The sequence below is a fragment of the Carassius gibelio genome, chromosome B3, assembly GCF_023724105.1.
Source record: "Carassius gibelio isolate Cgi1373 ecotype wild population from Czech Republic chromosome B3, carGib1.2-hapl.c, whole genome shotgun sequence".
Lineage (NCBI taxonomy): Eukaryota > Metazoa > Chordata > Actinopteri > Cypriniformes > Cyprinidae > Carassius > Carassius gibelio.
Genome location: NC_068398.1, coordinates 12,517,085 through 12,578,032, shown reverse-complemented (window position 1 = coordinate 12,578,032; position 60,948 = coordinate 12,517,085). Strand labels below are relative to the sequence as shown.

The 60,948-nt window shown below is 37.2% G+C and overlaps 1 protein-coding gene across 1 annotated transcript; it reads left to right on the top strand.

Annotated features, from left to right (window-relative positions):
• The first annotated feature begins 203 nt into the window (after window positions 1–203).
• Window positions 204–46,584, top strand: LOC127953249 (BAI1-associated protein 3). Its single transcript, XM_052552253.1, has 34 exons — window positions 204–428; window positions 11,902–12,063; window positions 21,659–21,746; window positions 24,540–24,617; window positions 24,729–24,836; window positions 27,068–27,127; window positions 27,802–27,868; window positions 28,384–28,597; window positions 28,676–28,720; window positions 28,809–28,886; window positions 29,016–29,121; window positions 29,222–29,329; window positions 30,051–30,143; window positions 30,229–30,332; window positions 30,593–30,710; window positions 32,405–32,529; window positions 32,945–33,035; window positions 34,049–34,105; window positions 34,388–34,485; window positions 34,790–34,841; window positions 34,938–35,089; window positions 35,271–35,394; window positions 36,243–36,386; window positions 36,553–36,648; window positions 36,934–37,149; window positions 38,855–38,923; window positions 39,009–39,088; window positions 39,282–39,390; window positions 42,816–42,887; window positions 42,972–43,055; window positions 44,136–44,256; window positions 45,071–45,194; window positions 45,278–45,483; window positions 45,838–46,584. Exons 2-34 carry the CDS (start codon window positions 11,915–11,917, stop codon window positions 45,939–45,941), a joined length of 3,540 nt encoding a protein of 1,179 aa, XP_052408213.1. The 5' UTR covers window positions 204–428; window positions 11,902–11,914; the 3' UTR covers window positions 45,942–46,584.
• The last annotated feature ends 14,364 nt before the right edge of the window (window positions 46,585–60,948 follow it).

The following is a 60,948-nucleotide window of genomic DNA, read 5'->3' as shown; positions in this document are numbered from 1 at the left end:
CACTTTCTGGACGTTTACACCTGTTTTGCATAACGAATTATTATTATTATATTATGTTGCTGCACATGGACCTACACATAAACAAAAACATTTCCTTGTTCTATAATAGTATAAAACACGGCAAAGCTGTTCTTTCTTGGCAAAGCGGCTGACAGCCCCTCAGCAACAGCTCGAGGCATGCAAAGTAGTCTCGCGCTTCCCTTTACCATATATAGCTCGAACCGGCGCGCACAAGAGCAGACGGAAACGTCTCGGAGAAATTAAAACGTTTCCCTGTCATTAGATGTGGACAAATTCACGTTTGTTGCTAAGTTGACATCTCCCGACTTCAAGGGGTAAACCACCAACCAGTTGCGTAGATTTCGATGGGCGAAGAAAAGTCTGAGACGCACAGAAACATCGCACAGCAGTGAATGAGAAATCCACAGGTGAGATGCCTTTCCATGGATTTATGCCTAAATTGTGTTGTTTGAATTGTATTCTTTCATTGAACGCTGCGAATTACAGTCTGATAAGCTTGCGTAGGAAATATTACTAGCTTTATTCTGTTACCTGTGTGTACAAGTCAATGTATATGTTGTTTAGTCTTGCTTTACACCTGCGTTATAGTGTTACAGGATTTGTTTTTTTGTTTTGTTTTTTCAATATAGCCTACTAAAACGTATTATTTTTGTAATTTAGTTTGCGTAATGGCTTACTGTGTATTTGAATTGCGATTTAGTGTCTATTTGGTCTTTTTAAGATTTTTTTTAATTTTTTTTTCAACACCTGTAGCTGTCTCAACAGATGTTATGGGTGGTAAAGTAGCTCTCAGAGGGCGCAGTTTTTGGATTTAATTATTCATTTATTTGTCTGACAATGAAAAAGAGCATTTTGCCCTGAAACTGAATCATCATCTTGCTTTTGTATTTTGTATGCAGTCATTAGACACAAGCAGATTTGTAAATGATGTGATGTGTATATATCATTAAGATTTGTTGATGTATATTAGCTGATGTTTCATATCCCATTCTTTTGTCTAGGTTGTAAAAAATGTAATGGATTAAATAGTATAAAACTGCTCCATGCACTAAAAACTAAATTGAAATTTTAAGGAGTGCAGATTTCAGCCACCGAATACACACATAATGCAAGAATAACTGCGAGACGTGTGTTTGGATAACTTAGGGGGACCCATAAAAAGCTTCATTTAAATGCGAATACATATTTTCTTTTACCCCGAGATGGTGCGATGGTGCACAAGGGAGTTAGTTGCCAAGACAACAACACATATAGACACAAGATGAGGTTGAAAATTTAAGAAGCAAATTATAAACCATGTGTAGTATATTCATTTAAACACAGATTGGAGAGCAAAAACTTTTTAGTACAAAGAGGGGGGAAAAATCACATAGAATAAATGGCACAAAGGAGCTAAACAACTTAACAGGTAGCTAGATGAAGAGTTTATTCATAACATTGTTTTAAATAACCATTAGCTCATTCATTTGATTGTGTGAAGTTGAGTGGGAAAGACTTTAGATATCTTAAAATGTATATGTTTTTATATACTCTATTCATCATAAACATAATTTCATAAATTGTCAAGATTTTAGAAAATGTTGTATACAAGATTGAGATATCTGTAGCTGAAATATATCTTTCTATTTTTACATTGGCCATAGAGAAGCACACGCTCACGTAAGAGATTGTCCCACTGTAATTGAATGAGAAAGCTCCGCAGTCTTCCCTTTGGTGTCTGATTGACAGTTTAAATCTTTGCTGGTCTTAATGGGGGCTTGAGCAGACGTGTGAGCAGAGCTCCTTGCCACAGGTAAAAGACAGCACTCCATTCTCTCATCTGTCTTTCTGTGAGTTGCTGTGAATGTCTCAGTACAGCTATAGAAAAAAAGTGGCATTGTATTATTTATTAATTTATTTGCAGCGTCTATATTTGAATGTGCAGCAATCAGATGCCTTCTTGGAGTTTAAAAGTCCTTTGATTTGAAAGTAACTGGTATTTTATTAGGGCTGTTGGCTTGCAAATATCCATCCATTTTCCGTTCCTCTCTAAAATCATGATGGCTCGTCATCATTTACCCTTTATGTTTCTCAATAATCAGTTGCTCCACTTCAGTAGAGTAAAATTCCACTGCCTCATTTGAGAAGACTACTTGAAAGTTGCTGTTGATTTAAGCAGTGACCTGTTAAAACCGTAGTAAGTGTCAAATAAATCAAGGCAATATTATTGGTTCATATGAAACAAGCAGCACAAACTTTCCATTGATATACAGTGTAGTGGACTAAGACAAATGGAAAATATGTGAAATAGATGGTGATAACTGTGAAAGGTAAATAGTAAATTAAAAGTTAATTATGACCAATTAAATATGTGTTAATTGTGATAACTCACCCTCTCTTCACAGCTCTATTCTTCACGATGGTAGTTTATAGTGACCATATCTAATAAGGTCCAAAAATACATCATACAATGTATTGTTCTTCTTCAAGTCTTCTGAAGTCATTTAAAGTATTGTGTGATGAACCAAATGAAATTTAAATAATTATTCACTGAATGTCCATCAGTGAGTTGAACGAGAACCACAAAACTGTTGTATAGCTGCAAAATGAAACTTGAATATAGCTAAATTTTTTGTTATGTTTGGAGCTTAACATTCGTGCACAGACATTTTGGATGATGTAAGGGCGAGTAAAGGATAACAGAATTTAAATCTTTTGGTGAACTATCCCTTAAGCCAGAAAAGAAATCGAGATAAACTGCTCTTTTTCATTTTTTCTTTTCTTTTTCTGCTCCTTTTCTGTTTCATGGATCAAGCATACTAAATTAAGCGGCTTCCTAGCGTACCTCGTTTTAGCCAAAATTCAATGCAGCAGTGCATGTATCCTCTGTGGAGAATTCGATTCAGGAGGCACTGCAGTGACCTGAGGAAATTTTTTTTAAAACAAATACATGAAAATAAAATAGAAAAATAGATGAATTTTGTTTGTGCGCGGCAGTGGTCCATGAGGGACTGCCACGTTATTTTCAGTTTTGTGTTTATTTTATTATGAAGGTTATGGTTAAATGTTTGCCAGTCCTCACCTCCTTCTTCCCTATCTACGAACTTTGTTACATTGGTGCTGAAACCCGAGATTGCTGAGGGGGATCGCGGTGCTGAGGAGCTCAGGCATTTCAGAGCGCTATTTGTATTGCAGCCAATATACGAATATATGGTACTACTAAAGAACTACAGCATGTTGCCTTTGATTGATTGAAGTTGATGGCTAGTTTGCTACAAGAAGTCATAGATCGCAGTCCATCGAGCAAGCATCACTGAGAGCGAGAGCGATGTTGCATGCTTCTACAGCTGAAACTTGGCAGCCACAAACATGCCATGAGAGCAGAGAACATCACATTGTTTTTCTTCTCTAGTCACATTTGATCTCGCAAGTTTCCATGAGATCAAGTGTCACTGTGAAATCGTTCCTATAGTCATCGAGTGTGTGGTCTTGTGGTCTGGTTGAAGCATGCAAATTCAGACAGAAAGTATTCAAGGAGCTGGGAGAAGAATGATCTCGTAATTGACGCACCTAGTCAGCGATCAGTTGTGTAGAGTGCACAGCAACATGACAGGAGACAAGAAACTGAGTCTTTAAGTGTCCACCGGGAGATATTTTCAGTCATGCAGTGCATGTTTGGCTTATTTTGGAGGTTTTAAAGAGTTATTTGAGATGCCATGATGGTTAGGATGCTGATTTAGAGGGAGGTTGCCCATGTAGGCAGTGAGGCAGATCACTAGGTTTTAGAAAAGGGTCAATATTTCACTAGCTGTCATTGTTCAGCATTCAGTGACACAACACATTCGGTGTAAAAGACTGTGGCATTGGACTTCTATCTGATTTGTTCCATCACATGGTGAGTGTAAAGATCCGTAAACATCTCAAATGCAGCTTGGAAAGACACAGAACTATAGCTATTCTTATTTAGTTTCATTTCTGAGAGACCAATAGGGTTTCGAGTCCCGATCGATCCCAATTGCAAAATGTCTGTGGTATTATGCCTGATGTTAACGTTGATCAACACTGCAGACTGGCTCTTTGAGAATGGCCTTGTGGGGAATAAGCTGGCATAGATCCCCTGATGGCCCCATACACCTTTTTCACAGCCTGGAGGATTATTGGCTTTATCGCCCTGAGATTGTAATGATAGGAGCCCTGGTTCCTCCCCTGTGCTACCTGCCCTGTATTAGTGTTTCCTAACCTTTTTTTTGTCTCAGGACCCCAACTGCCCATCAGTAGTAGTAAGTGCCAATGCATCCACATCAAATCTGAAATATGTTGCTTTTTGAAAGCAAATCATTAATATTACTAGCCATTAAAAGTAGCCATTACTAGCCATTAATATTTTAAAAAGAAATTCTGGTCATGAAACTGTATTCATTTTTATTTCTTCATTAAAAATTAGGGAAACTCATCTAAATACAATTTTATTATTATCAGTATTTTCAATGTATTATTATTACTTTGTTATTATCATATTATTATTATTATTATTATTATTATTATTATCTAATCAAATTATTATCTAATTAAGTCAATACAAAGTAATAAATATCACTAATACTACTGAACTGTAAAGTATTTAATAAGGATGATTTTATTAATAATTACGATAACCCTGGACCTTTTTTTAATAAAAAAATATTTTAGCAGTGGAAGTCATAATAGGTGGATACATTTCTATAGCATTGAATGGGAGGCTAATATATGTATAAATGTGTATATATATTTGAATTTCTAATTGCTTAAATAGAACAATGAAATACTACACAATAGTGTTTTCATGACTTTTTTGGTGCAAGGACATTATAATACTAAGTATAGTTTTATAAATGTAAAAAAAAAAAAAAAAAAATATATATATATATATATATATATATATATATATATATATATATATATAAACTTTTACAATGCTGATGACCGTTATTATTATTATTATTTTTATTATTATTATTATTTATTTTTTATATAAGGACAGTACAATTACATTTATAAAAAAAAAAAAAAAAAAAAAAAAACCTGAAACCACTGATCTTTAATTTTGGCAGGAAACCAACAGGGAAATGTTTGAAATGATTATTTTGTTTATAACAGATTTATAAACCATTCTCACAGCAAGCTGTTTGGCACTTTATATTTTCAAACGAATATATTCATATAATCAAACTCCCAGAGATGGAGTTTGTGTGGAACAGCATTAACTCTCAGTCATTAAAGGACTTGGCAAGTTATAATTTTAGGCCCTGATTATTGAATTTATAATTTTTTTTGTCCTTTGTGTATCATTCATGACATATTAGTACTTAAAAGTTGAAATATTTAAAAAGTTTTGACAGCCCCAGTATTCTTTTGACAATATATATGTTGTGTGTATACAATATTTTTTTTCCCTCATGATTTCTGTTACAGAAATAGAAATCTTTCTATGTTCCCATGGAATCACCCACTCACTGAGCAAACCCATGTCTCATACCGACAACAGCAGCTCTGCCCCTTCACTGACTGATCTACAGCTCTGTCTGTCTCGTTGTCTGTCAGGTTAGACATAGCTTTCACTCCAAGGTCTCGCTTGGGGAGAAAAAGCTCAGGCTGTTCTTCACCCACACAACTAATATATAGATGACACATTCTGAGAATTGTGGGCCTGATTTGATTGGATCACATTGTGGCTAGACAGGTTAAAATTTTAAATATATGTGTATATAATTTCGTTATTGAAGTGAAAAAAAAAAATGGCACCCATACAGGCAGCCTTTTACCTCACTATTCAGAGCTTCATAATGAGAAGGACACTTGACATTTTTCCAATTTATGAAATACTGGAGACAAGGTTATGGGCCGTCTCTCAGTGCTTATCCAGAAAGACTTCATTGTGAGAAAAGAGAGCGGTGATTGCGTCAATGACAATCACAGGGTCTGCCATCACAAATTATTATGAAAACAGTGCTCCTGTTGGATTAGTGGGCTGAGAGCAATAGAGAACATAGGAAATAGTGTTCACACATACGATCAATGTTAAAATATCACACAAATAGTGCAAACATAAATTTGTGTGATGCCAGAATCATAAGCTGTAAGGCAGTATGATTTCCTTGATGCAAAAAATGTGGATGGAATAGTAGAATCCCAATAGACCCTTTTACAGCTGGTAAACAAGGTGACGTATTTGTGTGGGCGGGGCTTAGCTGGAGGCAGAAAGATTCCCCTCAACACTTGAACAAACATTGTTTTTTTAACAATGGCTGGAGAAAATCTGAATATATCTGCTTTATCTGAATATTTAAGGTCACTCACTGTTCGGGACCGCGATAATTATTAGAAAAAGTTAACTTTAACGGACGGAACCAGATTGGTCGACCCGTACACAATCACTCATCGGATGGACGATCTGACAGGATTAACGTTACCTCCGATTGAGTGGCCTCCTGACATCTACACTTACCTGATAGAGAAACCGACCGTGTATAGTAAAGAGAAACTGAGGGTGTATAAATCCTTAGATTAAATAAAGAGTGACATTACAGTAAAATTATTATTAAGATGTAAATATTTTCTAGAAATAAAAATTCTGAAGACTGCAAATTAATTATAAACTTTCTGTATTTATTCTTCTTTCCATGTTCTTAAATTCCGGTCACAATTAATCACAACAATGTATATAAAATGTTCTCCGTCGATTCTGGCAACCAACAACACAACAAAACGACATTTTAAGTGCTCCTTGAGTAGCCGACCCTGTGTTGGTTTGTATTTTGTTAGCCGCCTCCAGTTTTCCGTTTGTTTTGCCTCCAGCTAGCGCCGTGACGTGCCTGTGACGTCCGCGCAAAAGGGGTCTATACAGTGAATTTACTGTATGACAAGGAATGTCGCTGGAAATTTGGATGAATAAATCAAAATTAGGTGACTACACTTAAATCAAAATGCGTTATGGTGAATATAATATTGTGAATATAAAGCCACAAAAATACTATTTAAATATAATTCCTTTATGTTCTGTGTGAATGAATGGTGCAGATGCATTTCATTCATTTACTTGTTTTAGTTTACTTATTGATTTAATTTACTACACACATACTGAAGCGCTTGACGCTCAGTGTTTTCAGCCTCTGCCGCCTCAATATATGAGTACATAAACACATAAACATAATCTCTAGAACTGCTCTGAGACTCACTCCATGAGCATTTTACCATTTGTTTTGAGTAAAACTAGCATCAGTACAAATACATGCATACAAATAGAAACCTAAAAGTCTTCGCAACTACCCGTCAAAATAAAAGTTTGGTTTAACTTGAAGAAACAGTGACAGAAATACATTACTTAATTTAATGATAGAACTACTAGGCAGCTAAAAATAAAATAATTATTAAAACAATATTTTTAAGAAATATTTACAATAATTATTTATTATTAAATTATATTTACATTTACATACAGAAAATTAACAGAAACAGAATTTGGTAAAAAATAAATAAATAAATAAAGTAAAAAAAAAAAGTATTTCACTGGGCCTTAAAAATTAGATTTTTGTTAAACTTTTAATAGATTGCTGTTAAATTGTATATGTTTCATGGTTTTAATATTTTTTTTTTCATGATTTTCGATTAATACAATTTAATTTAACCAATAAAACAGTCTAGAAAAATTTAAACTGAAAAAAAAAAAAACTGAATCCAGAAAAATTTTAACAGAACAAAACAGAATTTAGAAAAACAACATGTTCAACATGATTTAGAAAAATAGATAAAACGGAATTTGGGAAAAAATAAAATGTATTTCATAGGGCCCTAAAGATGGTCTGTTTAGTGACATATGGCATAAAACATAAATACTGACCTGGAAAACCTCATTGTAGTCTGAAAGGTCTTCTTCGTTGGATGGCATATCTTGTCAGAAAGAATTAGCCACAAATAAATGAAGGCTGAGGAATAGGCACTGGTCAGTCTGGCGAGAGCGTTATACAGCAGCCCTGCCTCATTTCACTTGACAAAGATCAGAAGGTTAACTCATCTCTATGAATGAGAATGAAAATCCATACAACGAAGCGGTCGCTCAGCCTTTGTATATGAATGAGAGTAAGAATCTGTGTAAAAGAAGATTATGAAATCAATAACACAATTTGGTAGCAATTGGCGAAATTGAAATCGATGAATCTGAAGCCAAGGAGAGATGCATTTCAGCAATATTGCTTATCTGATGGGGGCGCTCTTAACTTTTACATGCGAGTTTAGGAATAGACGATGGGAATTTTCAAAGAGTTCCCTGGTCACCATTGCTAGCGTAACTGCCCCAACAAAAGGTGATTTGAGCAAAACAAAAGGGTGATTTGTGCAGCTTTTGTTGAATGCTGTGTACCTGCATTGGCAGTTCCTCTCGCTCAGCCGTTACCATAGAGACCCCTCCATCCCCAGCGGAGAAGCCTTTGACTGCCAGGTTTACTGTCTTTCTGTTGAGCAGCGGTGTCATTCACATGGCCCTAGAGCCTCTGCGAGGGACAGAGGCTCAGCGGGGATGACCCAGTGAGAAGGAGCCGATGTTCCCGCTGTCGGCTATGGCAGCGCTCCATGGGCAGCTGTTGTCTAGTGTTTGGTAGTGTGTCAGTTCTAGCCTTTCATGGGAGCTGATGACTGAGACAGAGTGACATTCAATTCAGATGGCGGAGTGCGTAGTTGAAATGAGTACACCTGGGAAGCAGCTGCTCGGTGGCCTGGTGCTAATTGCCACCAGTAGGAGAGCTGAGAATTCAGGTGAATACACCGCGGTGCTGTTCGATGCACATTGAGCTCGATTCCTGCGCAGTGACTGGAGGAATTTGCTCTGTGGAGGGAGTTGGCAAGGTGCTGGGATTCAGATGAAACGCTTTGCTATGTCTCATCTTTCGACATTTCTTAATGCATGTCTGGTCAAATTAAAAGAAGAGGAATAGCAAACAAATCCTTTCCTCTTGTCCTGAGGGTTAATCAAGAGAGAAACAAGAAATTAGTTTGGCTTTCTGGAAAAGAAAATCTCTATATGTAACTTGTAACCACAAACAGAATTTTCCATGTCATTCTTCGCCTGAATATATATATATATATAGCGTAATAATAATATACTTATATAATATACTTATATAATATATATATATCGTTCCTGTAGCTCAATTGGTAGAGCATTGCGATATCAAGCGCAATGTTGGGGGTTAGATTCCCCGGGAACACATAATAGGTAAAAGTTGATAGCCTGAATGCACTGTAAGTCGCTTTCAATTCAATTCAATTCAAGTTTATTTGTATAGCGCTTTTTACAAAATAAATCGTTACAAAGCAACTTTACAGAAAATTATGTTTCTACAATATTTAGTAGTAGCTAGTAGTTTGTGCACATTTGACAGGATTTTTGAAAAAATAAAAATAATAATACAAGACGTAGTCAGCTAGACGATGAACTATCAATATTATTAATTAAGTTATTATATGATTCAGTCACACATTTAGCAATAATTGTTAGTTCTGTTTGTTGATTCAAGGTTAGCATCATCTGAGGTCCTCTGAGGGTCAGCATCATCTCTTCTCAGGTGTTCTGGATCCAGACTGGAGCTTGTGTAAATCCTAGTTACCACGGGATGTAAATCCCGTGGCGAAACATAGAAACAAAATACAGACATCATTAGCATGGCTGCTGATCCAACAAAGTAAAATTAGTTTAACCCAAGCTAATGAATAAAAATGCACCTTTGAACAGATGCAACTACACTCACAATTAAAAAGATACATTATTCGAATGCTTGGCGAAAGAGATGTGTTTTTAATCTAGATTTAAACAGAGAGAGTGTGTCTGAACCCCGAACATTATCAGGAAGGCTATTCCAGAGTTTGGGAGCCAAATGTGAGAAAGCTCTACCTCCTTTAGTGGACTTTGCTATCCTAGGATAAAAGCGTCTGCTAAATGCATAAATTTAATATATGCCAAATAAAATGAAAGAGGGTGATGTTGTGGTTTCTTGTGAAGACGGGGTGCAGTCGGAAATGCGTCGGAAAAGTGACAAGGATTTCAAAATGTTGCTCGGGTGGTCTCTAATCAGTTTCAGTTTGTCCAGTTACCTGCCATTTTTAGGATCATTTGTTAATCGCAACCAGAAACTTCCCTCACTGTCACGGAAAAGGTTTGTTCAGGTCAGATTACATCAGAGTTTGTTGTTGTTTGTTTGAAAATCATATCACACTACTCATGTTTAGTCTGGTTAATACTAATGCCAACCAACGACAACAAACGCAGATAGGGGTAACACACTGATCCAACAAACTCTGACAGACTTGTCTGTTGGTGTTTTTGTTGCCATTTGTCTGTACAGTGTGAATTGGCCTTTTGTTGCGTCTGGAAATGTGTGATAAGTCATTTAGTGTTTGATAAATAGTTTTATATCCACCAGTAGAAGGTTTTATGGAGCACCGTAAATTTGGTTTTGGCAGGTCATATCCAAGAGTTGGTCAGGCTAGACCATTGAAAACTGGTTCAAAAAGGCAATACAAACAGGTCCAAATGGCATCAAACAGTGTTTTCTTTGCTGATTGAAAATGCTTAATCTTCAGAAATGTTAATGCGTGTATTTGGTTAATCTGGAAGCTGGTGTTAAGCCTCGCCCATTAGATGGTTTCAGTCACCATGCTGACCAAGTTTGGAGAACAGGAAACCAGCTTAGGCTAAAGCCTTCTACACACTGCATGATTTTAGCAATCTGATCACACCGTGCGACATGAATCTAATAAACTTTATGTAGACTGTACTATGATGACACCTATTGACTCGCCCGCTTCGACACATGTTCCTATAGAAGAATAAATTAAACACACCTGGACAAGCTAATCAAGGTCTTCAGCAGGTCATGTGTAAGAGTTGGTCAAGCTGGAGCTTTAAAAACATGATATAAACAATATAAACTGGTCTAAACAGGTCAACACTGATTTAAAATGCTAAATCTTCAGAAAAATTATTAATAATAAAATGTAACCAAAACCCTGACAATCTGTTGTAGTGCTGTGAAGTAATGTACCAGTGACATGTGAACACAGAGATGTTTGCGCTTGTCTTTGATGTGTAGAAAACAACTGATACAACAGTGGGCTTCTGAACTCCTCCCCGTAACATTTAGAGATTTGACAAAGGCGGACTGTCATGAGATGAAAGAACCGTTTGTACATCTGCATGTGACATCTCAATCAAAATTACCCTCCGCCACTGATTCTGTCAATCTCTTACGCTTTGATTTTCACCCCATGGTTCTTTCTCTCTGTATGCCACTGCTTTTCCCAGAAATGTGACTGAATGTGGCTCACTAGGTGAGTCACTCTCGGTCCGTACACAGAAGTGGCTGTTCTTCTCTCTCAGACTCTCCTTGGGTTAAGAGCGTAGTGTTTAAACCTCTGGTTCCAGTCATAACTGAATGAAGAGCCTGTGCCGAACTCTTACAATCTCCGTCTGCACCACACCTTGAGCTGCCGGGTGAAAAAATCCACCACCGTCTTGACATTGAGAGTAATTGCAGGTTTCGCTTCTCACACCGATGACCGCTCGCTGCGGCTGAAGACAAATGTGCCTGACTCGTACGTCAATTAACACTGGACAGCAGCCGCGTGTGCCTTATGCAAAGTGTGTTTATAAATGGATTACTAGAGGGAGGGATGAGGCCTGTAATTACTCATCGTTCCCCTTGTGAGCATAGCCAATGGTCGGCCCGAGAGGTGGAGGCTGGGTTAATTGTTTCGTGGCTCACGCCTTTCTGAGAAGTGCTCTCTGATAATGGCCCCCACACGTCCCCTCGTTCTGTCACCTTTTCACCCTTCCTGTGGCGTAGCTGATGCAGTATGTGGTATTCTCTGCAGATAGTGAACGAGCATGTCGACACTGCTGGATCTGAAGAGCAGTGTGCTGAGGCAGGTGCAGAGGAGCCAGTCTCTGAGGACCAGGAGGGAGCCACCGGCCAGTACCAGCGCTGGAGGGAGTCCCCCGACGCTCGCCCGCCGTTCTGGCACCATCGTACACAGGTGAGTCTGGACCACTAGAGCACACACTCTCAAAACTATGGCTTCCATTACAACCTAAAAGGCTTTAACTGCTGAACCTGCTACTTTATTCACCACTTCTATTCTATTTGTACTTTAGAAAGCTTCATGTTACCTTATAGGCAACGCTGAACACAGTCCAGGATTGAATACCACGTCTTTAAAGCACTAGTACAAAGATTGCTGTTTTCTGAAGAAGAGAATAGTTGTAATCTCTAAAGAACAATGAAATCAATTCAATTTGTATTCGTAGGTATTGTGCTTCTGACAAAGTATAGTTCCAAAGCTGCTTTGCAAAGAATAGAGCCTTTTGAACCTTCCAGAGAGCAAGACAAAGTGACAGTGGGAAAAGTGAGCATGTTTAAGGAAGTAAGAAAGTTTGGAAAGGCCATGGCTGTGGAGGCCTGCATTCTCCCACTGACACATGCATACAACATTGACAACACATTTATACAAAGCATGTCAACATGTTGTACAAATCTGAATAAAAACAGATGTAATGCAACTATAATATAATATAATATAATATAATATAATATAATATAATATAATATAATATAATATAATATAATATAATATAATATAATATAATATAATATAATATAATGAATTTGCAGTCTTCAGTGTCAAATGTTTCCTTAGAAATCAGTCTAATATGCTGATTTTCTGCTCAAGAAACATTATTCTTATATAAACATCTTATCATTATTAATGGTAATAGTTTTATTCAGTTTTAAACTGTTGTGCTGCTTAATATTTTTGTTGAAACAGTGACTGTGATTTTTTTTTTAATGTAAATCTCATTACTTTTAATAAATTGAATATATCCTTGCTGAATAAAACGATGTATTTATATAAAATAATAATAATAATAATAATGTACTGACCACAAAATTGTAACTGTGCACACATTTATAATTTATCATCTGCCACTAACTAGAAGCAGCAGCAAATCGTGTTGGTGTGTATTTGTGCAAACACTTGTTTTTAATTGTATTTATCATCAGCTGATTGGCTGCATTTTATTCATCTTAAAGATGTCTTTGTGATTTTTGTCTACAATCAACCTGTGAAGTGTGGTTTTAGCATATGTGTAAACTAAAGGCTAGTTAAAAAAGATGAACACTTTCTTCGTCTTAATATTACACTTAAGTTCAGAAAAGAAATTGAACCCACAATGTGCAATTTCATGGTTGTTTTAACAACCATTATTAGTGACACAGTAGAGGTTAATACACTTAACAAATGGAGGGTAATTGTTTCAATGTTCTTGATGCTTCAAGTTTTGTATTGATCGGTTAACTTCCTCCAGATCTTAGCAGATGGTGGCATGACTGTCCATGAACTGGCCAGTGACTCATTTAGCTCTTGAACGCCTACTGTGTCTATAGTGCATTCACGCTTTGAGAATGACTCAATCACGACACCTTGCTCTATCACATTTCAATTTTATACTTGTTAAGATTTCAGTGCAAGAAGGCCTTTGTGCGGATCATGCAACAATTACCTTTCTGGCTCTGTGCAGTATTACAGGCTTTTCTTGTCCATTCAGGCCAGGTTTTTTTAGACAATTTCCAGGCAGAAATGATAAAAGTGGTTTGGTCTCTGTGGTTAGCGAAGAACGGTAATGCAAGTCCGTTTGATCTTTACGAAAAGGCAAAGAAAGTCCTAATACCAGAGGCTATAAATATAACACGGCTTAAGTGTTTTCCAGCACATCTCCACCAGTGTTAAAAGAACAGAACATGTTTTTTACCCTATCTGGTGTATTTGCAGCTTTATATGCTTGTAAAGACATCACTTTAACTTATTTTGTCCTAGGTCACCATTTAGTGCTATATGATCAACTTCACGTCCACTAACATGTATGTGGAGAATGGGTTCACTGCTGTAGCTAAACAAAGTTGATTGTTTTTCAGTCGTCCTCTCTATCTGTCTTGTTTTGATTCCTTTTCGACTGATTTCAAAGCCAAACGTAATGATGGGCATATGAACCTTGAGGTTTCTATAGCAACCAAAACACGTCTGTTTATCACAGCTGCTCCTAAAATATGAGCTGCTTTATTTTTAATGACTGCACCGCTTCTGTCTGAGGGAAAAACACCTGTTACGTGCAGAGCTGAACTAAATGATTGTTTTGCGCTTGATTTGCTGTACCCTTCTCCGCTAATGTTTTTTATACCATACGCGAGGGTGATTGCTGTCATTGCCGGCCAGATGTAACAAGCAGCGGTCAATGCACGCAATCCCTCCATTGTTTTCCTAACTAGCGGCTGGACTAGACAGGATTCAGTCAGCCTCCTATGAGATTCTGAAGTGCGTTAGCCGACGTTGCCTCGGGCTATATGACTGCCATCATTAGGTCTGCAGGAAGTTGTTCGTCTCCTTCATTAGCACCAAAGAGAACTAATACCTGTAACCCAGATACTCATTAATATTATGCAAATGATAGAAAGCTGTGTGGAGCGTCCCGTCCTTATTCACATCACGGGTGACCCTGATTACAGCCTGCGTAAGATCTACAGATCAATGGAAACGTTTGAAAACGATTATGTGGAGTTAGATCCCAATGCCAGGCACGGATTCATGAGAGATTACTGTATTACTATTTTATTACTCATATATTAGGCCTACTATAAAAAACATGAAGTCTTCCCACTGTCTTCAGTCAAAGAAGGTCTTCTTTCCATATTTCACATGCTTTGAGTTCATCAAGGTTTTTTGATGTTGTCATTTTTCAATAATTTGATCCAATTATGCTTATATTTTGTGCACTGCTTTACAACAAGTTCCCAGTAGTTTTTGTACTTTTAGATGATGCATCAACTGACATCAACTAACAGAGTAATAACATTTGATACAATATTAATTCATGTTTGCTAGATTTAGATTGTTGTTCATTGTTAGTTTGTGTCAAGTCCATTAATTAATACTTACACAACATTAAGAAATGTATTATTAGATGTTGAATTTAACACGAACTAAGATTAATAAACGTGTTTAATGGTTAGTCCATATTAAAGGCTTAGTTCACTTCCAGAAGTGTCATCCAAGATGTTCATGTCTTGCCATGTTCATCACTGTTTTACTAGATAAAACTCTCATTCCTCAGCTAGGATCGTGTAGAGCCCTTTAAAGCTGCGCAGAAACTGCATATATTGCATGTAACAGCCATATTATGTCATCTCCATCATAGAAATTGTATAGAAAAAATATATAATTGTTTAAAATTTTGTAGATAAGTTATAATAATAGCCAACTACTATACGAACTATTAGTAGCAAACCTGAAAACCAAAAGGGCTGTAAAATACAATACATATGTGGTTGAGTAGATAGAACGAACTGAAAATCTCATTCTTTGTTATAATCATTTGTGTGTCTGATGATGTTGACCCATGTTGAGTGGTAGGACAATAAAAACATAATGAATGAGAATATGGGATAAACTAGATTAAACAAACCTCTAAACTTTTGGATTTTTGAGTTCTGTAGCCACTGATGTCCCATATCTCCTGAACCAGAGCAGGGTTTCCCTTATTTTTTCAGATATTGATTAGATCAGACAGTTTGTGATAGCTTTTTTTTTGGTCTTGTTAGGATCTAATCATGCACATTAATTTGAGTTGATCACTACAGCGAATAGCAGAACATTTTATTTTGTATCGCACAGAGAGCAATTTGTCATCATTTTAAAAGGAGAAAGAGGTGGAGGGTTTCTCCACCACAAGCTTTTTACTGAATCACATCATTACAGATACGTGCAAAATGTTCTGGTCTGTACGGGAGTATATAAAGCAAAGGAAAAAATGATAATTATAAGGATGCTAGCTAGTCTTGAGAATTGTAAGCGTCACTTGTAACATTTATCTTTCTTTAAAATATAAAAGTGATTATTTGAGCCCATGACTTTAAATGAATGTATAAAATTTTAAGTATTTCATCCAGTTACCACATATTGTGCAAAGCTAATACAGCACACTCAGAGTGAAAGCTAAAAAAAAAAAAAATTGACAGCACAGATTGTGACAAATTAGAAGAACCAAACAATAAAGTCAAATTACAGATTAAATTCTTAATCATCCATAAGAATGAAGACTTTTGCTTAGACGACAGGGAGCTGTTACAGTTCAGTGCCATATTTACTTGATATAATCACCTTGTTTTGAGAGAAACTGCAGTAGGAACCTGGATGTGTAACTTTCATATAGCTGTGACAGTCATCTAAATGACCTGGTTAAGAGAAAGATCTTGTATTATGATGCACCCACAGTACACAGCAGAAAATATGAGGAATACGGTTGATTGGCGGCAGCATTAGAAATTAGCGTAATCACATGCAGTACGACCTGAAAGGACCGAATGGAATCAGAGGTAATGAGCTCTATCCACAATTTTATTTCCTGTTGTGTGGGTGAGCATTACTTTTATTTTCTGCACAAACTCGGCGAAAATGATTCGTCTCTAAATGTCGCCTTAACCAAAGGATGATTATTGCGTACTTAACATTTAACATTTTGCTGGGCATTCATCTGATTCATAAGTGCCAAGCTGTATTTTTTTGCTCTGTGCCTCTGAAGTCCAGTCGGCGGGAAGCTCCCGCATTCATACACTTGTATCTGTGTGTGTTTGTGATATTCCAGTAAATAATTTACTTTTTCATTTTTTGTTCTCCAATACAATTTTTGAGGTCTGAATAATGAAAATAAACAATATTGCTAAAATAATAAAAAGCTTGATGGAAAAGTCTGTTTCCTAGCAACATGAATGTGGATGGCCAAATAAGCTTTGTGCATATTTGTGTGTGCGTGCATGCGCGTGTGTGTGTGTGTGTGTGTGTCACTTGCATTCGTATAAATCACAGAAGTTGTAATAATCCAGGTTTAAAAGCTTTGACTGAAGATGTAAAGCCTAGCACAGACGCACAATGTTCAAGACTTTTAAACAGCAAGCTTATTGGTTTTCAGCATCACTCAGAGTAAAATATTACAGCTCAGAGGTCACCGTTTAAAAGCTTTGTCAGTTATGTCTCAGTTATGTTTCTCTTAAAAGCAGGGTAGGTGATTTGGTTAAAAAAAATAATAATAATTGCTGTTTGAAAGTCTCTACACAACCTGATAGTAATCACTAAGTTTAAGGGATAGTTGACCTGTAAGACTTTTGTTCACCTTCAGAACAAAGATTAAGATATTTTTGATGAAATCCGAGTGCTTTCTGAGCCTCCATAGACAGCAACGCAACTACCACATTTGAGGCTCATAAAGGTAAGGACATTGATAAAATAGTCCATGTGAAATCAGTGTAAACCAAAATATCTTAATTTCTGTTCTGAAGATGAATTAATGTCTTACGGGTTGGGAACAACATGAGGGGCCTGAATTTCCTTTTTTTTGGTGAACAACCCTTGAATGTATTAATATGTATTTATATGATCTGTGGAAGGCATAGTACTGTAAAATGTTCATCCAATCATATCCCTCGGTCTGGGGCCCATAATGGGCTGTCCTATTTGCCTGTCAACATATGTATTTGCATACCTCTGTGCACCCTGTTCACAAAGACATGAAACGGCATCAGTCCGTTCCATTACGCTATTGCAGAGTGACCGAGAATGAAAGGCATTATTATTGTAAAATTTTGCATTTGCTGTAATATTTTCTCACCGAATGAGACATGAGGTAATCTGACAGCATTGCATTCAATCCTCCACCAACGCTGTCACTTATCGTGTTGCTGGTTAGCCTCTGTCTGTCAGGTTCATGTGTTTTGGAGGAGGCCTGGCTTTGGAGAGTGATTTGGAGGGACGGTGGGATCCTATGCTTTCAAAGATAGCTTGCTGTTGCTTGCCTCTCTGAAATCGCCTAAGAAATGAATACAGAAATACATCACTACCTGTCTCTATCTGACAGTACTAGGCTCCGTAAACAGCTGAAAATAGCGAGAGAAGCAGCCTCTGAAACTAGCCAATCAGAAACAGTCTCTGCCTGTCAATCATTTTGCATGGTTGCCAAGGATGTCTATAATACCTCGAACAAGTCTGTGATTTGATATCTGCCATCTGTGCTCATGGGACCATAACTTATTGGAACATATTACCTGAGTCGGAAATCACACGTAACTAAAAACATAAGGCTGCATGCAAAATTGCATACTTTCTGAGTAGATACGTTTTTTGAAAAAGTACATACTTAAAGACCTTTTAAAAAAAAAACTATGTTCTATAGTATGGATAAATGGAATCTAGATGTACCTCATCTATCATTTTGTCATTGTCATGTGACCTACCAGCATTAGTTGTAATCATTAGTTGCATTAGTCCCTTCACTGCAATTCACAAATCCCCTCCTGTGGCCTACAGTGAAATCAGATGTGCACTACATAATCTCACTGGGAAGAGTAGGTCTTCCAGGGACCTTTTGTTTACTGTTTTATGAATGCTGTGAATTCAGACATAGTACTTCATTCACTATACAATAGGGAAGTATGTGATTTTGCGGACATGTTTTTGGAGGTTTGGATTTTGGACGGTGGTTGTGTTCTTGAAATAAGCAAAATAGCGGAATTTAGTAGATCGCTAAAATTGCACACAGTGCCTTCACACTTCTTTTTATCTCATTGGCATCAAGAATCAAGTTGACTGAGAATCATCTGAGACTTTAAAGGTACCTCATTTGTGATTTTTGAGACCTCGTTTGTGAGAAAACAGTCTAGACAGTCCTAGAATTATCAGACAATGATATAATGCGTGGCCTCGTTTAGAGTATATTAATATGGATGCATGCGGACTCAAAGTGTCATCCCTAATTCATCTCCTGAGGGAATCCCAGGAGCGCTCTGTTGGATATCTGGGGGGGGGGGGTGTAAATGCTCACCTGCTGTTGGTCTGGAGTGTTGTGGGCTGGATAAATAATGAGAGACTGGGGGCTGGAGCCCACTGAGGTGGTCGGACAGCTGTGTGGCCATACTAATGCATTCCCTGCTCATTCCTCTACACTCTGCTGAAGTCAGGCAGGGCAGAGCAGGAGAGATGGGCGATATTCCCTAGGTGCTGCACTCTGCCAACCAATCCCGCATTGAACGGGCTATCATCACCATGACGACCGGGTCTGGAAAATTAGCAAGTGGCAGGGGTCCAGGAGTTCACCCCTGGTTTGTGGGAGAGGCACGCTTCCCACCTCCTCCTCGGATCTACTAGCGATAAGATAAATTAAGTCGGACAGTGTGTAAGAGTCTTGATGAAGCGACAAGACGCGATTGTATACTTGTTGCATTGATGATGTTCAAGCAGTGTGGCAGTGACTAATGAGGACGGAAAATGTCCATCATCTTCTTATCTCCATGGAGGCCTTTCTCGAGGATGCGTTTCAAGCTGTTGATTTTCAGGCTTGTCAGAGGGATAGGGAGGCCTGTCACCTCAATCCCCACTGAGCACAGGCGTTCTGCAGATAAACGTGAAGCAACAAGGTCCACAACAAGCCCTGAAATCTGCTGTCAGTGTTTGCCACCATGTTTGTTTGTTTAGCTTGACTGAGCCACATCTGCTTTCTGATCCCATTCTTTCAGATGTGTAAAGTAACGGATTACCTGCCTAGCTGAAAAGACCAGCATGCATAGCCATTATGCATCGGTCTGGGGTGCATTTCGCAAAAACATCAGTAGCCAACTATGGTTGCAAGATTCATAATTTTCCATATAGTTCAACGATTTGGTGTTTCTTGAATCCATAGTTCCAAAGAACATTTGTAAATAGCATCACAAACTTCTGTGGTTGAAACTACAGCTTTCGGCCTGTGGTTACTAGCATAGTTTCTTGTTATTATGACATGTGGACTTAAATAGATCATGCACTTGAGCAAAATAATCAGCATTACATGCAGTATAATCTGGATCTGTAATTCCATACATTTTAGAATTTTTATTCTATTTCTGGTATATTTAGGAAATTTAAGTGTTAGTTTAGCATGCACATGTGTGCAATATGCAAGTCAGTTCTAACAAATGTGGTTTGAATGATGTGCAATAAAGTTCATGTTTTCTAGAAACAGCCGTGATTAGCTTCTTTGGAACTCACACCCAAAGTTAGTGCTAGTTTCGTACTATCCTACTAGTGAATCATCAATGCAATTTTTATCAGCAAAATGTATCTGGAGAAACTGGTTAAGTCATTTGATAATTACAAACCAGCAAAGGGATAGGAGTCTTACCTGTGCAATTATCTCACATATTCCTTTTTTTACCGCCTTATAAAGCAAAAAGAGAATCCCAGAAGCATTTTAGGTTTAAAGGATTTAGTCAAAATAGACATTTTAAACGTGAAAAATATGTATCTCATAGTATTACAATTTGGATTTCTGAGACACACATTCAATTGAGAGACAGCCACCAAAACTTGAAATCACACCATAAGCATTTTCATTCATGACATTCACACTTTAGTCCTGTTAGTTTTAATAAAAACTCACTATTGTGATCCCTAGTGAAAAATACTACAAATACATTTACCTATTTATGTACTTAATAAAAATACCCTGCAATTGTACTTTTAATAGTACACTGGTATACTCTGCTCAATGGTAGCAACTGATTTTGTTCTTAATGCACTTTCATGGTGCAGAAATGCACTGCTGAGATCCTACTACAGATAAACTGAAGTATGTTTGGTTGTGCTAAACTAGAACTATTGCAGCAATTCTTCAGGTACACTTTAAATATCTTACATTTAAAGACAGATGTTATTTAACGATCATACAATCCTCATCAATAGTGACATTTAAACAAATTTAGGCTTAATAATGTGCATTATTCACAAGTAGCACGCAGAAACAGTTACTCGTAAGTCTCGAGTGATATGTCAGTAAATATGTTGATAGATTTGAACTATACTTAGTATTCCAAAAATATTTTAAATATATTACTTTTTTTTTTTTACTAGGGTTGTCATTTTAAATATATTCATTAAACATATTACTTGTTATGTTGCAAGTTGGTTAATTATTACAGTGATTATTTTCTCTTGATTCTTTATTTGTTTCTGTTATAAGTCATTATTTGTGGTATTCAGAAGAAGGTGTCCAGCACATCCCGTGTAGCAACTGTCTATTATGGTTCATATCAGTGTTCACATAGAATAGAGAAGTTTAACTTTACTGTAACGACAAAAACATTTTTACTTCTCTTAAAACTAAACATTGTCTGAAAGTAAAAGCTTCATACTAATTTGTCCTCTTGTCAGCAACGCTCTCAGTTTCAGCCTAAATTTGACAATTTGACAGTTTATTACCACTTCTCCATTTATCTATGTTCCAGTAATTACATGTCAGCCCAAAACAAGCGTTTGCTGGATGCCTGTCAAAGATCTCTCAATGCTGCTCATCTTATCTTATTAGTGTGAATGAGAAGCACTCCAGAGGTCCATTCAGCATATATGTGATAGTGATTACAGTGAAGCAGTGCCAGGGTAAAAAAAAATAAAAATAAAAAGGAAGGGAAGGGAAACTCTTTTTGAAGCCACATTGTGTAATTAAATGTAAACAAGGGTGAAATGTTCCGCAACTGAACTGATCCGTCTCTATTTCCAGGGTTGCCAGGGGAAACGGGGAGTTCTTTGACCGCATGAATAAAATCCTCCAGAAACAGGATAGTCTGCTGTCTGCCGGCCAAACTGAGGTAACATCATTCTTCAAAAGATTGCATCCCTGCTCTTACCAAGGTGTATCCCTGTCACCACATTCCCCCGTGTGCTGAAGAATCAGGTCATATTAAAGCAGCTCTTTCTCCTGAGCATTGCTGCGGGATTCAGCCATCACAGAAACTCGCCCTCCCTTTTCCCCCTCATATAAAGACAGCGTCAGAGTTAATGTGCTTGAATTAGATGTTTATTGAAGAGCGTTCCTCTCCTACTGTTCTAGCAGTAAATGTTGAAAGGGACAGCGATCAATGCTGGCTGAGTAGAATTTGCCTCCAAGCGGTGCTGGGTGATTAAAAACAGCATTAACATTTATAATGGATAGTATTGTATACTCACTATTGAAGAATCCTACAGAAATGGCATCCTTAAGATCTAATCATGCAATTAATGTGTGAAATTACGCTTTTCCGCATCGTTATTGAACACAGTTATCCAACATTCATCATCTTTGAGGGGAACACTGTGCAAACCTTGATATAGAAATGTTCTCCTTTATCCCTTGATGCATGAATTAATGAATAACAAAGTAGTTAAAGTATAATTTGTACTCGGAAAGAAGAATATTGACACACACACACACACACACACATTAGTATATATATATATTTATTATGAAGGACTGAAGAAAGGATGCATGTTCTTAAGCAAACCCTTGCATGAATTTCTCTTTACGTCCTACAGATTTTTGTGCTGTCTTGCTTGAGCAGGTCGTGCCACAACATTTCATTCGGCTAAAGGTCAGGACTTTGACTTGACCATTGGAAAACACCAAATTTCTCTGGTTGTGCCTTTCCGTTATTGATTTATTTGTGTTTAGGATCATTAGCATTGCGATGCACGACCTACACACAGTTCGGCTTCACCTTGAGGGCGTATATCCTGACATCCACTAGTATATTTTTTATGTATAAGCCAAGTCAGGTTTAGTTCCACTCTTCTCATTATAGTCCAACTGTAAGGAAAAACAATAATATGTCCTCCACAACCTTACAGCGACAGTGGCAATGATACTAGGAAATGTCATGTAATAATGGTAATAAATGTCAGCTAACCTAATTGACAGACAAAAATAATAAATGCAAAGAGAGTAAATGTAGTGCAGAATTAAATGCAATGCCTAGTGAGATTGGATACAAAGCGGACAGAGAAATTCACAAGTGTTAGTCGGCAGTACTGCCGTGGAGATGAAGAGTACAATTAGGATTCATTATACCCACAAAGACATGCGAGCTATCTGGATCTTAGGCTGTAAATAGTGATACTCCCACCACCATATGGCACGTCTGCTGTGAGGGTCTGAAGTATTTGATCTCTTCACTCTAGTGGATGTTTCTGGACCATTCTGGTGTTCTTTGACAAAGATGAAATGGGTTGCACTGTTCTTTTTGGGTACAAGAGAATCCCTCCTTAATAACTTCCCACGCGCATATCTCTGGCTCAGTTTTCCTTACTGTGGATTCATGAACTCTTGACAGCAGTCAGTACTAGAGTTATTGCTAGTGAATTGCTAGCTGTTATCCTGGGATTTTGTGATCAAGTGTCTGTTGCTGAACTTTTTATTGAATTGGCCACACTCACAGGAAGTTGAATTGAAATTAGAGGAAGTGTAATTTACCGAATCACAGTAGAGTGTAACAGTCATGCTCCTGGAAGTAAAAATCTCATCCATTTTCTCCATATGTGGAATTGATTTTTAACAATGACTTATCAATCATTAAAAATAGAGTTTTTTAAAGGCTACAAAGTTTAATTTAGTTTGTATATGCTTTTGTTGAAGCATTAGTCAACATTATTTCAACATTTTTTTTTTTTTTTTTTTTTTATATCATTCACAATGCTTTACGGGGCATTAAGTACATAATCTTGTACTTTGTGTCCAGTTTTCCATTTTTGCTTTAAATCAAAGTTTGTGATGTTGTTTTTCACCTTGTAGCTGGATGGTTTGGTTCATGAATTAAAAAAAAAAATCAATTTGGGAAAAATACTTCCAGAAACAAGGCTGCTGAAAAAATGGATGGCACTCAGAAATTCAACAGGCATGGCATTCTGGGAAATGTTCTTTCACACTTGTCCATAAATGTGTTAAATGTACAGAACTATATATAAATTAAATACAAATATATAAGGTGAAGGAATCGAATTCAAATGGAATGTTTTTTTTTTGAATAGCAGACACACATAGTATAGTGAGGCTATTAATTAATAACCATTTGGTACTGAATAAGTGCTTTATTCATGGACCATAGTAATTAATACAATGGTTCTATCATTGGTAGTAAAAACCTAATAAAAAGTTTTATTTGTTTGTGTTATTTATTTTTATTTATTTATTTTCAGATTCTCCCTGAAATAGCTGATTGTGAAGACATTGATTAGAACATTCGTCTCAAATCACTCCTCTTGCAGAACTGATTGTGTTGTAGATTGGCCAGTGAAAAAGTAAATGACGTTCATCGACGAAAGTGGAAGTTTATCACTGTGCCATTGTCAAGATGCCCTTAACCTATTAGTGTAGCTCAAATACAAACAAGCTCATATTTTGGATCAAATGATCAATTTCTCACGGAGGATAATTCTGAGGGGCTCATGAACTCTCCTCTTGTCAGCTCATTGCTCTCAGCCAGTGATGCCTTTGAATCTACACGGCTAGAGAGCTGCTTTGAGCTCATTGTTACGCACAATTAATGATCTCCCCACTCTTCATTGATCACCCCACCTGTCATCTTTGTTTTTTGTTTTTTTATTGGTTCTCCATCCTCATGCATTTACAGGAGGAGAGCAGCTGTGCTCCTCCACCCCCGGAGTGCAAAGACCAGGCTTTGGTTCCGGAGCGATCCACCAGAAATGAGGTGAGTCTCTTGGTCATCCTTTCAAAAAGCAACGGTTATACAGATATCATGATTCCTTCTTTTGGTACTTTGTGTTTTTTCTTCTTTTTGACATAAATCATACTGTTATAGCTGGATTTGTTGTATGAGGAGGCGATCTACACTGTGGTCAATCGCGTTGGGGTACCATCGCCAGAATATGTTACCAACGAAGGGGACATTTTCAGCTACCTGCAGAAGGTGCAACTTTGTTGTTTTCTCAATAAATTACATCATGCATGATTCAATCGCTCCTGCATCCCTCCATAACAACACAATATATCACAATGTGTGTTGTGCCTCTGGTGCTTCAAATCCACCAAGACCTAAATAAATATCATGCTCTGATTGATTTCTAAATAGAAATGAAATACACAAATAAATGCAATTTTTGTTGTATCTTTTGTTTTCAAAGTGCTTGTATTCTTGAAAAAAAAAATGCTAGTCCTTAAAGGGAACACAGGGTTGTGCTTGGGTGGTGGTGGGGGGTTTGTTTGCTTTGACTTGGTTTTATTAGTTGGAGCAGATGCTCTTGTCTCAGACATGATTAAACATCAAAGCCCTTGCCCAATGGGGATTGATGTTCGGTGCTTATATTACACCCATGAAACCCATCACTCCAGAGGAGCCTGATTCCATTCTGAGACCTCTAACACTGAAGTGCAGAAGGTCTTACGTTTGAAGTGTTTGATCTATGTTTTTTCTTCCAAAAAAAAAAAAACAGTTTTGCCTTAACGGCTGACATAACCTGAGATTTGATTACCATCACTACTGTAAAATGCAAAAACCCTTTTCTCAAGAATAATGTATGTCAGTGCTCATAACCTTTGAATAAATGTTTAAAGAGTTAAAAAGAGAACAAGGTGGACATGTAGAAGCAGTTAAACAGTTCTCACTCAGGCTCAACACTAAAGGATTTTTTCCACTACCCTGGTCGGTCCAGTGGTTCAAATTTGTACAAATTTGTACATTTTTGTACCACATTTTCTAGGAACTAAGAACTATAAACTATAATGTAATGAAAGTGCTAACGCCAGACCTGGAGATTGACTGAATGGATTTGAAAATGGTAAAACTCAGCTGTATTACTCCAGGGGACTTGAAAATTAGCCTATTTTCAGAAAAAGTGGAGTGTTCCTTTAAGGCATAACTGACTTGTTTTCGAGTATACCCGGCAAGATGGGTATTTGACATCCTGTTTTATGAAGATGTGGAGAGAATAAATAATAATAAGCGGCCTGTGACATGAATCTATGTGTGCATGCCTTGCATGCAGAACACACTGAATGGAGTTGTTTTTTCACATCTTCTTGTGCTTGAATGCTTTAAAGTTGTTTTATTGTTCAAATTGACCAGGGATATTTGCCAGTTAAAGTTCAAGAAGTTCCAAAAAAGGACTCCAGTTGGGGTTTGTGCATTGTTTGCACTGTACAGACAGAAAGCAGTGCACTGATTATGAATTGAGTTTTTTGCGCTTAAATGCTTTAAAATTCTAAACTTTCATGATGCATGCTGTTGCCCGAGAGTCTTAAAACACAGTGCTTATTGTCAAGCCCTGTAAACTAAAAGTCAGAGCTTGGAACTTGTGCTTATCAGCAATTATTTGACACTTCACTTGGATTTAAAATTAGAGATTAGAGATCCACGAACAACATAAGAGGCACCAACATTTTGCACCAAATATTTTCAGAGTTCCTATAACTATATGTAGATATATTTTTTGCCATTTTTGCACCACAAGAATAGGAAATTTTAGTTACAGGAACTCCTTTTGGGGGGGGGCTGCATTAGATCCTATTTAAATGTAGGGTCTAACCAGGCACAATAGGAACTACCAGTGATGTAAGTATACACTGATTGGACTTTGGCATGTCATATGAAACCATTGCACCTGCCATGTTAACATTAATTCCACAAACATTTAACAGCAATAGATGGATTGATGGTGAAATCCAATTGTTGACAATGCCACTCTGAAGTGACTATGATGCAGTCAGTTTTGCATCACTTCAGAGTTCTCACTGACAGTGCATATACAACCAGGAATATGGCCCTGGGGAAAGAAGAAATCGTGAAATGCTTATGTCAGGATTTTTTTTTTTTTTTTTTTTGACGAATGGAAACTTAATAAAAATAGCATTTATTTGAAATAGAAATGCTCTTGTAACATTTTAAAAGTCTTTACAGTCACTTTAGATCAATTAATTGCATCTTTGTAGAATAAAATATATACATTTAATTTATATAAATAAATACATACATACATAAAGGTAGTGTATGCTGAAGAATTTGGTTTTTAAAGACTTGTGACTTGTAAACACTTATGTCATTGCATTAATATAACCATTATGCCCAGTCATAAAGACTTCATATTCAAAATGCTATTTTTTTTTTTAGAAACCAATCTTTTCTATGATCATTCTCTCAATCAGGTCTTTGATATGGGTCAAGAGGAGCATGACATCATCCTTCAGAGAGTCAGAGAATCCAAGGTCAGTGTCTCACATAGATTTTGTCCAACATTACAAACATGACTCTCTTTTTATCAAGCTTTTGTTCTGACAGTCACAGTAATAATGGTATCTGCTGTCTGCTCGATATTTAGAGCCAACTTCTAATTTCTTTACAGACAGATTTCACTCTTTTCTTCTTGCGTATGAGTAAAGGTAAAATAATTCTTCAACAAGTGGAAAATACTGATATCTGTAAAGAGCCTCTCTTACAAAACATATGCAGAATCAATGACATTAACAAGTTTTATCTTTTGCAAGACCAAAGAAACTTTGAAATGTCAGAATGAAAGAAGCTCCAGTTACCTCTTTTAACCTCTTAAAGGTCTTTGAAAAGAACAGATAAATGTTGTGCTATTTGAATGTGCATCATAATGATGAATTATGCCTTCATAATTCCGAGCCTTCATTTGAACAGCAGTCTCCCACTGCCTGTTTCATACATAATATACTCACCTCTAACATCTGAAAAAGAAAACCTCTATTGATTTCTTTCCTCTCGACAGGCCTTGGCACTACAGCACGGCATGCTTTCATTTATTTTACTGTGCACTCACTCGAGGTGCCGCCACCATGTCGAACAGCAAATAAAACATGCTTAGTTTTTATTACTGCCATGATGCGTTCAAATCCATGTCTGAAACATTCTTTTGTAGAAAGCCAGCTTTTCTCTCAGGGTCTCTGTAATGAAAGGCAAGAATCTCATGGCGAAAGATGCAAATGGTAAGATGTTTTTGTCTTTTGTGAATTATTTGTGTGTTTTGCTTCTAATTTTAATGTCTTTTTGATGTAGCCTATGACACCTACTTTTTTACAACAGCAAGACAAAACATTCACATCTAGACATAATACCTATATCCCTTAGAAAATCTTCAAAGGAAATGTTATTTATTTTGACTAAAGCATCACAGAGATTGTATGACTTTAAACTTTATTTTGTCTGCAAAGTTTTATTCTCCTTTTGATGAGCCAAATTCGCATCACACTCTCAAAAAAGGTACAAAGCTGTCACTATAGGTTGGTACCATAAGGTAGAAAAGGCTAAAAGGTATATCTATGTATCTAATTTACCCTTAAATAGTGCATATTAGTATCTTAAAAGTACATAGTACTAAAAAAAGACAACACAAAAATTACTCCATTAAAACAGACCATTTGTTTATATGCTTTGAAAGCATTTATCCTGACCTTTATTGAGTTTAATTTGTGAACATCTTTTGTCTGTGGCTGCTGTGTAGGCTATAGTGACCCCTACTGCATGCTGGGAATCCTCTTGGGACAGTCGCCCAAAGACACTGAGGAGAAGAAAGAGAGGAAGTTCAGTTTTCGCAAGAGACGGGAAAAGTTAGAGAAGCGCTCGAGTGTTAAGGAAGTGCTGGCGGGCCGAGATATCCAGGTGACCGAAGTCAAACCAGAGACTCTTAACCCAGTGTGGAATGAACACTTTGTTTTGTGAGTATCCTACTGTTTAAGATTGAATAGATATTATTAGATGATCTGTGCATTTTTAAATGTGTTTGTTTTCCACAGTGACATTGATGATGTTCACAATGACCTGCTCCATCTGGACATATGGTAAGATGCATCAACATATGTCTCTCAGAGCGAGAACAGTCATCTCTGTTTTTCTCACTGAAAAATTGTTTGTTATTTTCCACCCAAGGGATCACGATGACGATGTTTCTGTTGCGGAAGCCTGTAAGAAACTGAATGAAATTAGTGGATTCAGAGGAATGGGCAGGTAGGTCACACAACAACCGTCTGTTGTCTTAAAGCTAATGAGCCTGAGATACGTCTGACACATTCTCTGCAAATACTGGTTCAATTGCATGCTGGATGTATGACTCAAACGGTTGCATCATAATATTAGATATTTCAAGCAAATTGCCAAATCCGTGAGGTCTAACGGGGCCACTGCATCAGGAAGCGAAGAGAATGCTGATGACTTCCTGGGTTGCATCAACGTCCCGCTGAATGTGAGTTGTAATTCCGCACACTTTAGTTTCTATAACAGTAAGGCAACTCATTGTGTTTGTCATTGAATTTACTTTTGGATCACTTTCTGTCCCTCACTAGGAGATCCCAGTCGTTGGTTATGATAAATGGTTTAAGCTGGAGCCCAGATCCAGCGCCTCTAAAGTTCAAGGAGAATGTCACCTGATTCTTCGTCTATTTACCACTCAGGTACCACTGCTCACCTGAGATCTAGCAGCATTTATTAAAGGGATAGTAACCCTTTAAAATGGAAATTCTGTTGTTATGTATTTACCCTCATTTATAACAAAACCTGCATGACCTACATAATTCTGTGGAACACAAAATTAGAATGTTGGAGAATACTTTTCCATCTACTTATTCAATAGAGATGTGTGCTAGTAAGTAATTGTGGAACTCGAAAACCCAGTTTCCTATTTACTTCATTAAATGGACAAAAGTAGTGAGTGCACTGCTGTTCAAATGTTTGGGATCAGTAAGATTTTTTAAAATGAAATTAGGACTTTTATTCAGCAAGGATACATTAAATTGATCAAAAGTGACTGTGAAACACATTTATAATGCTGCATTTAAATTATATTTATATTTTTTTCAAAGCATTCTGAACAGAATCACAGTTTCCACAGCAGTATTCAGCTTTACATCACAAGAATAAATTACATTTTAAAATACATTAAAATAGAAAATTTTAAAGAGTAATATTTCACAGCATTACAGTTTTTTACAAACAAATGCGTGTTCATGAGCATAAGAGTCTTCTTTTTAGAAACATTACAAAAATGTTTCTCCAAACTTTTGAAAGGTCGAGTACTTTCAGCATGCAGGTTTTTAAAAAGAAAAATAGCCTTCAAGGTTATAATATTCCTATTCATCTTCATAATATTTATTAATCACTACTTCTACTCAACAGAGAGACACAGCCTTGAGTAAAATGGCCTCCAATGTGACCATTCACAAGAAGATGCTGAGCCAGATTCTGGACTATGAACATCATCAAATTCAGGTTGCACTTTTTTTTTATTTGCCTAGCATTCATCTGCATCAAACTTAGGAGCTCATCATTAATCATCACACCATTTTAATTGCAGAAAGAGCCTTATAACTGGAATGGACAAGTGTGTGCGGCTGCATGGACTGTGCTGTCCCATCATGCAGTGCAGGCCGACCTCTCCCCTCTGCAGCAGGCCATCATGTACGTATATTAAACATCAAACCTTTATTATTATACAGTATTATTATACAAACCTTTATTAGATTATACAGTAGCTCATCTGTGGCATGCCATGCAGTCAGCATGTTTATTGACAGGAGGAGCACAACAGCATGAAAACAGCAAATGCTTTTAACACCAAGACCCATCCTGATAATCGCTGCATGCTTCAGCTACACATGCCTGCCAACAGTGAGACTGACACTAGTGTGTAAAACAGATGTTTTTGCATGTGTTTGCAGCCGTTGGCAGTGTTACAGCAGCCATCACCGCTCTCAGAGGATGAGCTACGCTCTGCTCCTAAGGCTGCTGAAAACCGTGGAGGCAGAGTGGGAGGATACCGCTGTGCACGGGGAGCTGGTGGGTTTTTACAATAGCGCGCTGACCCTGAATGTCTGGGCACAGAAACCGGAGATCACCCTGGGGCTCAGTGCTTTTGGTTGTTTTACACATTAGGGGTGAATTCATTGCACTGCAGCAAATCAATTTCTTAATCAGCATTTTTGTTCTTGTTTTCCAGTAAAACGCATATGCTTGTAGAATGTGACGTTTTTAGTTAGGAAGCAAATTTGCATGATAATGAGATTTGTTGCTTGAGAGTATTTGGATGCAATATTTTTGTTTTAAGCATAAATCTAATCAAATGTATTCAGGCTTATGTTTATAAATGGTAAAAACGAATTGTATATAAATATCCTTTACATATTATCGTACTTATCGTTTTTGCTTAAATGTGAAGTACACACTAATACTATAATATTATCAAATCCTTACAATATCTTGCTGTTTTATCTGGGCTTGACATTAAAGACTGTAGCAGAAACTTGATTTTAGCTTACCTGTCAAGAAGAAACGCCACAAGGTTGGTGTCTTTGAAACCCAAACAATCCATCAAATTTGTTTATCTTTTAAAATTAAGTTATTTGCCCAATTAGTTACCTATTGTCTGTATTTGTGTATTTTGGCAAGTTTTCAGATTTTATCTTGCACTTCTGTAAAAGAATCTGAGCCATGGCTAGACACCTACAAGCTCAGCTTGCTATACAGAAGCAATGCCCCAAACTACCCATCGGTTGAAGTGGAAAAAGATCTAAATTGGCAAGTGTTTACAGTTTTGGTGAGATAAAACCATGAATGCTACACTAAAAAAGTACAATCTTAAGTGAAATGGTTCTAAACAGAACCAAAATTGGATTATTTTATTGGGACAATAGCAGAACCCTTTTGTGCTAAAATGGATCCTTTTTATAAGGTTCCATAAATATCCATGAATTAAAAGTGCTATATAGGACCTATTAAACAAGTAATGAAAATTCTAGCAATATGAATCATAAATTCAATATCTCCGTCACTTTTTTAATGGAGAATTGGAGAGAAGTATTCTGAACTGAGCAGAGCTGGTGACCGTTACATGTTCTTTTAAACTACAGAGAGAACAAGACATGACTGGTAGGAAACCAGTTACAATTTGAAAGTTAAAATGTACAGTCATTTTTAAAAAGAAAATGTACCTGTCAAGAGTGTGTTGACAGTCAGTCTGTGTAGTTGAATAGCTGAGCTCCAGAAAATCAGTAATGAGGTGACTTTGACAGTTACAGATTTAAAAATCAAAAAGGAGGCAAAAAAAGAACCATAAACTCTAACTCAAAGAACTGTTTTAGCAGAAAAGGGTTCTTCGGACTCTTAAGTTATACTAGCGATACTAATGGTAATACTGTTACTTCATATTAAAAATAACCTTATTTTTTAAGAGTGTACTGTAGATTAAGAGGATGTATTTTTTTTTTTTTTTTACATTTAAAAACCTTTTCACCTTTAAAGACATTTATGTTTCTTTTACTGGAGACCAGCTGGAACAACCAGCTAAAACCAGCTTGACCAGCCTAGCCAGGTTACCAGGTTTTAGCTAGGAAAACAACGCAGTCAGCGTGTGCAAATAAATGGTGCTATCAGCGGGAGTAATTCATTCTCAGTGAACTCCCCCCTAAGGCTCTAGTTTGGGACTAATTCTTTTCATCTGGGTCCAGTCTGTAATTATGTGTTTGTGAGTGCAGGAGGGTCTCTTGGCAGAGAGCTTCAGACTTTACTGTGATTACTGCCTGTCTCAAATGAAGAGTATGCGTCAAGTATTCCCCTGCAACAATTCTGCTGCCATCATACGCTGTGAGCTTATGCTGAGGTGAATACACACACACACACACACACACACACACACACACACACACATATAGGCTACACAGACTCATGAACTCACACATAAGTTCACAGGAGCTGTCCTTCATATGGTCAATTTCCAGGCTGAAGGACCAAAATAAAACCATTCCAGTTCAGATATTTCTGCCATCAATTGCAGCAGCTGTGTTTGGGAATACATGGTGATCTGCCCTTTCAGACTCCTATGGGTAGATCTGTATTGGGTAGTGTGACACACAAACATTGACATCCTGTGTGCATTTTTTGTGTCGCTACTACAATGTAGTACAGTATACTAGGCTCAGAGACAGACCGACACACAAACAATTTCTGCATTTTACACATGGTGTCATTGAAACTGTTCTTTGGATATTGATCTGCTGTACGTATGTGTGCCTTAGGAGCATTGGTCACATGCAGTCAATGGCAGCCTTTAGAGCCGTGTGTTCAAACCGCAGCGAACTGCACTTGGAAATAGCAACAGTTATAAAGGTAATAAGGTGATTCAGACATACAACAGTGAGACATACAGTGGTTCTGAAATGTATTTGGACACTGAAGCCACAATTTTCAAAATGTACACTACTGTTCAAAAGTTTGGGTTAAATAAGCCCTGCTGAAAAAAACAAAACAAAAAACAATAGACACCATTAAAAAAATTGTAATAGTTTTACTGGTTATAGGGACTTTTATTGGTTTTTAATTGAAACTATAATGGACCCTGTTAGTTTCTATTGGTATTTGGCCTTCTATTGGTGGCATGTTAAATCCAATAAAACCTAATGGAATATTTCCCAAAATACACAACAAAAAAACATTTTTTAAATGGATTTGTTGGTTAAAATTTGATGGTTTGCAATATTTGTAACGGTATTTGTAGTGGAAACCATTAGAATGTTCTGTGATGATTTATATTGCTTTGTTCAGTAGAAAGAATTTTATGTATTCAGAACACATTAAATTGACCAAACGTGACATTAATCTATTTTAAATGGCTTTCTTTTTTCAAATAAATTCTGTAATTTTTTTAACTTCCATTTCATCAGAGAATCCTGAAAAAAAATATACATTTTAAACATTTTAGAATGATGTATAAAGGATTATGTGTTACTGAAGACTGAAGTAATGGAGAAAGTATTCTGGTTGCCAAACATGGAATATACTTCATGAAGTACACCTGTGGTTGGTATATTATAAATCTTGTGAACTGGAGAGGAAGTGACTTTATACATCTTGAAAGACCAGATGGTTAAAGGTGATGACTCTGAAAAAAAGCTTTAAGTTTAAGCTTTAAGTAAACCACAAGCAGATGCTACTTGATTTTATATTTTGTATTGAATGCATCGATATTTCTACAGTTAGTTGGGTTTACATGTTCAAAATTGTCCAAATGCTTTTGGGGCTACTGTACACATTGATTTTAAATAGTTCATAATTTACTTAAATATGGATACATTTGTATTCTATTTTTTATTTATTGTTTCTTTGTTTATTCCTGACATTAGAAAGGTACAGTTGAGTGGTATGAAGGAATGATATCAAACATCAAACCAGATGAAGGCGTAAGTATTCATTTAATAACCATTTAAAAGTGTTTTCAAATGTAGTTCTTACCATTTAACTACTGCACAAAGAAAGCCTGGAAACTTACATGAATTCCTTGTTTCAGTGGCCCTTTATATTATGATCTATATTACCTATAATATAAAACTGAAACAAACTGTCTACATTTATACTGCTGCAATTAAAGCACCTGTAGTTTCTCTGTTGCTCATAACTGAACAAGAAAGCATTGGTCAAGCATTTCATTAGCTGATGTACCTGTTGTCTGCACATCTCTACAGACTCTAGAGGAGCAGCTGAGGCGTTTGGTTATGGTGGTGGATGCAGTATGTGTTGATGTTCAGAGAGGACAAAATGTCTACAACAAGCTTTATCACAGGTATCTTTAGACATGTTATTTCAGAATTAGACAAAATAATGACTATTTTCAAACAGGTTTCCAAAACAGGCTCCCTGCCTACCATTGGCCGGTCAAGCAGTCCCACTACAAACTCCTGCAGAGTCAGGATTGCTTAGTTGGGCAGAACAATCAGAACAATGTTTGATTGCCCTGCAGAGACACAGCATTCAGGAAAACCAGCCTATGAATATGTTATTTAAAGCACACTTCATTTTCGATGAGATGGGTTGGGACACAACAAGTATGAAACAAACATAGAAAATGTTTTTGTCTCGTCTTTCAGCTCTGTCAAAGTTGACTTTTTCAGCATCTCCTACCGGCAGTTAGAAAAACTTGTAAGTTTGAGCTCCCCTGGGAATGCTTAAAAATAAGTCTTTCCTTGATAAACAGGAGTCAGGCGATAGAGCTTTAATGTTGTGCTGTGTCTCCAGGTGGCAGATGATGTGAATGTGGCAATGGAGCGAGTGTGTGGGAACCTGGAGCAGGAGAGTTCGAGACTCACCCAAACCATGGGAGAGACCCTTTTTGAGCTCTACATGTCTCTGAAGTCCCTCAAGCGCTTTAGGGAGTTTCTGCCTCTTAAGTTAGTCACTTGTGATCCTCTTAATCCATCTGCATGAGAGCTAATTCATCAGCTAGATTAATTAAAAGAGTGAATGTACATGAGGATAGATTGTTGATAGATTGATGGTTCTACTAATTGACAAGGTATTCTCTATTCTTGAGTGAGCCTGAGGATGGTGATTCACATGTGGGCATTTCAGAGACACTAAGATGTTGGCTCTAACTGGATTTCACAATTGGTTTAAGACCTCTATTCATAAATGGCTGCAGATTGTACATGAACGATCCACTGACAGGATCCGCAAAGCTGTGGAAATGGATCAGGTGAGTTGGAGGACAAACTCAAGCATTATAGCTTACTATAACTACCAATACAATAAGTGGCCAATTAATTTGAGTTCTTCAATGGCGATGTTAGAAAGAATAGCATGAAATAGCTACAGGTTATCAGCCTAGGCCTGTTTCCAAAAAAAACGATGGATTGACTTAACATGAACATACGAGATTAATTGTAAAAAAGATATTTAAAGTGTTGTACAGCAATAACAGTGATAGCAATGCTGCAGATGAGTAGACAGAAAGAAATCGCTTATGGAAGGTGAAGAAGATGGTGTGGGGCGACGTGATGACAAGCCAAGACATGTGTAATGGTTTCCATGCCTGCCACTGAGTCATTGTAAAGACAGCATATCCACCTTCACTTTTATTCATATACTTGTAGTTATCTGCAACCGTCATGCCAATTCCTTGTTTATACCAACATTGGCTGCATTCATTTCATTTGGTGAAATAAGGTAGGTTCAAGGTATTTTTGTGGATTCCCTGCACTTTTCACTAGACTTTCTAGTACTAGATACAATGCTTTTGGGAATAAGTTGAACCTGTACTTTTAAGAATTTTTAAATAACAATTTCCATTAACTACTTACAGTTCTTTTTATAAAACATGGCCCTGGCAGAAAATGTTCTTCACAGTAAAAATAAATGTCTCTTTTAAGAACTGTTCACTGAAAGGCTCTTTGTGGAACTCGGAATGGTTGTTCTATGGCATCACTGTGAAAACCCCCTTCAGGTTTAAGTGTGTGCTGAGAAGACAAAAATCAAGTTAATGTACCCCACTGAGAGAGTATTGTGTTAGCTGCATAGCATAACGTGCCTATTTTAACTATACAGCTGGAGCCCATCCAGAGTCAGACCAAACACAGCTCCTCGGCGGTGGACGTCACTACATGCTTCAGCCAGGTGCAGGAGTTCTGGGCCCAGCTGGCGTGGCCTGATTCAGCGGGAGCCTTCATTTTCATCACACGCCTGACGGACGTGAGCACCTCTAAGCTCTAAGCTCCACTTTCATAAGCATGCAGTTTAAGCTTGCACAGCTGGGGAGCGGCGGTCAGAAACACTGAAAATAAAAAGCATGCTTGTAATGGAAAGGAGAATTGATGGTTTCACCCACATAACGCAATTCTTTCTTGATGTGTGGCAGAATTTCTGCAGCGAGGCGGTGTGTTACGCCGAGCTGATCAAGCGCAAGATTGAAAGAGGCCAGCTGGGACGAGACCACAAGAGTTTCATCGTACAGGTACCGCTTCTGGGCAAGGGAGGGTTGGCTTTCATTACGAGCGAAGTAAATGTCAGCGTTGAGTGCTTCTCCCTGACAACACTGACGTCTCAGTGGTGCGCATGTGTCATAGTGTGTCTGACCTCGTTAGCGCCCCCTTTTCATTTTGCACTATATGCTTTCTCTCGCCCTCTACCCCATTTAGACCTCCTTATTTTCTTCCTTTTTGTTCTTTCCACTCTTTACCTCTCCTTTCCTCATTTCCGATCTCCCTTCCTCCTCTTCCTGGCTGCTACTTTGGTGCAGGTTTGTGTCGCTCTGAATAGCACGGAGCTTGTGCGCGTGTACCTGGGGGGTCTACCACGGGAGCTGGACTGGCGGGGGGTCGAACAGGCCATGGAGGAGTCATGCGGCTTGGAAGGAAAGGAGCAGGTCAACAAGTCCCTCAATGGACAGCTCTACAACGCTGATATCGATCTGCAGAGGGAGGCCAAGCGCCTAATCACACACCTTACTGAGAGGGTAATGACATACATCAGGAACCACAGTTCAACTGCTAAGAGACCTGATTATATCAAGAGCTATGGCAACAAACTGTACAATAATGCTATGTTAACGCATATCGTACCCAAACACAGGTTTCTGAAAATCATATTTCTGGGGTGCCTTTCTCAGTTAAGGACGTAACTCATTACTTCAAGGAATAGTTCACCCAAAAATGAAAATTAACCCATGATTTACTCACCCTCTAGCCATCCTGGGTGTATATAGCTTACTTCTCTCTGACAAATACAATTGGATTTAAATAAAAAAATGTCCTGGCTCCACCAAGCTTTAAAATGGCAGTGAATGAGGGTCAAAATTTTGAAGTCCAATAAAAGTGCATCCATTTCGGGACGGGGTGACAGTTAACAGGTTAGTGCAACAGTGGATAAATAAACTAATGTCAGATTAAAAAGAATAAGATTAAGGTCAGATTATTTCTGTCATGTCTGTTTCCCGAGACTATAGAAACATTATCGCTCAGCCGTTATTTGAACCACAAATTGTTGTTAATGACACCACAATTGTGTTTGAAGCAATAAATGATGCGGGTTAATTCAAGGTGGAATCAAAGTCCGATGTAATGTTATGTTATGTATGTTATGTAAACAAAAAACATGGCATCTGAAAGCTTCTATTGTTCACCACTGTTTTTCTTTATTTCCAGATGTTTGAGGTTTCCTCAGAGTACAAGAGTGCATTCACACATGCGCACTCTTTAAAAACGTAACTTTTATTCTCTTGAGAAACATGGAATGGAAGATACAGATTGACCACATCATATATTTATCTAATTAAGTCAACATCAACTATGCTTGTAACCACATTTCAAGAGCAGTATTTCCAATTATTTGCAAAGTTTAAAGTTTGCGATAATGCTTTGCCAATGTTTGTTGGAACTGAAGTTTTGAGGAAAACCAAATCATTGAACTGTTGATAAAAACAGACATTATTGTTACCATAATTGGCTGGGGATGGTTTTGGGAAACACACCCCTGACTGCTGCTCAGTTTCTGGAGTAAAAAGACAATCATATGTTTCCATCCAAAGATACGAATTTAACTTACAGTATGCGCAAATCTTGAATATTTCCTAAAACATTTGCGAATAAATCACATTTTCCATCAACGAGTCAAAGAGAACAAAATCGTCATTTCCTGATAAACTGGCATTAAATATCTCTGAGAAAACTAGGAGAATCCACTAAATATAATAGTTTTTATATGTAATAAATTACTTTCGCTTCAGAGAGGGCAGACGTAACACAATAAATGCAGTCATAGCTTTTAGAGATGGATGCCTCCTGTTTGGGAATGCAGTCATGTAAGACAGTAATTATACAGAAATACTTTGATGACAGACATTTCTCAGACATTTCAGAATGGCCAAAACAACATATAGATGCTGTGAACGAGATCGGTCCGCTGGTTAGTTATCCCATCTCATACCGCAAAGTCGTGTGACTTTTTCAATGCGCATGGTGAAAATGTATTCGGTAAATTCCATCGTAGTTTATGTGCATTTTTTCTTATCAGATAAAAAGTTTATCCTACTCAGTTATGCACATACATTTTTTTAAGGGCATCTTGACATTTTCATCCATCAGTTTTTTATGCAATCATCCAAAATGCGCATAAAAATAGGTGGATGGAAACATAGCTACATAAAACTTTGTCCCACACAGATGCTTCCTGAACTCAGAAGATGTATTCAACACATCAGCCTATCTCCAGACTCCATTAACACTGATGAGGTAAGTATGAATAAACAGAGAAAGAACATGTAATTATGGCCTAATGTGTTTTTCAACGTATGTCCTCTTTGATGAACTGCTCCAGGCTGTGGCTCCTCTGATGAAGTACCTAGATGACACTCTAGTCATCCTCAATGAGTCACTGGTTAAAGAGAATCTAACAAGGTAATTACTTGCTTCATTTTGTGATAAGGGGGACATGCTGTAATGATAACAGTAATGACACACAGATTTATCCTTGGAAGCATGTTTTTTTTTTTTTTTTTGTAAATTGGGCTCTGTAAAGTGGTAATCAACTGCATGTGAAGGAGGTCACTGCGTCCGTGAGCGTGATCTTTCTGGTTGTTGTTCACCCCAGGGTTCTGCAGAGTCTGTGGGAGCTGCTCCTGCGGATGATCCTAGACACTGTGGGGGAAAACAGGGGCGTCCAGGTGGAATTCTACACACGGTTCCAGTACACTGTAGAGGTCAGTCAAAGCTTTTCCATCGTTGGGGAAAAAAATCTTCTCGTTGTATAGATATGACTTCATTTCCACCGTGTGGCTGATAACAGTGCTCATAATACAATATATATCATTCGTTGCCTCAGTAATCAGATTACATAATCAGATTACAAAAAAAAAATGAAATACAGTACTTGTAATGATATTACATTTTAAAATACTCTAAATCAGACTACAGTTATTTTTTATTTTTTTTATCGATCACGTTTACATACTATTCACACCAGCTAGGATGGCTTTTGCCTTTCAAACTAATTTAAATGCATAAAATCTCATGACTTTTTAAAAATGTTTATTTATATGTACAGTATAGCAGGGATTTTCATATGATGAGCAAACTCAAATCCTTAAGAGGAAGAAAATAGCAAACTTTAGTACAGAAACGTTGTACTTTTTTGTCAGCCGAACCTCTTTGGCCTAATGTGGTTTTATTAACAAAGTTCGGGAGAAGCACGATCAGATAATCATCCAATTTAGCACAGGTGCATCTCGTTTAGCTAATCATCTTAAATAGCACGCAAGCATATATATATATATCCAGTCTTCCTACCTCCTGTCCCACGACAGTTTTTTGGCAACCCTCCTCCACCCCAACTCCTCACTTCTAATCTATTTATCCCAAATTAGGGATAGGGGGAGTTATTTGGGTTCGGGCTATGCTCCGGGCCCGGACCCCTCCCCCAGGACAGCACGCCAAAATATGCCTACTATTTGCCTTCAGATTAGATGTAAGGGTGAACTCGTGAAATATATTTACGTGAAATCAACCTGAGATTTCAAAGCAATAATACAAAGTTAATAATTAAGTTAAAATATTTGCATGTTAATGGTTCTTTGACATTGGTTAATTTTCACATGAAATGCAGGTAAATAAATAAAATATTTCATGCTTTTTAGTAAGCATTTTATTTTGATTGATTTAATTATTTATGGCAGTTTCTTTACAGATACCAGATTGGAAAACATTGATGTAATTTAATTATAATAACAATTGGAATATATTTTCATTCTCTTTGTATTTCATGTCAATTTGGTAAAATATTATCCTATTTAAATCATTGTGATGAATGGGTTAGGTTGAAAATGATCTAAAAGTGATCAAAACGTAGTCTGATTATGTTACCTAAAATGTGTAATGTAATTTGGATTCAGTAATGGACTACAATTTAATCGTCTCAGCTCTGTCTGTAATCCAAGTGCTTACACACAGTAAATATGTAAATAAGATGTAATTAGTGACTGCAATATGGAGGGTGTTCAGATATTTCTGTTTACTACACTGAAATAAGCACTTGGCTACAGAGAGAAACCGGTAGCCAGAAAACAGACCAGGGACCAATCCTGAGAATCGACGTCATTGCATGCAGTCTACCAGCATGCTTCCAGGTTGAGAATGGGAAATTAACTGTAACTGTTCTTTAATATTTTTTAACGGTTCGGCCCGACGGTAGAGAAGAAGCTAATAAGTTTTACAAAGTCCCTTTCAAAGATATGCAATTCACTCTGTGACCGTATTCGACAGCTGTTCCACTCACACAAAACCAACTCTTGAATGGGGAAATATCAAAGTCTCAAAAGCTTGCCAAACTCATGTATAACATTTCAAATCAACCATAAAATCTGACACGAACTGTCCTATAAAAGTTTTTTATGCTCCAATAGTGTGAAAAAAATATTTCAGGTTTGTCCACACGTGCAGTCCCAAGCGCGGCTCTCAGGACACCGGCTGTTTCTATAGCAACCAGAGCTTCTAACGGCGGCTGTAGTGATGCGATGACTTTACCATTTGGCATCTGGCTCTTTTACTTAAAGACAAGATTTATTCTGCCATATTGTGCGTTACTTTTTTCTTCCATTTTATAGTAATACGAGTGAGCCATCTCGGTTTATATATAGTCATTGGTCTCCATAGATATGTTACTTGTTCTCAGCCTGGAATCATTTTATGTATTCCCACTGAAAAAAAAGGTAATTTTAGGCAAAAGAAATTGGCTCTACAATGGTCGAAAATCCTGTGCAGCAATCATTACAGCAACACTCAAGCAAGAGGTCCCTATAAAAAAAAGTTATATATTTAAAATACATTTATTTCATACTAAGTATATTTAAAAATTATTAACATATTTATCGTTGGAGACTTAATGATATAAAAAGTATATTTAAACTTTATTTGGAGTATCAATTGTGAACAATACACATTTCTCAATATTAAGCATTAAATGTGTTTTAATGTCCCTATTGATTAAGATTGTACATGATCTTTGAATAATATTGGTCTTTAAATGCAAGATATTTAAAGTGTAGCTAAAGTATACTTGCAATAGTTCCACTTTATCACAATCAAATATATTTTAGTATATCTTTATTTAAACGTCAGCACTACTTTCACTCAATTACAAGTACATAAATATGTAAATTTATTTGTAGTATACTTAACATAAATATAAAGTTCAAATATATTTAACTATATTTATCTTTCACGAGGGCTATGCAAATAAATCTAAACTCTTTAAAACTGGACTTCTATTATAACTGAACAATGTGTCAGTTCAACACATGTGTAAATTGATAATGCATTCATTATATACAGTATTTACATAACACTAACTCCTAAATATGCTGTATCAAATTACTTAATATGATAATATATGTGAGTAAAACTTGTAAGACTGGAATACACTGCACAACTTTGTACATGAAAAAAAAAAACTCACAAAGAAACATGTGGAGGGAGACACATGACAAATGTTCATGGCTTAAATGTTCAATATCCTCCAAATGGATGGAATCATAATCTAAAGATAAAAAACAGAGTTGGTTTTAAGAGAGGTTGAGAGCTCCAGGCAGCATTTTCAGAACTAATGAGTACTATATTAGTCAAGTTAGTTAGAAAATGCAGCCAAAAGCCAACTATGTATTTTGCCAGCTGGTGGTTTATTACAAGAACTCTGTGACTGAAAAGGGCAGTGATCTTCATGTCCGGTTTCTCTCAGTTTGCATTCACAGTCACTGTGTTACATCATGCCTAACACCGTCAGATATTCGCCAGATCTCTTGGCCTCAGCTCAGTGGAGAACTTAGGACGTCCCCAGCAGCATGTCAATATGTGAGATCCAGTATTCCAACAGAGAGGAATTGACAGGAACTCACCACAGATTTACATGAAAACTCATGAAGTGCCGAGCGAGCGCGTGGGCTGAACATGTAATTCACCATATAGTTGGTCTATTAACATAACAAGTCTCAAGAGCATGTTACGAGAGTCTGCATGTCTTCTGGAGTCTGTGCAGTCAAAGAAAGAGCACAAGAGAAAAAAATAGCACGAGGTATAAAGTACAGTGACTTGATTGTCAGTCAGGTTACCTTTATAACAAGCTCATTTTGTGCAGACACTGGTGCGGTTCTTCCATGCTGACGGAGAAGGGCTGCTTTTGGAAGACCTTAAGAGTGGAGAATATAAGGTATTCTTATCTTTAATCAATGTGGCTAACGAAATGAGTGAGCATGGCTTCATCCGCCATTCATTCCCTCTTCCTTCCCATCAGGCCCTGGACGAGGAGCTACGTCTGAACAAATGCTCATCCTTTGAGCTGATCGAACAGTATTTCCTGGAGAAAATCTCCCAGCAGGTGGGTAGGAGTCTTGCTGAGCCGCCACAGCTTTTAGCTCCAGCCCTGCAGAGAGAGGAGGTGTTGATTAGGAGCTAAGACATCACAAATACTATTCCTTCCTCTGATGATTAAAAGTTTACATCAGTCATTTCCTCTTTGACTAAGCGTTCTTTGCACTGTGAAAGATTTCGCAGCCTCTGACTGTGTCTCAAATCCTGCTAAGCTGACTTGCTGTCTGCTGCCTACGGGGGCAGATGTCTGCACAACCAGCATGTCACGAAACCCAACCGCACATCGTAAATGTCTGATCTGAACTGCTTTCACAGGCAGACACTTTGCAAACTTCTTTAAAAAAAAAAGTTTGCTGCAAAAAACATATCATTCCTCACGTCAAGTACATGAAAAATAGGTCCCACAGTTGATGTTGGCATGTTGCTAAACTAGTCAGTTCTTTAATAGTTTAATAGCAAAGCTGTATGCGAGCGTCATAGTTCTTAAAACGCGTTGCCTCGTGGGTTCTTGGCTTTGTTGCAAGGAGAACACGAAGCTAAATTTAGAAGTTAATGTGGGAATTCAAGGGATTTTGCTTAGGGTATGAAAACTTAAGGCAGTTTTATATTTCTTGTCCTCCTTTTTCATTACAACATTGAACATGACAGCAAATGCTAAACTGACATCCCTCTAATCTGGAAAGTCAGGGTTAAAATAAAAACCGGTGGTGGTGTTCATTTAAGGTAAATATGATATTTCAACATGACCTGAAGTAAGATTTATCCAATAACTTAATACCACTATATAGATGGGAGATACTTGCAGGGTTGCCACAAATTTTGGCCACAGTGTGGTGTCCCAATCTCAGAAAGTAGCATCATTTCACCACTTACAATTTGAGACAATTTTCATACCAGGTCCACATCAATGGTGCTCAAAAACGCTATTTTGCTTGCTTTTGAGGCACAACCTGTTAGAAACATTTTCACTAAAAGCAATTGTAGAGTTTCAACCTTGTCTAATGTGTTATTAGTCCTAACTTGATGTGAATGTTATATGTATTATTTGCTATAGATGGTAACTTTAACAGATGCATTTGCTTTACAGAGAATCTTAAAGCACAGTCGTTTTGGTCGTATCAGTGTGAAGTGTTACTATGATGCCCCTGAGCAAAGACTCACTGTGGAGATACTGCATGCAGCTGACCTCATTGCTCTGGATGCGAATGGTAAAACAAAACATAATTATTTATATATATATATATATATATATATATATATATATATATATATATATATATATATATATATGTGTGTATGTATGTGTGTGTGTATATACTGTATATACCGTATATTAATCCTTATAGTTTTTTTTTTTTTATGCAAATTTTCCTTATGTTTACATTTACCTTTAGTACTCTCTTTTTTGTTCACGGAAAAAAAATGTAAGAACACTGTTAAATGTAATATTTAGCATATCTCAAAATGATTATCAAGTTCCATACAGTGCATTATAATATTTAGATGCCTAAATTTACTTACAGTATAGCATTTAAAGTATTTCTTTTTGTATTTTTATTTATTCAGAAAAAAAAAAAAAAATTATATCTGACTGATTTTTTTATGTCTATGAATCCATATTCTAGCAATGCTTCTACTGTAAACCGCTAAACCTAATTACTTAAAAAATGTGCATGTAAAATATTTTTTAAGTCATTTCAAATTAAATTGTGGAAATCTCCTATTGACTAACATTGACATACTTTAGCATTCAAAATATGGAAGAAAGTAATGATTTCATAACATTTGCATCCTGAAATGTATTGGTCTTTTTTATATCTGGTGTTTGTTGCATTATTTAACCAATTTTACACTGTAACAAATGAGTTGCATTGTGTGTTCATTCTGATGTGAAGGTTTTCATAAAATATTGGCACTTTTCCTTTTCTGCGGTGTGTACTACTGCCGTTTTCTTCCGGATCTAGTTGATATATTCTGTTGTGATCTGTTACTGGATTTGTCTCCAAATTCGTGCTATCCTAGGCCTCAGCGACCCGTTTGTCATCGTGGAGCTGTGTCCTCACCATCTGTTCCCCACGGCTCGGAGTCAGCGCACCCAAGTGAAGCTCAAAACCCTGCATCCGGTTTTTGATGAGCTTTTTTACTTGTGAGTACCACACCAACTGCTTACCTTAACACTTGAGTCCCAGCGTCCCAGACAGCTCTTTGATCCTATTTCCTTCTTCACAGCCATGTCAGCCCTGAGCAGTACAGGCACAGGTGTGCCTGTCTGACCTTCACTGTAATGGACTATGACTGGTTGTCCACGAATGATTTCGCTGGCGAGGCTGTTGCCCCACTGAGTGACTTCTGCTGGCCGGGCAGGCCAAGTGCCACACCTGCTGGAAAGACCCTTCAACCCGTTATCCTGCATTTGTCTCGCCAAAAACCAAGCGGTATGCTAATCTGTCCATTTTATCCACCTACCCGTGACATTTCTCCTTAAGAGCAAGCATAAAACATCTAGCTGGATCAGATGAGTCCTATAGAATAATGCTGAATTTTACAGTAAACATGACATGTTATTTAAAGACTGCTGATTATTTCTAAATTAGAGAAGCTTGTAGGACTGATTAGATTTCATTGTTTTGTCAGCATTGCTTGGTGTTTAGTATCTGTTGCAGCCTGTCCTCTTGAAAGGATTTTCAATTACATGTGTCATTGTCTATCGAGAGGTCTGCCACCTCGACATTATTGTTGTGTCTGGTCTGATGGATTCATTTCTGACCGAGTTACTTCTTGTGATACAGAAAAGCCCATCATGAAGATGCTGGAGGCGAGAACGGGAGACAGAGAGGCTCAAGAGTTCGTGCGAAAGCTGAAAGAGATCGAGAAGTCAATGGAGGAAGAGTAATGTGTCCCCTGTAGTGCACGTATTTCTGCTGGTGGTCTTTTTTACCTGTTGTACTATGTTTACTCTTTAAATGCAAACTCTTTTAAATGTATTTTTCACTGTTGTCCAGAAAAAAAGGTAGTATTTTATCACTGTTCAGCACTTAATGTGTGCTGTGTTTTGATGTTGAAGCCCTCTGATGGAGCTTACTGTTCATAGGATTGTATGAATTTAGTAGTAGAAGGGTCTATTTTGAAAGAAGCATTTGAATTTGAACGCTTATCTGAGCTTATAGATTATTACTTGAACTCAGAGAACTTGAACTCTGAAATAAACACAAGATGTTTACTTGAGGATTTTCAACAAACACTACAGAAGTAACAGAAGTTCTATACATGCAGCAGCTTTGCAAGGCCGCGCACACACTGCAGATAAATACAGAAATAAATTAAATAAAAGTATCAGTATTTTGGCTTGTTTTCAAGTCTAAACAATCTTTTAGAGATTAGTTTTTAATGTACAATATGAAAAAAAAAAATTGTTTACTTTAGGAATAGTATATTAAATATTTTGTTGCTTTTTTGTGTAAAAACAAAGAAATTGTGCTTTTTATCTTAGGTTTATGCTTTTTAACATTAGAAATTTTGGGGTTAGTATTTTTTTAAGTCTCTTATGGCTATATATATATATATATATATATATATATATATATATATATATATATATATATAATTTATATATAATTTACATTTATATACTATTATTTTATTTTTATTTTTTTTTGGTCTCTTATAGGCTATATATATATATATTTATTTATTTATTTATTTATTATTTAAAATAATTAAAAAAAATGTTTTTTTTTTCAAATGTCATTTATTCCTGCGATGCAAAGCTGCAGTCTTGTGTCACATGATCCCTCAGAAATCATCCTAATATGCTGATTTGCTACTCAAGAGACATTTCTTAATATTATAAATGTTATGAAAACAGTTATTCTGCTTAATATGTTTTGTAGAAACTGAGATACATTTTTATTTTCATGATGAATACAAAGTAAAAACAAAAAGAATTGATTGCAACATTATAAATGAGATTTACTGCCACTTCTGATCAATTAAATGCATCCTTGCTAGATGAAAGCATTAATTTATTTAAAAATCTGATCTCAACCAACAGCTCTTAAATTTTTCAAAAATAGCTAACTGAGTGTCTCAAAACTACCAGCCCGCATGTTCGTTTCATACGGCTCCTTGAGTTTATCTTTGCACCAAGCCCATAAATCAAATGTCATTTAATATTTCCCCAGAAAATTTGAGATGGAGAATGTTGGCATCTTTGTTTTTTACAGCCAAACAATTGCTATGGTTATCACCATGTCAACCATCTCAAAAGTGACTCTTGTATTCCACACACGGAAGCCTGATTCAAATGCAGTCGTCACTCCCAAAACTTTGTAGTGTGTACGTGGCCTACATGTAGCAAGAAAGGCAACTGAATGTTGATGACTTTTTCCCATGTAATCGTACAGCCGCGCAGATATGATAATGTTTCTCTTATTATTGATCGAAAGTGTTCTCTGTTCGCTCTGATCAAGGAAAAGTCTTTTATCTTAAACCGTGAGTGTTCAGTATTTGTCCTTGAATCCCACTGGATTGTGTTGAGATTTTATCGTAGCATTTCTGTAAAATGTTGTCTTTCCTAAAGAACGTATTTGTTTATGCCAAGTGGTTTATCAATTTACGGGTTTAATGTTCACATGGTTCTCTTCTCTTGTATTTTCTCTGCCAAATGACTTGTATTTATTGCCAGTAAATGATTAGGGTAAAAAAAATGACTTTTCCACATTGCAAAGGCTTTTCACCACTATGTTTTGAATGTCTGGCTACTTTTGTGACTAAAGCAGTACAGTATGGGGGTTTATTGGATTTATGAACTATTCTATCACATTCTTTGCCATCTGTACATTACCAGTAGGTCTCAGCGGGCCATTTCCTATTCAGCTATTATTACTTCAGCCTGTTACTTTTCCTCTCCAGCATCTCTCTTCTTCTGACCTTCACACTTATCATGTGCTATTCACCTTCCTGGTGAGTGAAAACCACCAGGAATGAGCCACTCACAAACAAATGAAGGCCAAAGCCTGCTGAAACATACCGCAGCACCCAGCAACACTGATATTACTGCTCCACTTGAAACATGCTCAAGAATGTGATACTGTCAGCTGCTCTGTCTCCTTTGTGACTCCAGTAATGGTGTATATGGTGTGTGTGTGTGTGTGGCTGCGTGCACTTTGAATTCAATAAACAGATGATGACGATTAGAGGGAGACGTGTTTATGCTGAAAACATTGAGTCATTGAGTGATCATGATGTTTTTTGTTTCGTTTTTTAGCACTTTTTCTGCACATGGTGTTGTGGTGGCCTTCACGTTTCATCTTCTCTCACCATCAGAGATGTTTTCAGCCTCATTATCACTGCATGCTTTCAAACCCACACTGCCACTGAACCTCACAATTCTGCAGGTAGTCCGGTTATTTGATAAATACAGAATTGCAGAAATCCATTATTTTATACCCTTGCTTTTTATGAGAAAGAGAGAGAGAGAGAGAGTTTTAGTATAATTTATAGACCTTATTTTTCAACGCGGAAGTGTTTTGTGTGAATTTCCGAGACTTCCGATTTATTTGCCGCCAAGTAAAATAACTTAAGAATATTTTACAAAAACAGTCAGTTATTCTTCATTATTTATTTATTTATTTTACCAAAAAAAAAAAAAAAAAAAAAACGTATTTGTAAGATTCTATTTAATTATCGTCATAAACACACTGCATTGTATCTTAAAACATGTATTGCATTTAGTTTAAAACCAAGCTCTCGCCCGCTCTCACGTTACAAAGGTGGTACACGTTTCAGATTTAGTGTCGATTCTCACGTTTTATTAAACAAAATGTTTGAACACATTTGCAGTGCAACACTCACAAGAAGAAATTCACCAGCAGGTGTCCCCACAGATTTCAGTATGACTGTCTTTAGTTCCTTGTCCGGACACTAGGTGGCGGATTAAGAGATAAAATTGGGTCAAAATTTGAACCGTACAGAAAATACTTTGTTATTGTAAAAACCTGTATCATTACTAATAAACTGACAGGGCTCTTAGAAGGACAGATAACAGTATCATAAAAAACAAAAGGGCAAAACGCCTACTGGAGGTGGAAAGCTAATCTGTTTTGGATTGCAGCATCATAATTATAAGCACACCATTAAAGCACAGATAAGACACCTACTTATTAACTCCAGTTATTATGTATAGTTATTATACTAATAATTTAGCAGTCTTAGTTCAAAACTAGCATGGCAACACTGCCTCATATTGTTTACAATGTATCATTAGATTGCTAAAATTAGATGTGTTTTAATATTGCTTTGGGTTTGAGGTGTAGCCTATTCTGAATCCTTTTGCATATGCATACTAATCTTAGAAAACATCAATGAAATGTTTAAATGTATTTAATCTATTTGATGCAAGTGGAAGCCACAAAGTTTGTCAAATGATAGATGTCTGAGTCATATTTCACCCTAAATACTAGCCTATATATAGTTAATTGTAGTACAAAGTATGGTTATTTGCATTATATATTTTATCATTAGAATGCAATGAAAATTACACATTGCTTACATTGTAAAGTATTTATACATAATAATAGTAATAGCAGATAATTCATACATTATGTGTGTTCAAATTACATTTGTCAAGATTTATTTTATTATTATTGTTATCTTCCGATTGGCAGTGCTCCACTGAGTTGTGCTCAGAGATCAGCGTGTGCTGGAAACTGACCTGAAAGGTCCTCCTTGCACATGTTTGTGTCCTGGCTGCGTCTCATAAAGCCAGCCATGGGCTGTTAAAGCCCTAAGTGGCTCCTGCTGATGGTCAGGCTCTGTGGACTGTTATACCTGGTGTGTGGGCCTGATTGGACCCAACAGACTACTCTGTGTTCCAAATAAACCACTTCACTGCCTATACTGCCTACATAGTCAGCTGTCTTCTGAGACAGCATCCATAATGGAATCTTGCAGGTGAGTGATTTAGGTCACTCTATATGGGCAGATAAAGCACTCTTCATGGGTGAGAATTAAATGTAATGTTTTCGGACACTATATGTTAATAGCAATTTAAATGAAAATGTTTTATTAGTTTAAATTTCTACAAATTTATGACAAGTGCTTTTTGACCCACTTCAGTAGGAATTAAGTGCATCTTTATATGTCATTTCATAATTCTATTGCTTTGGTATTGTTAAAGTGTAATGATGATTGTACGGAGGCATTTATGGTAAACTAGAATATACTTATTCTATACATATAGGTATTTATTATTTTTATTTTTGCATATTTGTCAGTCTTAAAAGATTCAGATAATCAAACTAAATGTAATATTACACAAAGATAATGCAAGTAAATACAAAATGCAGATGATTTCATTTATCAAGGGGAAGAAACCTGTCCAGACCTACCTGGCCCTACATAAAAAATGAACTGCCCCCTCCTGTTAAATCATGAAAGAATTGTGATGAACCACATTATTTTAGAAATCTGAGTTAAACTTCACTAGCCACTCCCAGGCCTGATCAATGCCAGACCTGTTGAATCAAGAAATCACTTGAATAGAACCTGTTTGACAAAGTGAAGCGTGATTAAAGAGCAACACATCATGCCATGATCTAAAGAAATTCAAGAACAGATGAGAAACAAAATAATTGACATGTATCAGTCTGGGAAGGGTTATAAAGCCATTTCTAAGGCTTTGGGTCTCCAGCGGACCACAGTCAGAGCCATTATCTACTAATGGAGAAAACTTGGAACAGTGGCGAACCTTCCCAGGAGTGGCCGGCCTACCATAATTACTCCAAGAGCGCAACGACAACTCATTCAGGAGGTCATAAAAGAACCCAGAATAACATCTAAATGGACCGGTAGTAGTGTGATGGTCTGCGGCTGCTTTGCAGCTTCAGGACCTGGATGATTTACCATAATTGATGGATGCTGTGGCATGACCTGAAACAGTCCATTAATGCTCAAAAACCCTTCAATGTGGCTGAATTAAAACAATTCTATAAGAAGAGTGCGCAGCGATGTGAAAGACTCATTGCCAGTTATCGCAAACGCTTGATTGAGTTGTTGCTGCAAAGTACTTTTTCACATAGTGCCAGGCAGGTTTGGACAGCTTCGTTCCCTTAATAAATGACTACATTTTACTCTGGTTATCATTGTGTAATATTAAAATTTGTTTGATAATCTGAATATTTTACGTGTGACAAATATGCAAAAAATATAAAACCTAAAGGGGACAAAAACCTTTCACGGCACTGTTTATACAGTATATACATATAAACTGTGTATATATATATATATATATATATATATATATATATATATATATATATATATATATATATATACAGACACACACATTTAACATTTGAAGTACACTTCAATACCAATAAGTGAATATTTTTTCCCACAAAGGAGCTTATGCCAGTACATTTTGGGATTGCTTTACCTACAAAGAAATATGCACTAATACCTTAGAATCTGGCTAAAATCTGGTATCTCATAAGTCAGTGTAATAAATACGTGTAGATTCAGAAAAAGCCTTCGTTTAAGGAACAAGACTCCTTCAAATGCAGCCTCTGTAGGCAGCCAACTACGATTTGGAAAAGAGCAACAGACTCACGTTCACAGCTTGCTCAGTGACTCACTCATTCCCCTAAAGCACTTGTTCACTTACACGTTCATTCAGATGTTCCGGGAGGATATAGATGAGATCCCCTGATGTCACGAACAGGAACTAGTTTTTATCCTTTTGGCCATTACATCACATTATTAACACATAACAGGCCTAGCCGTGTCTGGTGGTGGGGGGAGGGCTAATTGCATTTCCATTCCACTTGTCATACATGTTGTCGTGACGGACATCTCCTTACACATGGTCCTCATCCAGCCTGAACTTCCTGGACATAGTGTTATTAAAAGAGACAGATGCAGCAGGACTTTTTAAACCCGATTAGCACTCGTCCTGGATGTGGACCTCTCCGTGGGGGAGCGAGGCCTCTGCTGAGTGCATGTGTGAGGGCCACATGGTGCTTGGGACGCCTGCCTCACAGTAACAGCTTTGTGTCTAATAAAGAACAGAGGGTAGATGAGGAGAGAAGTGCAGACCCACTGTCAATCCTTCATAAATATTACATAGAATGACTGATGAGGGGCACAGAATGAGAGCGTGTTTGATAAGATGGAATGTGCTGATATGAATGCCCACGCCCCGCTGAACGTCCTGAATTATTCAGAGGACATGCACTACTGCGTCTTCGCAAACATGAGTTAATTCTCTAAACCACCACTTTTTGGTAATCAGCACTTTTTTGTTTCTTTCAACTCATTTAGAAAGTTTGATCTCATGTCTTAAAGGACTATTCTGGGTTGAATTGCTAGCAACTTAAGCTGTTGCTGCAGATGCTTAATGATTAGCACAGAAAAAAAGCTGTATAATGAAAACACATTTACTCATTTTAATGCTCTAGCAATGGAATAAATGTTATGCAACTGTTAGGCAAACATTTTTCACACTGTTTCAAGATCGTAACACTTTAAGATTAGTTTTAGAATGCATTAGCATAAAAGAGTGATTGAATCTACAAAGCACTGCCTGCATAAAGCAAACAGCAAACTCCATTAATATTATGTTATGTAGGCCTATAGTGCATAACCAGAATTTCGTCCACTTAGGAAGTCCCCTCTAAAAGCATGGTTTAGCCAACTTAGCGGCTCAAATACCCTTTTTTAGGAATCAATGTAAGCTCTTTAACAGAAAAAAAGCTTGAGAACCCTCTAAAACACTTTTTTTCTTTGACTGTTTTCAATTCTTAGCTACAAATTGAGTTAGAAATGAAAATTTGTTCTAAACATATTGTATTTTACTCTTATTGTAATTTAATATTCAAAAAACAACAGAAATATTTTCTATGTCTATGAAAATAAAGCCTGGCACAAAGTTTTTCTTGTTGAAGAAAGTCAATTAATTTAAATTATATTTTTGATCTAAAAAATAAACAAATAAACTGAATCAAAACAAGAATCCTTATTGAATAAATTATTTTTTTATCAAATTATCAAAATTATATGGTTTTATTTCACTCTGAGTTCACAATATTGGCAGTACTGAGTTTTAGGTGCTAACTCACCGTTTCCAAGGTGGAACATTATCTGATTAATAAAATGTGAAGTGCTATTCATAAATATTTCTTTTAATGGATAGAAGGCCGGAGATTGGTCTGTTTATCCATTACCAAACTTTGTTCCAAGATGATTCCCACTCTAGATGGGATTAGCTGTGGACTTTCTTGATCAAGTCTTGTCAGCTGCATTCTAAACGAGGGACTAACAGATCGGCAAAGACATTGTCACGGTTGCCTTCTGTGACAAGATGAAGAATGAGGAGATGAGGATAAACTCAAAACGACAGTCAATCCAAAGGGGTAACACAAGGCAGGGCGAGACTAACATGGAGCACAACATCGATGTTAAGTTCCAGGTGCAGGACTTGGAAACACCCTGGTCTTAAATAATCCGAACATAATGAGGAGATGGACAAGACACAGCTGGAATAAAATCAACACAATGAGGACAGGAACAAAATACATTTAAAAAAGTATAATATACATGGAGCATGTGGGGGGAGGAAAACACAAGACAGGAACAAAATCTGACATTACTCCCCCCTCCCGGAAGGTGCGTCCTCATGCCTTCAACCACATCCAACAGGGAGGGGATGGGTGCTCTATCTGGAGACCCCTCAGGACAGACACAGGACAGCAGGCCTTCAGAGTGGTACCCAAAATATTACAGGATCATATATCATAAAGGGGTCATATGACATTGCTAAAAAGAACATTATTTTGTGTATTTGGTGTAATGCAATGTGTTTATGCAGTTTAAGGTTCAAAAAACACATTTCTGTTACATTATTTTATTATTACATTATATTATTGTTTCTCCTCTATGCCCTGCCTATCCGAAATGCGTCAATTTTTACAAAGCTCATCGCTCTGAAAAGTGAGGTGTTTGCTGATTGGTCAGCTATCCAATGTGTTGTGATTGGCCGAATGCCTTAAGCATATGACAGAAATGTTATTCCCCTTAACATACTGTGATGCCATGTGTCCCGGCGCGATGAGACAAAACCAATAAAACCCATTACAAATAAGGCATTTGTAGCATCCAATGGGGACATAATCACTGATTATAATGACTTATACTGTCTTTTTACAAGCTGCGTTGCGTTTCGTGCTGCGTAAACATAAAACCATGTCTGCATTTGTTATTGGAGAAACAACAAACAACAAGCGTGTGTTGGCGGCAGCAGCAACAGCGAGAATAAAAGTTACGCCTTCTTTCTTTGCACGAACATTTGGGCGGCGTTATGCAAATCTTCCCATATCGTTATGTAGACATGTGGAGGCTTATTAGAATGAGATGTTTTAGGTATGCGTGGTCGACTTAACTTTTATAAAGAACAACACTTTGGATTTAAGATTTTAGTGAACAAAATGCTGTTATTAAATAACCCGCAGGCTGCAGCCCCAGTGTGGGGGAGGCGGGGTCAGGAGATAAACATAATAATATTAATTTAATGAAACCTTGATATTTTACATGTGTCAAAACAAATATGTCTTAGTTGAGCTCTTCCTGAAAAAAATATTTATATTTATCAATGTTTTAAAAAAATACTTGAAAAATAAAACAAATAATGATAAATTGAATTGAAGACAAATTATTAATTGGATGATGTACTAGTTGAAAAAATTTCAATTTCAATTTGGCTTAATCCAAAATATCACACTTCTTTTGAATAAGTACTTAGCCTACTCTCTGACAATTAAAAAGCATGTTAGAGAGTCGGACTGGCAATCGAAAGGTTGTGAGTTCGAGTCTCGGGTCGGCAGGAAATGTAGGTGTGGGGAGTGCATGTACAGTTCTCTCTCCACCTTCAATATCACGACTGAGGTGCCCTTGAGCAAGGCATTGAACCCCCAACTGCTCCCTGGGTACCACAGCATGGCTGCCCACTGCTCCAGGTGTGTGTTTCTGTGTGTGTGTTGACTGCTGTGTGTGTGTGTGCACTTCGGATGGGTTAAATGCAGAGCACAAATTCTGAGTATGGGTCACCATACTTGGCTGAATGTCACGTCACTTTAATGTGATGTGGATGTACGTACCACAGTCATCATTTTGTCATTGTCATGTGACCTACCAGCTTCAGTTTCATCACTTTCATTCACAAATCCTCTCCTTAGCCTTAAGTATTCATCAGATGCACGCTTCAGAATTTCACCAGTAATAGGTCATCTGTTTACATTTTTCATAATGTTTTATGAACACTGTGTATCATGACATACTAGACTGTTCACATACAGTGTTTTTCTTACTGTATATAAAGGAAGTAAGCATATTTGGAAGCAGCCTTCGGCTACATTCAAAATAGGCTAGCATACTAGCCATACTACCACATATATTGCTGAAATATTTAAAGTAGCAAACTAGTATACTATTTCAAATTCAATCATTGCTCTGAAGCCTACACAGGAACACTAGCTCAACCAATAGTCCAAGTTTGGGAGGGGCTTTCTGTTTACCAACTAATGACAAACAGTGGAAGGCTGGAAAACAGTTTTTTCAATTCCATATTTATGCCAGTAGCTCAGGCATTACACACTTCACCTATATAAACCAGAGTTTGTCTTGATTTTGAACCTGAACCTACTGCATCTCTCTCTCTCTCTGGGTGTGTGGAGAGTGTCTGAGAGAAAGAGAGAAAGGAATGCTGGCAGAGGGCTGTGTTTGGGGGTGGGTCTCAGTTTGGATCTGGCTCTGTCAGGTACATTTAACAGTGCTCTGATCTCACATCCCTTATCTGTTCCCACACAGCCTTAATCCTCCCACGGAAATGTAACAGTAAAGAGTTTCATCAATAGCAGGCCAGCTCCCCACAGCCCTTTTACTGAGATACACCTGCACGTTCCTCTGTTTCACCTGAGCAGCCCGCACTTCAGGATTAGTAATGATATCACAGGGGATATGTTTTCATTAGAGATTTATGCATGCAGGGCTGTCATTAACCACAGGGTTTGAGTTACTACTCTCATGTTTAAACATGTTGTCTGGAACCCTAGACTTCCAGCAAGTCAAAGCAAATGTCATCAAAGGCAGAGAAAATCTGATCCGCTCTTAAAACGAAAACTTTTGCACAGCCTACTGAATCTACAGTATCAGAAGAACTGGACTACCTCATGGAAGTCAAACCGATTACCTAAAAAGTTCCCAACTCTTATACAAAATACATGTTTGAGAGCACATAATTAGATTCCAACAGATAAAAGCTGAACAGAGACACCTGTTGAAGGCCCTTTGGGTGAAAGCCACAGGTGGGCTGCAGATTGGAAGTGGTGTCGGGGTAATTAAGCATTTCAGAAAGGAAGGTTGGAAGAGCTGGGGTGAGGATAGACTGGCACAGTGACTTCTTTGTGGTTGCCAGAGCTCCTGTCAAAGGAAGCAGAAATGGTATTGAATAGCTCTCCCCTGAAGAATGCAGCTGGACTGGCAATAGGGGCTGCGCTCAACCCCTTCCACTGAAGAGAAAGAAAGTACAGTGAGTATGCAAATTTAAGAACGAAGGTAGGCTGTTATTTTAACTTCACCATGTTAGGAGACTAATCGTTAAGCAACAGAGGGTTTCTTTAATGTGACTAATGCAAGGGAAACCAGTTCAGCAGTCCTGATCCAAACCCAAGATTGGTTTCACCTGAACTCTGAATAGTTTATCATAAACTTTTTTATTTTTCATAACGAGAAATGCCATTTACTGTATACCTTGTAAAGGTGCATTATTTTTCTTATTTTACAATAATGCTCTCATTATAATGTTAGCCTAAAACGTTAGCAGTTAATGTTCTGCATTTCTGTTTTTAGCTGCACATGCTGAAGATGACCAGTAGAGTGACGCATTTGATAGCAAGTTTTTAATCAATGGGATTCAATCATAATTTCATATAGAATATGCTTCGTTATTTATACAACATAACGTTAATATTAAGACTTATAGGCTATTTGCAAAAAGAGCCTGAATGCAAATGAACATATCTGCGGGGCTCTGAATGCGGACTCCTTTTGTGGATGAGTTCTTCACAAAACAATGTGCAGAAACACGGCAGCTAAACTCTAAAAATTCATAGCATTTAGTATAATGGTGTTCTCATTATAATAGTATGTATATAATAGTCCCAGTCATAGTTATTAATATTCTACATTGTAGTTTGACCTGCTCGCACTGTGCGCTGAAGAGATATCACCGTAGTGATACAATGAAGCCCTTGACTCAAAACCAAATGCATCATATATCAGGTAAATAATATATCCACGATATATATACACCGGCTGAAATGTTTCGAAATCACTTTGTATCCTAGCTGTTCGAAATAATCCAGTCTCTGCCTGTGTCAGTTTGAGTCTTGGTGAAGTTTTAAATCCCTGCCACAAGATGCTCCTCTGTCGGTCACGGATTATGGAAAGTGAAACATAAATCTATAGGGGTAGTTGGATTTATTCTTTCTTTATATACACAAATATTAATTTGAAGTTCTTTCTTTTCAGACTCTTACAGCTTTATCATAATAGGCTACATATTAACTTATTGGGAGGAAACCGGTAGTTCTATGTGGAAACAGACATTTGCGTTCCACCGCATATCCAAAATGGCATAATCGACAATTACACCCCACGAATATTAGATTGGTAGTCGAATCAGGCTCCTTGAATCAAAGCATCGATTCGTCGAATATTCGGGGTCACCCCTAGTAATGTGTATCTTTGTTCTCATTTTTTAATAACAAAGATAAAATAATGACAAAGCTTTTTATCTTGGCCCACTTTGGACACAATTTTCGTTGAAAGGATTTGTCTTTATAATGGGGAAATTAGTTTGGCTGTAATGCTCAAATAGCTTGCAAAATAGAACAACAACATGATTCCCATTTGCATTTAAAGCTCGTTATACCCATATATCCAAAATAGTATCAAACTATTGGGTTGCTTTTTTTTTAAAGATGTGAGACCTTATGAAAGGCTAGGAGTACCTCTGTGTGAAACAGTTTATGTTAGGACCTTTGTCGAGAAGGAACTTTAGGGACTGAACACCCCAGGATTAATGTATGGAACATAAACACCCATTAAACACTGTGTGTCACAGTAAAATCTAGTCATAAACAGAATTCTCCAGAATGCATGAATAACAATTACAAAGAGCAGCTGACACCAGAGCAAAGCTTCAGAGCTGGGAAGTCGATCCTAAATATAACTGATACATTGTATGCACTTGAGCTCAGGACGTTTCTATATGTGGCCTCACCGGAAGGGGTTTACATATATGAAGAACTGTTAGTGACCATAATGCTAGGAGACAACATTTCGGGAACGGCTAAGCCCATAAATACACTGGCAGGGAATCACATGAGCTTAATCTGATTTTTTTCCCCCTTGTCCTTGTGTTTCTGCCGTTGATATTGTTTTCTGAAACAGAATGGCTTTAAGCCAGCATTGTAGAGAGGAGCCAAACAGTCCATAGGTTTCATAGTCTCAGGGGCCTTTAGCTTGTGCAATTAATTAGCTAAGGTTGGCTCACTTCCTTCAGTGCAATCGAATAACATCAGATTGGTGGGCTCATTAGTTTTTCCTGCCCTCAGCCAAAACTGGGCTCCATTTGCAATTCTGCGTGTGGATAAAAGCAGAAAAGCCTTCCAAACAAATGAGGGGGACAGTTGGGGAGTGACGTTAACCCACTCTGGGAGCATTTTCTGAGGCCTGAGATGTTCATTTTGGGAGCGCTCTAATGCGGTGGATGTTTGTTCTGCTGGGTGGAGCAGAGGGGGAACAGCGGAGTACCCATTATTGTGGTGAGGCTGGGCCACATCAACCCTCTGTTTATGCCTACAGCTCTGCATACTGAGACATTCTGCCTCCTTCTTCTGCAGTCTCCTCACACGCACATCAATGCTCCAATGAGCAAACCTCACACGCGGACTCCAATGACAGCAAGTGGAGCAGAACTTTCCTATTAACTTCCTATTAAAGGGTTAGTCCACCCAAATATGAAGATTCTGTCATCATTTATTTACCCTTAAGTCGTTCCAAGCTATTATAACTTTCTTTCTTCTGTGGAACACAAAATATTTATGTGCAGTTATAATGAATGATGTTTTCAGACTTCAAAAATGAAATGACGCAAGAGCACTATGAAGTATTCAATGTGTGTGCTAAACCCGAAAAACTCTCTCAAGTCCTACAACATTGTTTAATATAGATATTTGATTTAACAGCAAATTGCTCTTTTGAGTCTGATCTTTTGAAGGAATCAGCTGATTCAGAAAAGTCTGAATCATATAGTACACTCTTAAAAATAAAAGTTCTTTATTGGCATCATTGGTTTTGTGAAGAACCTCAAAAATCCATGGAACAACGATACGTTCTTTATGTTAGAAAAGGGTTATTTGGATGTTAGGGTCAATATCACTATAGAGTGCCTTTCAACCCTCACAATAAATTTTGGTCATAATTTCCCATTCGCTTTATGACATGTCAAGAATAGTAGACACTTAAGAACTATAGAAACATATTAGCTGAGCTTCCACACATTATTTTTTTAATTTTTTTTTTGATAATTATGGGCCATAATTTGAAGCATAAACCATAAGATATGTTCACCCTGTCATGAAAATATTACTGTTAAATACATTTTTATTGCAATATTAAGATGGAAATTATATTTTCTGAAAGGTATGATGTCCCTTTCTAAACAGGGTTATTTGTTTGCATTCAAATTATAAATGCTTAAAAGATTTTATGTAATCCATCTGTTTTTAAAGAAACTCATACAATTTGCACATGTACATTTTCTTATTTGGAGAAAATCTTGATATTTACATGCACTTTTTTGTTTGCATGTTATTGCCCACACACCATACCACACACACCACACACTATATATATACATACATATATATACACATTCACATAATAATTGCATTGATATACCCCCCACCCCCATTCTTTTTATTTTTAGCAATATTGAGTTGACTACAAATGAATGCTATGTCCACCCTGTCATGTGAATGTCCACGGGTACACAGGTATTTTTATAAACAGAATTTTTCCTTCTTCCCTATTAAAAAAAATAAAATGAAAATGCAAACACATGCTATGATGCACTGTCAAGAGCAGGCCAAGCCAACAGGTGGTGATAATCTCAACCATAAAAGCCGGGACACACTAAGCCAATTTCAAAGAACTAGCAGCGACAAAAGTTGACAGTGTTGTTGCCTCACTTTGGCAGCGTCAAACCAAAAAGCAGCACTAGAACACACTGCTCAGAGAACAGTCGACGGCAAACTAACATATGAGCGGAATTAACTGTCTATATCAGCAGCTATCAATAATATATATTTGTCAATCAAAAAGAGAAAACAAAAAAAAATATATACCAGATAAAGCCAGATATATGAAATGTAAACAAAGTAGTGCTTGCTTACCATTTTGAATATCGGTAACATTGATAAAGTTGGTATCATTTTAAGCAGCTCATGTTATGAAAAAAATTTGCACATTAGAATGATTGGGAAAGATCATGTAACATTTAAACAGCCTTCTGCCTGTACTGACTTCATTTACGTGGTTGTTTTAATTACTTTCGCTTTAATTCTGGGGCACTGACTTGTTTGCGATGTCGAATCAGGCAAACTGCCTCAGACATGAGCCCGATGAGAGCCGATAAACTAGCCCGACTGTTGCTCGCCGTCGGCCCGATGGTTTCAGTGACTGCCGCTGCATTTGAGTGTGGACAAACAGCCAAACCGTGTAGAAAAAGCTGCGGTTTTAAAATTAACTGCGTTCATGTGGACAGGGCCTAAGTGGCCGACACG

Bases quoted from the DNA above. Each gene is read 5' to 3' on its own strand.
- LOC127953249 (XM_052552253.1), top strand. From the start codon at position 11,915: ATGTCGACACTGCTGGATCTGAAGAGCAGTGTGCTGAGGCAGGTGCAG. The intron at 28,598-28,675 runs GTGAGTATCCTA...TGTTTTCCACAG, and splicing joins TGGAATGAACACTTTGTTTT to TGACATTGATGATGTTCACA. The intron at 36,649-36,933 runs GTACCGCTTCTG...ACTTTGGTGCAG, and splicing joins ACAAGAGTTTCATCGTACAG to GTTTGTGTCGCTCTGAATAG.